We start from the raw sequence: 71692 nt of genomic DNA, 5'->3' as shown, positions 1-71692 counted from the left end.
AATCCAACTTCTTTATTGAAGATGTTTTGTTAGTTGATGGTTTAAAACATAATCTCTTGAGCATTAGTCAATTATGTGATAAAGGATACATTGTCAAATTCGAATCTAATGCTTGTATCATTGAAAAACCCCATAAAAATATGTCTATGATTGCATTAAAACAAAATAACGTATACACTATTGACATCAATGATTTGTGTAATGAAATGTGTTTTTCGGTTTTAAATGAGGATGCTTGGCTATGGCATAGAAGATTAGGTCATGCTAGCATGAAACTAATCACTCAAATATCATCTAAAGAACTTGTAAGAGGAATTCCTCATATCAAGTTCATCAAAGATAATGTATGTGATGCTTGCCAATTAGGTAAACAGATTAAGGGTAGTTTCAAGACTAAAAATCAAATAAGCACCTCTAGGCCCTTATAATTGATCCATATGGACTTGTTCGGACCAATCTCTTCATCAAGTCTAGGAGGTAGCAAATACGCCTTTGTCATTGTTGATGACTATAGCAGATATACATGGACCTACTTCTTAAAACAAAAAAATGAATGCTTTAGATATTTTACCAAGTTTTGTAAACTTGTTCAAAATGAGAAGGGTTCTATGATTTCGTCAATAAGAAGTGATCATGGTGGAGAATTTCAAAACCACGATTTCCAAGAATTCTGTGAACTCAATGGATACAACCATAATTTCTCTACTCCAAGAAATCCTCAACAAAATGGGGTAGTAGAAAGAAAAAATCGAAATCTACAAGAAATGGCAAGAACCATGTTGAATGAACACAGCCTACCCAAATACTTTTGGGCCGAAGCCGTAAACACTGCATGCTATATTTTGAATAGAGTACTAGTAAGACCCTTACTCACCAAAACTCCTTATGAGTTATGGAATAACAAAAAACCCAATGTTTCATATTTTAAAGTCTTTGGGTGTAATTGTTTTATCTTAAATGAAAAGGATAACTTAGGAAAATTTGATGCTAAATCCGATGAAGGAATCTTTCTTGGTTATTCTTCGGTTTCTAAAGCTTTTCGTATCTTCAATAAAAGAACTTTAATTATTGAAGAATCCATTCATGTTGTTTTCAATGAGATTTCCAAAATTAAGAAAAATGATCTTGATGATGATGTTAATTTTGATTCCTTAAATTTAAATGAAACCCCTTCTCCAACTAGCAACTTGGATGCATCCACTTCCGAAACATCCTTACCCAAGGATTGGAAGTATATAGATGCTCATCCTAAGGAGCTAATATTAGGAGACACATCAAAGGGGGTGCAAACACGATCTTCTTTTAAAAATTTTTGTGCCAACGCCGCCTTTCTCTCCCAAATTGAACCCAAATGTGTTGATGAAGCCATGAAAGATGATTCATGGATTATCGCAATGCAAGATGAATTGAATCAATTTGAGAGAAATGAGGTGTGGACGCTTGTTCCTAGGCCAAATGACCATTTAGTAATTGGTACTAAATGGGTTTTCAGAAACAAGCAAGATGAAAATGGTATCGTGGTTAGAAACAAGGCTAGATTAGTGGCCAAAGGTTTCAACCAAGAAGAAGGTATCGATTACGAAGAAACCTTCGCACTTGTGGCTCGATTGGAAGCCATAAGGATGCTCCTTGCCTACGCTAGTAGTAATAATTTTAAGTTATTTCAAATGGATGTTAAAAGCGCTTTTTTAAATGGCTTTATTTCCGAAGAAGTTTATGTTGAACAACCTCCTGGATTTGAAAATAATAGCCTCCCTAATCATGTGTTTAGATTAACTAAAGCTCTCTATGGTTTAAAACAAGCCCCAAGGGCTTGGTATGAGAGACTTAGTTCTTTTCTTATCAAAAATAACTTTACAAAAGGCAAGGTTGATACTACATTGTTTATCAAGAATTTTGAAAATAATTTTCTCATTGTTCAGATTTATGTTGATGATATCATCTTTGGCTCTACAAATGAATCTCTTTGTGAATCTTTTGCTAAAACTATGAGTCTTGAATTCGAAATGAGCTTAATGGGAGAATTAACATTCTTCTTAGGTTTACAAATCAAACAACTAAGCAATGGCATCTTTATTAGTCAAACTAAATATGCCATGAATTTATTAAAAAGGTTTAATATGAACAACTCAAAGGCTAGTAACACTCCTATGAGCACCTCCACTAAGTTAGAAATTGATGAAAGTGGAGAAAGCTTTGATCAAAAAACTTATAGGGGCATGATAGGAAGTTTACTTTACCTCACTGCCACCAGACCAGACATCATGTTCAGTGTAGGACTTTGTGCTAGATTTCAATCAAACCCTAAGATATCTCATCTCAAAGCAGTTAAAAGAATACTTAGATATCTTAATGGAACCACAAATCTAGGATTATGGTACCCAAAATCAGAAAATTTTAAGTTAATAGCTTATGCTGATGCGGACTTCGCTGGCTGTAGACTAGATAGAAAAAGCACATCAGGATCATATCAATTTTTAGGACATGCCCTTGTTTCCTGGTCATCTAAGAAACAAAGCTCGGTTGCTCTATCAACAACTGAAGCTGAATATATTGCAGCAAGTGCATGCTGTGCACAAGTTGTATTGATGAAAAACACTTTAGAAGATTACAAAGTTAATCTTAAAGATATTCCCATTAAATGTGATAACACGAGTGCAATATGCTTAACTAAGAATCCTATACAACACTCAAGAACAAAACATATTGATATTAGACATCACTTTATACGAGATCATGTCACTAATCATGACGTAACCATAGAGTTCATTGATACTAAACATCAACTAGCTGACATTTTTACAAAACCTCTAAGTGAATAACAATTTGATTTCATTCGAAGAGAATTAGGAATGTTGATGTGTCCGAATAGATAAATTTGTTAAAATTATTTTTCGGACTATATTGAATGATCAAATCACTTGATTGCCATGTTTCTATGATTATATGTGAAAATCTGCAACAAATCTTGTCCGAATGCATCTTATTCGAATGCTATAAAACAGATTTTCTCGTACACTTTCATGAAAAATAAGTTTCCGAAATAGATTTGATAAAGTGATTCATGTGTATGTATTCCATCCTGCAAAATCTTTACATAGACAATTGATTATAACAAAAAGGGGAAGAAGTATTTAAAGCAATCTATGTAAAATTCCTATATAAGCTTGCTATTATTATTTTCCTGGCATCATAATTACTATGCTTTTTGTTGATGACAAAGGGGGAGATATATGAATTGATAAACACTGCCATGATTAGAAATACTATGAGTGATGCTATAAACACACTGCTATGATTATGCCATCCTTGCATCACCAAGAGATATATGAACATGTGCTAAAGTTTGCATTATGTTTGCATTATGCCCTGAGTTGATATCTTATCATGTGAAGAAAATGCAAAACTTGCTAGAATATTTCAAATGTGTGCATCATGTAATAGTGCTTCACAGCTTTATATAATGTTCAAACTACATGATGAATAGTTACAAACACAATCATACAAACTTGATGATGTATGTCAAGCCTTGACATCATCTTTGAAGAGATACATCATGATGAGTATCATGATGGGAGTATTGATAAGTTTAACTGATCTAACTTATCAATACGTCACTTGAATTCTTAGGTCTTGAATTTAAGGTTGACTTATCTCAACTATGGCATATAGACAGGGGGAGTTAAGGATAACTCCATTATCAATTGATTGTCATCATCAAAAAGGGGGAGATTGTTGAATCTCGGATTTTGATGATGAAGTCAATTGTCATTTGTTGTCTAATCTATGTGTTGAGATAAGTGTGCAGGATTAACTACGATGAAAGATAGACAAGCAGCAGGAGTTGCGCCGGAGTCAAGTTCATGATCACATTGGGAGTTCGAGAGTTCGACGGAAGTTCGGACGGTCGTCGGAGGTTCTACGAGAACAGATCCGAGAAGTCCAGAAGCTTACCAAGCGAAGCTCGTCGGAACTCGCCAAGTGGATCGTCGCAAAGTCCAGGAGTTTGCCGGAAGTCCGCAGGAGCATCACCGAGGGTTCATCGGATGATCGACGGAAGTTCGCCGGAAACTCGCCGGAAGAAGCGATTGACGCACCGAAGCAAAGCTGCAGAAATTGTCTTAGATCTAATCGTAGTTAGCATATTGATTAAGTTGGAAAATGGGAGGTGATCCCATTAGCTTAATCTTGGGGCAATTGGGCCCCTGAAAGACTAAAATTGGGCCGAATGGAGCTAACCATTCGGACCCTGATTGCACCAGGAGGTGCAACCGCCTAGGCCAGGAGGTGGCACCGCCTGGGCTAAGCCTCCCAACGAGACTGGGCGGTGCAACCGCCCCAGCCAGGAGGTGGCACCGCCTGAGCTCAGTCTTCGAGCTAGACTGGGCGGTGCAACCTCCATAACAGAGAGGTGGCACCGCCTGACCTCAGTCTTCGAGCTAGACTGGGCGGTGCAACCTCCCTGACAGAGAGGTGGCACCGCCTGAGCTCAATCTTCGAGCTAGATTGGGCGGTGCAACCTCCCTGACAGAGAGGTGGCACCGCCTGAGCTCGGTCTTCGAGCTCTGGCAGAGAGGTGCAACCGCCTCAGTCAAGAGGTGGCACCGCCTGGGCTCAGTCTTCGAGCTCTGTCAGGCGGTGCAACCTCTCCAGTCAGGAGGTGCAACCGCCTGATCCCGGAATTCCGGGATTTGATCGTTTTGAGCTCCAAATTTGAATTGGGTTGGGGCCTATAAATACCCCACTCATTCAACACTGAAAAGATATAGACCTACACCGAATTCTTGATCTTTTCTGTGATTCTAAGAGCTCAAATTTGTGAAAAATCCTAAAGTTCTCCTCTTTATGTTCTTCAAGTCTTGAGTTGTAAAGAGAGGAGAGAAAGGTCCTGTAAGGGTTGTCTCCTGAGCCCATCAAAAGGAGTGAATCTGTAAAAGGGCAGTTGGCCTTCGCCTATTGAAGGAAGGCCTCTAGTTGACATCGGTGACCTCGTCGGTGGAGGAAGCCAAAAGTGGAGTAGGTCAAGACTGACCGAACCACTCTAAATCTCTGGTTTACGTTTATTTTGAGCACTTTATCATTACTGCAAACCTCCTACATAGCTACTACTCTCTGCGCCTTTACGAACAAGTTTCTAAGTGCTGATCTTTCCGAATCTGCATTCAGACGTAAATCGGTGTTTTCATACATTACAGTTTACGTTTACGTTTTGATTCTGCAAAACTGTCTTCTGCGCTTTTACGAACGAAGTTTCTAAGTTCAGATCCCTTTAAAACTGTGTTTTAGACGTAAACTACTTTTAAACGTAAAACTACGTTTAGACGTAAAACTGCGTTTAGACGCAAACTGCGTTTAGACGTAAAACTACGTTTAGACATAAAACTACGTTTAGCAATAAAACTACGTTTAGACGTAAAACTGCGTTTAGACGCAAACTGCACTGCGCTTAGACGCAATCTGATCTTAGACGCAAACTGTGCTTAGACGCAAACTGCGATTAGACGCAATCTGCATTTAGACGCAAACTGCATTTAGACGCAAACTGCGTAAACTGCGCTTAGACGCAAACTGTGTTTAGACATAAACTGCACTTAATCATAAGTATTCTTAGAATCAGCTTTTGCATCAAAATAGTTTTTATCAAACGAACGCAGCTTTCGTTTTTAATCGCTGAAATTTATCCGCTGCACTAATTCACCCCCCCCCCCCCCCCCTCTTAGTGCTCTCGATCCTAACAAACACATGAATACCACTCGAGCATAAGCTCAAGTGATGGTGAACTTGAACTTACAAAGAAATTTAAAAAGTTAATGAAACAAAAATTAAAGAACAAAAAGAATGCAACTACTTGCATTGAACTCAAGAAGAAGAACACAAATTGGGATGAATGGAGCTCCTCCGAAGACGATGAGAAAATCAACAAAGGCGAGGTGGCAAACTACGCCTTAACCGCTTTCAACGATGAGGTAATCGAAACCCCTTTAATTTATTTTAAAATTACATGATGCTTTTCGTGATATATTTTTTTAAAATTTAGTTTAGAATTAATTTTCTTAAAAATTACATGTTTAAAAATATAATAAAAATGTAAAAAATGAGATCATGCTAGTAATTTCAAAAATGATAATAAAAATTACATGTTTAATAAAATAAACAAAATAATTTTAATTAAAAATGCTTTATGAAATCATGCTTGATGAAATAATGTAATAAAGATTTGATATCATGCTTAATGGTTTTATAATTCAAAATTATGTATGATTAATCTTGTAATTTATGGATTATCGACTTTTACGATAATAAAAGTGGATCTTTTGGTTTTGAAAAAGGATGCATGTTTTGATGAAAAAGGCATGCTCATATAAAATAGTATAAGTCTTGGTGATTGTGTATTTAATGATGCACAATGATATAATAAAAATGTTAAATGTTTTGATACCATGATTGATGATTTTATGCATGAGATTTTAAAGTTATACATGATGATTTTTGTGATTTATTGATCTTGATGATTTTTATTATGAGATTTAATCTTTCGATTTTAAACTATGATGCATTGTTTTCATACGAAAAACTTGAGTCTGCTTATATGAAACAAATTACATGAATTGAAACAACTAAAAAGAGAAAAGTATTTTTCTTGAACATTTTTTTTCTCTATCTTATCAATTTTTCACTAAGAGATTGATAAAGTTGTTTGTCTTTTTGAATCTCTTGAAAGTAATGTTGAGATTTTGATGATTTTGTTTATTTGAATTTTAATGAGCTTTATCTTGATTTCTTACAATTGTAATTTTAATTTTCTATTTAATGAATCAAGATTGTTTTCTATTTAAAAGGAGATTTGTCGGAATAGTTCATGGTCTTTTAGTATTCATGATCTTGATAATTATGTTTTTGAAACTTTATATAAATCAAGATTGTTAATCATGATTCTCTTGTTTTATTAAAGAGAATAGTTTTCAAAATGAATCGTAAGTTGTTTTCTCTTGATTTTTCGATGCCCACAATTTGAGAAAATGTACCTTGATGCTTGGAACATTTTATGCATAAATTGATTTTTTTTATTATTCAATACTCCTTTGTAATTATGATTTGTTTATCGCATGATATGATTGAATCACTGTTATAAAAGAAAAATAAAATTGTTAGCTCACACATTCCAAAAGAGAACAAAAATATATGCTAGCTTGAATGATAAAACATGAGATTGTCTATAGTGCAAATTTATTGTTCTCATGATGTGTAGATTGAAATAATGTTTGGAATATTGATATAATTATAAATAATGATTTGGTATTATGTATGCAATACTTTAACGTATGATAATGATGCATGCAATGATGAAATATTCGTGATAAAATAATTGTTTTGAGATTCATGACTTGAATTTTCATCTATGCTATTTTCCTTTGTCATGATTTAAAAATTATTATAAAAAAAGATACAAAATTATATTCTTCTCTTCTTTTTGACAATGACAAAGGGGGAGAAAGAGTTGCTAATGTGCACATCTCAAAGAGAAAGATGCTAGCTTGTACAATTCAAGAATGAAGCAAAATTTTACTAGCTTGCACTTTGCAAAGGAAGCAAAAATAGCACTTCTCAAAAGAGAAGAAAGTACTTGCTATCTTGAACATCACTACCTTGCCTATCTTAAGAAACAAAAATTACAAAAGTACTATCTTGTCTATCTCAAGAAACAAAACTTGCAACTTGCATATTGCAATAGGAAGCAAGAATCGCTAGCTTGCACACTTCAACAAGAAGCTATCTTGCATTTGCTTTCGAAATTTTGCTAGCTTGTATGATGTAGAACATGCTATCTTATTACCTTTGCATATCTACAACTTGATAGCTTAAATATTCCAAATATGATATAGCACTTACTAAATTTTTACTAGCTTGCATAATGATAAAACTTGATATTATGTTTTTCATATAATGATTTGAATTTATATCTCAAACATATGATAGTAAGAACTTCTCCTTTTTATTGATGACAAAGGGGGAGAAGTATGTTGATGTCATGCATGATTTTATCATGACATGTTGCTTCGATTTTTGAATCCAAGAATTTCTATCAATAAGGCATATTAATAGGGGGAGTTTGTTTAAACTCTGGGAGTTTGGTTAACTCCGTCATCGATTAGTTGTCATCATCAAAAAGGGAAAGATTGTTGAATCTCAGATTTTGATGATGAAACCAATCGATATGTGTTTATGTTTTAATCTGCATTTTGAGTGATGCAGGATGCTTCGATCAAGATGAGACAATTAAAGTAGGAAAAATCATGTTGGGCCGGAGGAATGGTCGATGTATCGACAGTAGGCATCAGGCCGTGGATTCGAGCAACGAGCCAAGAAAAGCGAATATTGTGCCAAGGATATCAGAGTTGCAGAATCAACTGGCCGATTGGGCAATAGGCCGCAAGAGAGGACGATATGCCGAAGAATCGGACAAAGCATCGAGGGACCAATGACATGCCGGACAACTTGATTAATGCTTAGTATTAATTGTCTAGATCAAAGTGTGTTTTACATGTGCAGGATTAACTACGATAGCAAGGCATGAAGCAAAATGAAGTCCCGGAGTCAAGGACGCGATTACGTTGGGAGTTCGAGAGTTCGTCGAAAGTTCTAGAGGAACCAACCGAGAAGTCTCGGAGCTTGTCAGAAAAGCTCAATGAAACTCACCAAGAAGATCATCGTGAAGTCTAGGAGCTTGCCGGGAGTCCGTCGAAACATTGCCGAGAGATCGTCGGAAGTTCGCCGAAAGATCACCAGAAGCTCGCCGGAAGAATAGACATAGGGACTTGTTTAGCTTAGCAAATGCTTTCATTGCATTTCATAGTTAGCACGTAATTGAGCTTGGATTTGGGCCAACCCAATTAGGAGTTAGCTAGGCCCATGTAAGACTGTGTTGAGCCCAATAAGAGGCCCAAACAGTGCCCCAAGAAGTCTCACCATCGTGGCACAATCTTCGAGACTGTGTCAGACAGTAGTACCGCTAGTCTGGGCGGTTGTACCATCCCTGGCAGGGTGCCAGGCGGTGGTACCGCTAGTTTGGGCGATGGTACTGCCCAGCACTGCCCCCTAGGCAGTGGCACCGCTAGACCTGGGCGGTGGTACCGCCCAACACTGCCCCCCAAGCGGTGATACCGCTAGACCTGGGTGGTGGTACCGCCCAACGTAGGCAGTAGTATCACCCGTGCCCGGGGAACCCGGGATGGGAAAGTTTTAGGCTCTAAGTTTGAATCAATTTGAAGCCTATAAATACCCCTCTCATCCTGGTTAAAACACATAGGCACAGAGAGCTTAAAAAGAAAGAAACACTGCTAAAATCTTGTGTGATCTCCTCTCTCTCTCTTCTAAGTGTTAGACTAGTTTGAGAGAGGAGTAAGTGAGTGCTTGTAAGGGTTGTCTCCTAAACCCGGTAAAATGAGAGAAGAGGTGTATAAGGTGATTGGTCTTTGCCTATTGAAGGAAGGCCTCTAGTGGATGCCAGTGATCTCGTCGGAGGAGTTCGTCGAAAGTGGATGTAGGTCACGTTGACTGAACCACTCTAAAACTGCTGTGTTCTCTAGTTTCCATTTTATTCTTGCCATTTACATACTACAAACTACTTTACTTAGTCACTACACTTTCATACGCTTCCAAGTTATTAAGCTTCTGAAATAAGTTTACGTCGAAATCAGTTTTTATTGTATAAAAGTTTTTAAACCGACGATATTTTACCGCTGCACTAATTCATCCCCTTTCTTAGTGCCAACCCCGATCCTAACAATTGTGTCTTTTAACGTGGGCAAGGTAGCCCCAAATCTTAACAATCTTAATATCGAGCTTCTTCCCTTTCTATATCTTATATGGTATAGATATTACCGACTTAGTTGGAACTCTGTTCAGAAGATAAGTTGTGGTCTCTAGGGTGCATCCCCAAAATGAGATAGGTAGGTCGGCGAAGCTCATCATGTACAGCACCATGTCTAACAGTATATAATTCCTCTTTTCAGATACACCATTGAGCTTATTGGGAAATCTTGGGGGCGACATCACATGCACAGCGGAAGAACAAGAAAACAAAATCCCCGATTCCCAAAAAGATGTTCGTCGTCGTGCGAAGATTGATGCGCAAAATCCGCGAAACTCAAAACTACGTATAGAGTAGATTGTGTTACCTAGGGAGATCGTATATCCCTGTTTCCTTGCAGATCCTTAGGAGAGGGTGAAGGAGGTCAAGCGTCCTCCTCTCTAGCGATGATCCACACAGCAGGGTTGCGACGACGCTCCTCAAAACTCCAGGCCTGCTCTGAGGTGGAGAGAGAGAGGAGAATAGGAAAGGCAAGCAAAGACTCTCGCCTATGAGGCTCTGAATCCCTCCTATTTATAGAGATCCCCTGTCAAACCCTAATGGGTCCTCCCCTAGTGGGTATTGGATCTGCATCCAATAAGACAAGGGCTCCGTCGGATATCTCATATCTGAACCTCTACTCATCGCAATGCCTACCATATGTGTGTGACCCTCTAGGCCCAATATCGAGCTGGCCATGAGTCATACCTGTTAGAACTCCTTCTAACTCAGTGAATTATTATCTCTGTAATAATTCACTTGACTCATCGACTACGGAAGTACTAAGCCACTACGCCGTAGTCCCTAGACGATACAGGGGAATCCAATCCATTGGACCTGTCTATCCTCAGTTACCGTATACCTATAGTCCCTCATTCATCTAATATTCCAAAGACCGTATATCGAGCATGGTGCTGTCAGACCCATACGGTTTCTACTCGAGTCTCGCTCTAATCGGATTCTCCCGGAGAACTCTTTCTCTCTCAACCCGAATGACCCTGGCCAGGGATTTGTCTGAGCAAGAACACATGGGATATTTCTCTCATGACGCCGAGAGTGGATGATCCTCTATTGACACTCAATAGCCCTCGTAAGGTTGACTACCACTCCCAATGACCAGCTGTACTAGATCTGGGACAGCCAAACCTATAAGTCTGGTATCAAAGAGTGGAGCACTCATACAGGACATCCTTGGTGTCTCAAGTCTAAGGACCAGATATACCACTAGGACTACGAAATCGCTATCTGACAATAAGGCATCATCAACCATCCAGCATTCCGTAAGCGGATCAATCAGTGAACTCATTCTCTAATGAGCACCTGTACTGTATCCCTAGTGTCCCTACACGAGTAGCTATGAGACCAGCTGCATCCATCATATGGACGGGTATACAGCACACCAGTCTGTCCAGTTATCACAATGTCCCTCTCGAGTAACCTATGACCGAGATTATTTAGGATATGTGTTTAAAGGTGAATCGATCTCATTATCGTGATCTCATCACGATCTGATTCCCATTGCACAAATCCAAGGACATCACAATATATGTATGCATTTATGCAATAGTTATAAAGTGATATACACAAAAATATAATAAGCAAAAAGATTCTGTATCAAGTCACACGTGCCATCACTCACGTGATTGGCTTGCTGGGCACCTATGACTAGCAGAGCTTAGGTGTATAAGGAAGTGTCCATTGTAATAGAATCTCATAGTCTTTGAGGAATTGTGTAAACTCTATACTCAAGTACTCACCTCCTCGATCTGATCGAAGAATCTTGATACTCTTTCCAGTCTAGTTCTTCTTATATTCTTTGAATTTCCCAAAGGTCTCGGACTTGTACTTTATTAACTACACATGTCCATATCTTGAGAAATCATCAGTAAAAGTAATAAAGTATAACTAACTCTCTATGGCATGAGTTGACATGGGTCTATAAACATCACTATATATTATTTTCAACAGCTCAGTGGCTCTCTCTTTAGTTCTACTAAATGGAGAGTTTGTCAGTTTTCTACGAAGGTAAGGCTCGCAAGTTGCATATGACTCAGTCGAATGGATCTAGATATCTATCATTTAGCAACTTTTAAATCCTTCCTTCATTGATGTGACATATCTTATAATGCCACAGGTATGTACTGTTCACCTCATCCTGTTTCCTCTTAGACACATTTACATTAATGATATATGGAACAGTATTTAGCATAAATAAACTGTTATGCAATATTCCTCTCGTAATGATCTCATCATCTAATAATATTGAATAATCATTATTCTTAAAAACTAATTTATATCCACTAACTATTGAACATGAAATAGAAATAATATTTTTGATAATAGAAGAAATAAAATAGTATATATCTAATGGAATAATGGCTGCACCAAGCAGATGTAGAGTGACCTCGCTAACAACTACTACAGCAACTTTTGCTCCATTGCCCATCTTGAGATCCATCTCGCCTCTCGCCAATCTCTTAGGCCTTGCCATAACCTACAACGAATTTCAAATATGATAAGTATTACCGGAATCCAACACCCATATGTTAACATAAGAGTCTAATAAATAAAGATTGATCATGAATGTACCTGAAGCTTCTCCAAGCTTCTATTTCACCCTCTCAGTAAGGTATTCTTTGTAGTTCCTCTTCCAATGCCATCTTTGTCATAGTTGAAGCACTGTCCTTTGTCCTTTGTCGGGTCTTTCTTTATAATATTTACTTTACCCGTTCTACCCTTATCATTGCCCATCTTAAGGGAATTTTTTGCCTTTCTTTTCTTTTTTGTCTCACTAATATAGAGAACTGGCTTCTCTATTTTAATAGTGCTCTCTGCCTCCCTTAACATACTGAGGAGCTCAAGGAGAGTCATCTCAAGCTTATTCATATTAAAATTCATTATGAACTATGAAAAGAAATCTGGTAGGGATTGAAGCACAAGATCCACATATAGGTTATCCTCTAGGACCATTCCTAGACCTGTGAGTTTCTCTATTCACTCAATCATCTTTAGGACATAGTTTTGAACCGGTGTCCCCTTAGTCATTCTAGCGCAAAGAGGTTCCTCAAACAGTTTATAGATGGACATATAGGAGAATAGATCTGGCATCCATCTTTTCATGTTGTCTCTATAACTCAGGAGTCATAAAGCCCAACATGTAACACTAAGCAAGAGTAGAGTCATCTAAGTACTTCACGTAGCGAGCGATTTCATCCTCGATTGTCCCTTCCTCGGGCATCGACATCACTATATCAAGGACATGCGATTTTCTCTATCGTGAGAACAATTCTCAAGTTGCAGAGGCAATCCGTATAATTTGGACCAGAGAGGCGATTGACGTCAAGTATGTCATATAAGGGATTTGAAAGCGATATTTTTTAACAAATATAAGATGTAGCATAAATAAATAATATACAGATTTTATAGAAAAATAAATAATCAAGATATAGACTTCTATCTTGACGTGCTTCCACTATTTTTATAGCGAGTCACGCGACACCCTCAACACGTGAAACAGAAGTCTCCAACACAAATCCTAAATCATCCCCATCATAGGTTGCTCGAGAAGGATATCGATATAACCGGATAAATCGATGCGCTTTATACTCATCCATATGATGGAGGCGGGCTGGTCTCATAGTCGCTTGTGTGGGGACACTAAAGTATAGTGCAGGTGCTCATTAGAGAATGAGTTCATTGATTGATCCGCTTAAGAAATACTAGATAGTTAAAGATACCTGACATCATACAGCAATTTCGTAGTCTCAATTGTATGTCTGGTCTTTAGACTTGAGACACCAAAGATGTTTTGTATGAGGACTCCATTCTTTGATGTCGAACTTACTAGTTTCAAAGTTTCAGATATGGTACAATCGATTCTCGGGAATGACAGCTAACCTTACGAAGGCAATTGAGTATCAACAGAGGATCATCGACTCTCAGTATCGTGAGAGGAATATCCTATATCTGCTCGCTCAAACAAAATCCCTACCTAAGGTCATTCAGATTGATAGAAAATGAGTTCTCTGGAAGAATCCGATTAGAGCAAGACTCAAACAAGATTTCGTATGGGCCTGACATTACCATGCTTAATATACGGTCTCTGAGATATTAGATGAATGAGGGACTATAGATATATGGTAACTAAGGATACACAGGTCCAATAGATTAGATCCTCTATACTGTTTGGGGACTATGACTAGTGACCTAGTATGTCTAGAGTTGATTAGTCAAGTGAATTATCATGGAGATAATAATTCATTATATCAAAAGGAGTTCTGAGTTAGAAGAAAATCTAATAGGATCGACTCACGACCAACTCAATATCGGGCCTAGAGGATCACACATATATGGTGGACGTTGCGATAAGTAGAGGTGCAGATTTGAAATATTCACGGAGCCCTTAGTTTGGATCCTGTAGATAAGATCTAATTGGATACTTGGATAGAGATCCAATGAGGATAGGATTCATTAAGGGTTAAGTTGCTTATACCTCTATAAATAGAAGGAACCTTATAGTTCATAGGCTAGAACTTCTAGTGGTCACCCCTCTTATTCTCCTTGGCCTCCTCTCCTCCTCCTTGGCTCAAGTAGCCTTGTGGTGCACATGGAGAGGGAGATCCCATAGCGATTTGAGGAGCATCGTCATTGTGTCTACTATGCGGATCACCGCTAGAGAGGAGTATGCGAGTTCTCCTTCATCCTTTCCATCTGATCTGAAAATTTCGAGGATATACGATCTCCCCAAGTAACACTTCTAACATAAGACATATAGTTTTTTTTATTTTATAATTTTCTCACGCACCAATTGTCGCACAATGACCAAGTACTTGACTTTGAAAAATCTAATTTTATTTTTATTTTTCGTTATGCATGAGATGCCGACCCTCAATTTCCCAACACAATCTAGCATGCTTGAATGCATATACACATATCATGCACCTAACAACTACTACATGGGTGGTTCAAGTCAGCTCGCCAGGATAATGCTCACGGGTCGTATACATCTAATACCACCTACGTGGTCGGGTGATTCAAGTTGACATGACCCAATACTCATGCATATATTTTGAGTTCGACACCTATTACATAGGTAATTTAAGTAAGCATACCCTAATGTCCCCATGAATCTCCTATATATCCAACACACTATATATAATTAGTTCAAGTCAACATACCCTGAACTCTAATGTGTTTGATACGTCTAGCACGTCCTATGTGGACGGTTCAAATTAGTATCCTATGATGTTTTCACGTATCTCATGCATTTGACTCTTCCTTCATGGGTACTTCGTATTAACACACCCTAACATTCTCATGTATTCATGCATTTGACAACTCCACGTGCATGATTTAAGTCATCACACAACAATATATTCGTGCGTCTCATGCGTTAAGAACCCATACGTGGATTGTCTAAGTTGACACTATTCGATACTCACGTATCTCAAAAGTTTGACTCTTCCAAGACAATTCAAGTAGGCATGTCCCTATGCTCCCATGAGTCTCATGCCTTTGACTTGTTGTAGATATACCCAATACTGTTATGCATCTCATAAATTTAAAAATTCATGCATAAGTAGCTCAATTCAACGTGCTCGATGTTCTCATGAGTCTAATCTATGTGGGTGGCTCAATTTTGTATGCCCTGCCCTGTTGTCTTCTAAAATCTCACGTATCTCACGTATCTAACTCTTCTTGCAGCGATCTACCCATTGAGGTAAAAGGCTGCTCAATTTTTTTTCTAATGCTTTCGAGATAGTTTTGGGCAGCCACGGGATTCCAAAGGAAATAAGAAGAACAAAATAGAAAAGAAAGAGAAAGAAACGGAAGAAGATAAGGACAACACAAAGAGACTGTTCTCAATCATCTAGCAATGCTTTCATCTCAGGTTAGATCAGATCTATAGTAGATTCTTACTGTAATTACTTGGAGAGAATTAGAGAGGATTTAGATATTGTGCACAATGACGTGATCCTTGTATTCCAGTTATTCTCTTGTGATTGTTGCTAGGGTTTTAGGCAAGAGATTAAGATTCGTATATTCATTATTATTATAGTAGATTATCTCTAATTTATCCTGTGGTTTTTGATAAAAATAATAGAAGATAAAAATAATTATTGAAGAAGCTTTATTGAAGAAGTGAAAAAGCTTAAATGCATTAACATGTCCCTCTCCTATTTATACAGATTAGGAGGAAGAATTTTCCTCAACAAAATAGAGAGATTTCCTCATATAGTTGAGAAAATCTTATCTTTTATCAGTTTTTACCCTTCACTTTGAAGGGGTTTTTCATGTATATCTTGGTATTCTATTTGATTATGGTTCCATTTAATTCCGCTATGTGATATGGCCTACTAGTATTTGTTCATATACAAAAGTTATTTCTCTTTATAACCCATCAACTGGTATCAGAGCAGGGTTGTGGTGATTTAATTTTTGTATTTGAACATAGAGGTCAGTAATATTTCTCGCATGATTAGTTTAAATGGAATTAATTGGATGATATGGAAACCAAGAATGGAAGATCTCTTGTATTGCAAAGATTTGTATGGACCTTTGCAGAGGGATAGGACAAAACCCACAACTATGACAAATGATGAGTGGAAGAGATTAGATCGAAAAACAATTGGGTTTATTCGACAGTGGCTTGATGATAGTGTCTTTCACTATGTTTCTACTGAAAGTTCTACATATTCTCTTTAGAAAAAATTGGAATGTCTCTATAAAGGAAAAACAACCGGTAACAAAGTTTTTTTGATCATAAAACTTGTGAACCTAAAATATAAAGAGGGTGCTTCTATTGCTGAGCATTTGAATGAAATACAAAGTATTACTAACCAGTTATCCTCTATGAAAATATCTCTTGATGATGAGTTGCAGGCATTGTTAGTTCTCAGTTCATTACCAGAAAGTTGGGAGACACTAGTGGTTTCTCTCAGTAATTCTGCGCCAGATGGTGTTGTCACCATAAGTCAAGTAATAAGCAGTTTGTTAAATGAGGAGTTGAGAAGAAAGAATTCAGCAATATCTCAGAATGATTAACAAGCACTTATCTTAAAGAACAGAGGAAGGTCAAAGTCTAGAAGCAATTCACGCATGGGTAGAAGCAAGTCAAGATCAAGAAAAGATATTGTTTATTATAACATTACAAGAACCAATGTAAGCAACCTAAGAAGAGCAAGAAAAAGGGAAAAGAAATGGAGTCTACAGAGTCAAAAGATAATATCACAGCTACAATGCAAGGTGATGATTATTTGATTTTGTCTCCTTCTGATGATATTTTTTCTTGTGTGTGTTAGGATCTTGAGTGGGTGATTGACAGGTGCTTTTTATCATGCTATACCACGGAGGAAGTTTTTGCTATCTATAGGTCTGAAAATTTTGGTGTTATCAAGATGGGCAACTATGGCACGACAGACATCATTGGCATGAGTGATATCCATTTAAAGACCAACCTTGACTGCAAGTTGGTGCTTAAAGGTGTGAGGCATGTGGTTGACTTGAGACTGAATTTAATTTCAGTTGGAAGACTAGATGATGAAGACTATGATAGCAGATTTCATAAAGGACAATGGAAGCTCAGTAAGGGTTCTCTTGTTATAGTTAGTGGAAAGAAATGTTACATATTATACAGGTTGTAGGTCAAAGCTTGTGGTGAGTAGTTAAATGTTATAGAGAAAGACTTTAGCATGGAGTTGTGGTATAGGTGACTGGGACACATGAGCGAAAAGGGGCTGTAATCTCTTTCCAAGAGAGAGGTATTGTCAGACCTCAGAGGTACACATCTGAACCCTTGTATTGATTGTTTGGCTGGTAAACAACACATAGTTTCATTTGCTAATCCTGCTGTCTAGAAAAATACATGTCTTAGACCATGTTTATACAGATGTATGTGGTCCTTTGAGGACAAAAACTCCTGGTGGATCTATTGATATTCCTAGTATAAGTTGTGCACTTTATTTTGTCACTTTTATAGATGATTTTTCCAGAAAAGTTTGGGCACATACTTTGAAGACCAAAGATCAGGTGATTAATGTCTTCAAAGAGTTTCATGCCAGGGTTGAAAGGGAGACAAAAAGGCAATTGAAATGCATAAGATCAGATAATGGTGGTGAGTACATGGGATTATTTAATGATTATTGTAGGTCACATGGGATCCAACATGAGATGATAGTTCCTAATACACCTCAGCATAATGCAATTGCAGAGAGGATGAACCGCACCATCATGGAAAAGATCATATGTATGCTTTCACAGGCCAAGCTACCCAAAAGGCTTTGGGATGAGGCTTTGAGGACTGCAGTTAATGTGATCAACTTGTCACCATGCACAGTCCTAGATGGTGATATTGCAGAGCATGTATGGTCAGGGAAAGATGTTTCCTACAAGCATTTGAGAGTGTTTAGTTATCGTGCATTTGCACATATTCCAAACAATGAGAGGTCCAAGCTGGATGGTAAGACTAAAGAATGTATTTTTCTTGATTACTCACATGATTAGTTTGGCTACAGGCATTGAGATCCAGAAAAGTAGAAGGTGTTTAGAAGCAGAGATGTAGTCTTCTTTGAGGATCAAACCTTTGAAGATTTGAAGAAGAAGACACCAGCCAAAACTTCTGCAAAAGGATTAGTAGATTGTGACCCAGTTATTCCTCCAGTATATCAGGGTGATGGGAGAGACGTGCAGGAAGATGGTGTAGAGTCTAATGTTGATATACCTATAGGACATGTTGAGAAAGAAGAAGTTGGAGAGCAACTTCCCGTAGAACCTCAGTTGAGAAGATCTTCTAGACAACGTCAACTTTCCAGAAGATACTCTACAAATGAGTTTGTGATGCTCACTGATACAAGTGAACCAGAGAGTTACCAGGAAGCAGTTGAAAGTGAGCAGAAAGAGAAGTGGTTAGTTGCTATGTAGGAAGAGATGTATGCTCTTCAAAAGAACGACACTTATGATTTTGTACTACTACCAAATGGAATGAAAGCGTTGAAGAACAAGTAGGTTTTTAAGTTGAAGACTCGAAAATATTGTTCTCAACCAAAGTACAAAGCTAGATTGGTTGTGAAAGGCTTTGGTCGAAAGAAAGATATTGACTTTGAAGAGATATTTTCTCCTGTTGTTAAAATATCTTCTATTCGTGTTGCTTTTAGTATTGCTGCTAGCCAGGACTTAGAGGTTGAGCAGTTAGACGTGAAGGCAGCTTTCCTTCATGGTGATTTGGAGGAGAATATTTATATGGAGCAACCAGAAGGCTTTAAAGTCAAAGATAAAGAGAACTTTGTCTCCAAGTTGAAGAAGAACTTGTATGAGCTAAAGCAAGCTCTAAGATAGTGGTATAGAAAATTTAACTCATTTATGACAGAAAATGGATACAAAAGAATAACTTCAGATCATTGTGTGTATATCAAATGGTTTGGTGAGAATTTTATTATTCTCTTACTTTATCTTGATGACATGCTTATTTTTGGGAAAGATATGTCTAAAATTAATTGGTTGAAGAAGGAATTGAGTCTTTTGTAATGAAGGACATAGGGCCAGCAAAGCAAATACTAGGTATGCAGATTTCTCGTGATAGGAAAAATAAGAAGATTTGGTTATCACAAGAGAAGTACATCGAGAAGGTATTGGAAAGATTCAGTATGAGCAATGCAAAACTAGTTGGTTCTCCTCTTGCAGGTCACTTCAAGTTGTGCTCAGAACAGAGTCCGTCAAGTGATGAGAAGGAAAAGATGCAAAAGGTTCCTTATGCTTCAGCAGTTGGAAGTTTAATGTACGCGATGGTATGTACGAGGCCGGACATCGCATATGCTGTGGGTGTTACTAGCAGATTTCTTGCAAATCTAAACAAAGAGCACTAGGCAGCAGTGAAGTAGATTTTGAGATATCTCAGAGTGAGCTCTAATGTTTGTTTAAGTTTTGGAAGTGGACCACTTATATTGACAGGTTACACAGATGTAGATATGGTAAGAGACATAGATACGAGGAAGTTCATATCAGGTTATGTACTTATTTTTATAGGGGGAGCTGTGTCATAGCAATCCAGATTACAAAGGTGTATTGCTCTCTCCACCACAGAGACAGAATATATTACTGTTACAGAGGTATGCAAAGAAATATTATGGATGAAAAAATTCTTACAAGAATTTGGGGTAAAACAGAAAAACTATGTGGTGCATTGTGATAGCCAGAATGTCATCCATTTGTGTAAGAACCCAATATTTCATTCCAAGTCAAAGCATATAGATGTCAGATACCACTGGATTTGAAATGTATTTGAAGAGAAGTAGTTGCAGTTTTAGAAAATTCACACAGATGACAACGGAGCAGACATGTTGACAAAGACTTTACCAAAAGAAAGACAGGAGATATGTCGACAGCTAATCGACATGGCTTTATATTGAGGAGTCATAAAACAGCCTCCCTTATGGGCTAAAGGGGGAGGTTGTTGGGCTGACAACCGATATTCAACCCAAGGTGGGCTTTATCAGCTCACAGCTCACACCCTCTTAACCTAACCCTAATTTATATTGGGGGGTGTAGTGGCTATAAAAAGGAGATAGTTTTGGGCAGCCACAACCACAAGATTCCAAAGAAAATGAGAAGAACAAGACAGAAAAGGAAGAGAAAGAAAGGGAAGAAGACAAGGACAACACAAAGAGACTGTTCTCAATCATCTAGCATGCTTTCATATCATGTTAAATCAAATCTACAGTAAATTCTTACTATGATTACGTGAGAAAAATTAGGGAGGATTTAGATATTGTGCACATTGACGTGATCCTTGTATTCCAGTTACTCTCTTGTGATTGTTGCTAGGGTTTTGGGCAAAAGATTGAGATTTATGTATTTATTATTATTATAGTGAATTATCTCTAATTTATCCATGATTTTTACCCTTGGGTTTTTCATATATATCTTGGTATTCTATTTGATTATAATTATATTTAATTTCACTATCTATTATCGTCTGTTACTATTTGTTCATTATTTTTATTTATATCCTATCAAATCCTTCATTTTTTTTTTTTTTTTTTTGTTGTCTGTGTGTTCTCCCTCGCTCTCCCGTTCTATTTGCCTAACCTTTTGCGCTTCGCATCTCTCCATCCATTTCTTTTTTTGTGCCTTCACATCGAGGACTTCGAAGTCCGAGTGACGCCCGCGGGCTAGTAGATGAGCTGCCTGATGTCGCCCGAACGATGGATCAGGATTCGACCAACGGCGGGCCACCGCCCGCTGCGGGCTCCCCCCACCTCTTCGCCGACAACCTCAATGGCTTCCTCCTCGCCGTCGCCTTCATCGGCGCCGGCTTCATCGTCAAGAAGCAGGGCCTCAGGCGCACCGGTGCGTCCGGCCCTCGCGCCGGTAAGTAACCCCATTCCCCTTCTCGTCGATACCCTAGCTCCGAGTCGCTGTTGTACTGAAAGGAAAGAGCTTCCTTTTTTTTATACCTAAGGCGTAGGTGGGTACGGATATCTGTTGAAGCCTCTCAGGAGGATCGGAATGGTCACAAGTAAGCCCCTTTTCTGTCGATCCTGTCTCCACTTTCTTGTGTGGTTTTAAGCGTGAAGGAAAGTTGAAATTTTGCAGTGATCTTTGGTGAAATTGCCAACTTTATGGCCTACATATTTGCCCCAGCTGTTCTGGTAACTCCGTTGGGTGCTTTGTGTCTCATTGTGAGGTGGGATGTGCGAAATTTAAAAGCTTGCAGTGGTCACAGATTTAAAAGCTTGCATTGTACTGGTCCGATTGAGGATTGGTACGTGGATCACCCTCTACTAGACTATACTATAACCTGCCCCTGCATCAGGCAATATGGGGTTTCGATTGTAAACGATCAGTAACGGTCGGACTTCGACTGTAAATGGTTGAGATTGCCCTATTTCAAATGGTCAAATTGATCATTTGAATCATAGGAAAAGGTTTTTAAACTTTTTCCTCCTCCCTCTTTCAATTCATATCACTCTCTCAATCTCGTCAACTCTCTTAAACTTATTTTCACTCAAATCATTTCTTTGTAGATAATTCAATATTAACGGAAGGATGGTTCAAAACGTATCACAAAATTACTTCTCAAAGCCTAAAAAAGATGTGTCACTATTCTTTCCTAATTTAGATTATTTTCGTTAAAATTATATAATTTATATTTATTTTCAATTTAAAAATCGTAATATAATTTTTTTATTTTTCAGGTTTTTTTGGAGTTATTTTTTATGTTGTTTTAGCATATCATCGGCACACCGTAGCATACCATTGGTATGTCTTGGTACATACTGCACCAACCATAATTGCAAACCTTGAGTGTACTTGGGCATATGCTCAACAATTGGATCTTTAACGGTAATGGTGTTGTGCTGGTGCTGATGTTGTTTTTCTTGATCTTTGCTCTTGTTGTCTCTTATAGTTGTAAGTTATGCAGGTGATGAGTATTAAGGCCATAGGAATTGCAATTAAGCTCATATTGGAGGGAATCGACCATGCTGGTTACTTCCAGACATGGGTATTTGCAATGGTTGCCATCTCCTGCATCATAGTTCAGTTAAATTACTTGAACAAGGTTAGAGCCTGAAGCAATGCTTGTATCAGAGTTCAAAGAATGCACCATTTTTTTTTCTTTTAATCCATGATTCCCCTTCGTGATTGCCTATACGTATGAAGTTTCAACTCTAAGATATAAGATAAGACCACCATGCTGACTTTTCTTTATGCAAGTCTCCATTTTACTCTTCTTCTGTTTCCCAGATTTCTTTACTTTAATTTTTCAGCATTGATAATATTTAGCTTTCTTGTTAGATTAATTTTTAGAAGGCAGCTTATTTTCCTTGAACTAGAGAGTGCTTTCTAATACAGGAAGGACTTTCTCTATAAATAAGATGGCCATAAGTTTTAGATGGAGGATAAATTGGACAATTGATGATGCTGTATGTAATATTTTGAGAAATGGGCAATAAAGAAGGGCCAGGTTGGAACATTCTGGAACCTGCATTGACCAGTTATTTCAGCTTCTGGTTGGATGAAACTCGGGGCAAGTCAAAAGTCAATTAGTTCTACTTTTGAAATTACAGAATATTACTGTCAAAGAAAGCCAAATGACTTCCTGTTTGTTATGGTTTTCATGGTTAGTTTGATTTTTGGAAATGGATTATTTGTTGATTGCACATCAGAGATTCGAAATTTCATATCGTATCGGTGTATCGAGCTTTACTCGGTATATATATATATATATTAAAAAAATAAAAATATATATTTTTATATAAAAATATAAAAATCAATATATAAAAATATTTAAAAAAAATTAAAAAAATATATTTTAAATAAAGGCGTATGCAGCCTTGGCGACATCACCTTCTCCTCTTCTCCTCGTCGCCTTGTCTGCGGCATTCAGCGAAGAAGACGGCGAAGATGTCGAAGGTCGCAGACGTCTCTGACCTTCGGCGAAAAACACGGCAAAGGCCGCAAACGTCTCCGGCCTTCGGCAAAGAAGAAGATTGTAGAGTCGCAAACGAGGCTATGAAGTAGACCGCCCCTTTCGTTGCTCTAGCCGCGGCCTCCCCGAATCCTCGCGCCTCCAGATCCTCCTCTTTACAACTCTCCTCGTCGTTACCTCCTGGATCGGGATCGTCGAGGGAGAGGCAGCATCAGATCGGGATCGTCGAGAGAGAGGCAGCATCAGATCAGGATCGAGAAAGGGCATGGAAACAAGTTTGCATTGAGGTTCTCCCGATTCTCCCTCTTCTTTGAATGCCCTCTCCTTCTTCTTCCTTCTTCGACATTTCTCCCTCAACCTCGCCGTAGCTAGGCCGCTATATTGAGCGGATCGCCTGGTAGCGGGTGGTCCGCATACCGGTTCACGAGCGGTACAATTCGAAATTGCAAACCTTGCATCAGATATTGTCTTTTGATCTTGTCTTTCAAGTATATGTTTGTCAGTTTGCTATCCAGCTTTGACTTTATATTTATATGTAATTATCTAGTTAAAGATTTCTTTCTTAGCTGATTTGACTCTTCAAAATTTGGTTTAGGATTAACAATGTTAATTATTTGTCTTTTTTGTTGTTCTTTCTCGTTTCCTGGCATTAGATACTTTCAATACTGCAATTGTTTCTCCTGTCTACTATGCCATGTTCAGAATTCTTACTATATTCACAGGTGCCATCATGTTCAAGGTACCGAATCTTTATTATGGTCATAATATTTCTACATTTTCTTTGTCTAGTGCTTACTTCTTTGCATGCATGGAGGATTGGTCTGGGCAGAGTGCAAGTGATATTGCATCAGAGATTTGTGGGCTTATTACAGTAATATCTGGGACTACATTGTTGCATTCTACCAGTGAGGCAGATCCACCTACTTCAGGTATATTGAAGTAGTCTTGAGATGACAATTGATGGATGAGCACATGGTCTGAAAATTCATGGTATATACCAACCATACTGCTCGGTATGCTTGATTAGGAAGCGATGTACTGATACCACCTTAAACTGACCAAATACCAATGTGAAATATCTTTTGGTATTTGTTTGAGTGTGTACTGACCAATATATTCCACTGTAAAACATGTGAGGTTTCTTATATGAAATATTATATAGAAAAATTCAAGTTGATTATGTGTTTGTTTTTGTATTGGAGTTGAGCATCGGAACAGTGGAGGTAGTGCATCTAGCTTGTTCATCTCTTATTGCTTATCACTTCTAACAGATTTTCACATGCTTTGATTTGTGTACACTGTTCTCGTCGTCTAATATTCACATTTTCTGTATATTGTAACAACTATCTCCTTCACAGCTAGGATTGTAGTATCTGCAACACAATGATTGTTTTATTTCCCTCTGTTGTGATCATTTGCCCTGCATAAATATAAACATTGTGCCCATTGGGTCTTCTTGTTATGTAAGTTCATTTAATTATATGTTGATTTTACTAAATGTAACTGTACGATGTATCTCACAATATGTTTCTCTTATATCATGATCATATTTTAATGTTTTTATGCTACCTTGCAGATTTATATGCACAGCTCTCTCCCAAGATGTTTTGGCACATCCAAGGGAATGGTGAGATGGGAAAGCTCAAGGACAATGATATGTTGTCCGGGGAGTTTGTTGCAGTCCTTCGACAGTCCAAGGATTATGTCATGTTAGTCTATCGGCTCACGCGCCGCATGATGGATCCTGAGTTTTCGCCTAATCATGCGATGCAGGTGTATGTCGGACTCAACTTCATGATTGATGGTTGAAGATGGAGAACCACAAGTTTTGTACTAGGCAGCAGCTTAGGATTGCTGATGGTGGCTTCCATTTCATGTAGTCTGGATGCGGATAAGTTCAGCTATGTATGTTATACATAATTTTTCATTTAGTTGTTAATAGCTGAGTTATAAATGTTACTTGGTTCATGTATAATCTCAGAAGAATGGTAATAATAGATTCTTGGTGTAATATACTGTACATCTTTCAAGGAATTTCTTACAATTCCGATAAACCCAACGAACTGCCATTTGGAAGTTTCTTTGCAAAACCGGTCGTGGGTTGCACCATTATTTTCTTGAGAATATTATCTCTTTTTCTTTGTTTTTTTTTCAAACTGAATCTGTGCAAAAGGATAGTGAAGACTCGGCTTTTACTGTGTTTTGCATGAATCTTTGTGATTCCATGCCGCAATCATTTATCCTACCAATTCCTATTTGAAAGATAATAACATCATCTTATTAGCCCACTAAACGTTCCTTTTGTTTACCATCTTGGGTGCAGGGGTGCAACCGGCGGCCCACCAGCCAGCCGAGCCATTCATAGAGAGAGAGAGGTGTCAGCAAGATATCCGACGACAAAGCAAGCGGCACGTGTTGTTAGATCAAACATTGCTCAAGCAACATGCCAAGACAATGACGGTGCGTTTGGGACCACAAATTCCAATATGTATTTAAGGCCAAAACATATATATATATATATATATATATATATATATATATATATATATATATATATATATATATATATATATATATATATATATATATATATATATATATATATATATATATTATTTTTTAAAAAAATTATATCTTATCTAAATATTATATTAAAAATATTCAAATGCTATAAGTCAGCAATAGCATTTCGGCAATTGTGACATGTTAATATAGTTTTTAAATATTTTTAAAGTATCCTATTATATTATCTAAAATTACAATATTATCATAAAAATTGTAACCCTCATTCTTCATCCATTCTTTCAATTTTTGCCATTGCCCCTTTTCTTGCAAGTTTAAAATTTTATTTATATATATTCTAAAGATTATTTTATATTTATTTATGTGATTATATATTTTTATTTACTATATATCTAGGTCATACATAATTTTTATAATATTACATAATTTCATTTATTTATTTTATTTATTTATTTAAATAAAAAAGAATATATTTAATTTTGAATAAATATTAAAATATTAGAAGGATAAATTTGTATAATATAATATTCAATATAATTTTATCAAACAATACTTACACCAATCCATATTTAAAATATATTTTTTATATTTTATTTATAAAATATTTAATGTATTCTACAACTACATATTCACTCAGACCACTTTATTCAAGTGTATATTAAAAATATAAATATATTCTCATACATAATCTTTATATCTATAATAATTTTTTTCTAGCAAATGTTCCCTGATTTAAATAAAATAAGCTAAATTCGTATCGGTAAGACACCGATAATTTTTTTTATTTTTGAGAATCATATTAAAAATATTAAAAAAAAGAAAAAAGGAGTTTGCTGGATGGATTCCCCACTTTTTCAATCGATTCGACACATTAACAACTGGAAAATGGAGAATCGACAAGCACAGGATATCCAACCTGACGCAGTTGACCAGCATCCCTAATCCAGGATTAAACAAGTCGACGACATGTCCTGGCGGCCTTCAATATCTCAAAGCAGTTCAACAACCATGTCTAGTTTAATTTGGACGTACAAACTGGTGACTTTTCACACTCCTACGTACTTAGTTATTACAATCATCACATCGTTCTTTGATGCAATGACAATCATTACTGATCTCGGTTATCCGTGAAATGGATGCATTACGATCATCTATTTCGTTGATGCATGCAATTCTAAGTCTTCGATTCCAATACCCTTTGCGTCGGTACAAGAGGTGAGGTTAAATTATTTTTGCCACACGTCATCCTACGGTTGGCTGACAAAGAGTGTCTTTGTGTGGGGACCCCATCAGATAAGTTTCTTCCTTTTGAGATATATCTTTCTTTCTATAAAGTGTATGGTTTCGGTTCATTGTGGTCCGATTTTAAAGCATATTTTGACTTATGGAGTCTCGAAAAGCTGAACCATCGGATTCATGTGCTACTCCACAGGTAGGAGGACGCTCGTTGGCTCCACCACTTTGAGCACGGGTGGCTCCCACAACGAATAGTTTGTGGTCCCACGTGGTTCCTGGCTTCGTCAGCCATCCACCGCACTCTCACAGCGACACACTATTCTCTGCCCCATCTAAGACACGACTCGCCCTCCTTGCTCCGATCGATAGAACTTGACCACGAAGCAATGCGTCGTGTAATAAATCGTTCCGTACCAAATTTCTGCATACCCACTCGATGATTGACGCTGCTTTCGAGCGACGGTCGGCTGCTACACCGTCTGATCGGGAAGGGTTTGCTTCATGATTCGTGCAGGCTCTCCGCAACCGAAAGCTCGAAGGGGTGGGTTCATGTTAAAGGCCGATACTCGTGAGGGCACACCGGAACGAACCGCTTCGTGATCTACTACATATATCGTCGTCCAGGCGTACTCGCTCGTTCTGCTCTACTCTTCCTCTCTTATGGTTAGACGAGATGTGGCCACAGCCATCCACCGATGAAGACATGATCGCCGGATCGGAGATCTACGGGCGGCCGCTATACCGACGGAGCAAGCCCGTCGGTGCGCCCACCGGAGCATCAGCACGCCACACCTCCCCCTCCGCCGTCCCCTTCTCCTGGGAGCGGCTGCCGGGCATCCCCAAGGCCCAGATCGCCATCGACGCCCGCTCGCCGGACCCCCTCCTCCCCCTCCCTCCCCCTCTCAGATCCGCCACCGCCGGCCCCCGCAAGAAGCGACCCATCGCGGGCCCACGCCCCGCCCCCGACCCCTTCGCCGCCGCGCTCGCCGTGTGCGCCAAGGCCCCGCGGGGCTCCACCATCGGGGAGCTATTAGCGGCGAGCGGGTCGGCCGCCGGTCGTCACCGGAGGGTGTCGGCAGCGTCGGCGTGGTCCATCTCCGACCGGCTCGGGCTCCTCGGCCTCTACGCCTCGTGCAAGGCGACGTGCGCCGTCGCGGACTCATCCGTATACGTCCCTCGGTCCGCCTCCTATAGGCCCTTGAGCCGGCGGTCAGCCTAACCACCACCACCACCACCCCCACCCCCAGGACGGTCCAAAGACGAGCAAGCATGGAATGTATCATACCATGTTCCCAAGAAAACTAATTGCTCGTATTGTATTCATCAATAAATATTGTTCTCATCATCCCCGTCACTCTTTTTTTTTTGTTTTGACGAATCTAATGCAGTTTTTTTCCTCTCTTTGAGCTTTTTCCTAAAAGCAGCTCAAGACAAGGACACAGCACACATGAGATCAGATCAAGATCACCGAGTCCATGATTGATTATGTGCTGTTCTTTTGTTTGGTAGTCCACTTAGAACCCAATGCTCCTACTCACTAGTCATGATCTGAGGCGTGCTGGAGCAGTAGTTGGTGGTGGTAGTCACACCAATACAGTGTTGAGGTGATGGGTTGGATCATTAGATTATTCTGGGGGAGTTTGGGACACTTGAACAGATGGCACAGTTTGTTTTTGGTTGGTGAGCTTCTTCAGAGTAGAATATGAAGGAAGCCATTAAGCAACAGTGTTACCTGAGCCACATCCACAAGATCATGATTTTTTTTTTTGTGCTCTAATGTTGTAACTTGCAAAGATGAACAGGTCTTCTCCCTGCAAATACAGAAAATAGAATGGTAGAGCCATTGCAGAATGAACACACAAGGACAGTTCTAACTTCTTGTTCCTGTGATGAGCATTTGAGCCTTGGAGAGCATGCCATACATGTACGAGATTGCGGGGGCGGGGGGGGGGGATTCTTCTTAAGCAGCATGATGAGGAAGCATGGTCAAGAATCATTATAATATCCTTAAGAGGACTTCAATGCAAAATCAGCATATCTTACAAACAATCTTGCCAAGAATCCATATGTTTTGAACGATCTCATGAACAATGATCCATATCACCATAAGTTGTACGAACAGTTGAGAATAAATAAGAGATTTTTGTTGGATTATTCAAATGTATTTTATATCTTATGAATAATTTTGTTGGATATATAAAGTAATTTCATAGTTTCATAAACAATTGATGAAATTTTTTTCCTCGATAAATAAATAATTTTATAATTAACTTGTGTGTGCTTAAATTAAAATCTTTTTAAATTTTATTTAAATATTATTAAGTAATAAAAATTAAATAAAATATTCGTCTATTAACACATATATAGTCATTATCATTATATATTCATAATTTAATTACAATACTATATTAAATATCAATATATTCATAGTATTTTTTAATTATTCTACCTTTTTTCGTAATTCTAGTTACGAATAATTCGAAAAATAATGGTGAGCATTTATTATCACAATAAACAATATATAAGAACATAATGGGTAAAATTTTTTCAAGCATTTACGCCTATTCAAAATATGAGCTAATTACATATTAACTCTTATAAATATCTCAATTCTTATATTTTTAAAAGTTATATTTGAATCCTATACTTAAGAAAGTAAAACATAAAATCCTAATTCTTATACTTTCAAAAATTATATTTAGATCTTATATTTATAAAAATAAAATATTTACCCTTATTTCTTCTCACTTCAACTTTACTAACAAAAATACTCACTATCTTATTTTGATTTATCACTAAACACGTATGATATTTTCATCGATAAAGTCGACAACATGAGAAGAAACGAAGTTAAATATTTTATTTTTATAAATATAAGAACCACAATATAATTTTTAAAATTATAAAAATCAGGATACTAAGAGATAATTAATTATAAAAAAATAATATAATTAACCCTCAACATGTCTGGTCATTTGAGATCACATCGAAATAAAATAAAACTTATGAGAATTCTACATATTCACTCTCTAAAATCATTATATCAAACAAAACAAAAAAAAAACATTGAAGCCCAATTTATATCACAACTTTTATATTCATTATACCTAACCTTACACGCCAACTGAAAAGGCAACAAGAAATGTTCGATACACACTATTCATAAAGCTGAAATATTCCTGCTGACAATCCTACAACCCATCTCAACTAAAATCAAAACATAAATCCAATCAATCAACCAATCAGATCATGTATATCTGTATGAATGCACACATTAAATCAACACTATCAAGTGAAATAAGCATATAAATCTTTTGCTGTATCAGCATTTATGTTCGTCAATCGGATATGCAGCACGCTACATGGTCAGGGCAGATGGTTAATTAGCATGAGCAACCACTACAAAGATTGCAGCCTACAACAGATGTATAATTCAGGCCATTCATCCAACTCTGTCGCCATTTTGAGTACAGATTACAGCTACACAACAGATCGTATGAGACAGAAAAAGAAAATGAACAAAGAAGAAAACTGCACAGTAACGTGGTTTCTCTTTCGGCCAATATAAGTTCTTCATTGCTTAACTGCAAAGACATCAAGAAACTCAATAACATTTTGTCAGCCTCGGATCCTTATTCCATTGCTGGTTGTGCTTGGTGTCCTCTGGCATAACCCAAAAGAGTTGCCTTATCCAGTTGAGTAGACATTAAAGAGAGCAAGGCCCGTAGCTTCAGGCAATATAAACCCCATAAAAATTCAAAGAAACCATCTTAAGTTGCTGGTAGTGAATGGCAAACCATGTTCAATATTCATACTGGTCAAATGCATTATAAGTCCTCATGACGACAAACACAGCAAATTTAGCAAAATGTCTGCCTCCAGATTGCTTCTCCAAATGATTCGAAGCATGAGCTATTTTCCGAGCAATGGCAGTCAGCTGGGTAAGACTATGAGCTTCACAGGCTGTTTCCACTTTGGGCATTCATAGCAGTAGCACAAGACAACTCTCATTAATGATAGACTGACAACATTCCATGCTCTGACAAATCAATCCCCACTTGAACTGAAAAACTCGAGCAGGCTCTTGAAAGTATTATAACATATTTCCACAGAGAATAATGTGAGAGATATAAGTTTCCATGTCAGTTGGAGCATACCTTTTCAATGGGATGCAATCACACAGAACAATCAGGTTTCATCCGTGGATGTGCCAGAGTCATCTACGAAAAACTTGTGACCAGTAAGCTCTTCCAACCTATTCTCATTTAGGTTGAGAATCGCCAATCATGTCCATTGCAACCTACCCATCAAATGAGCTGCATTTTGCTTCCGAAGAATGATTAGTAATATCCTCTTCAATTCCATCGCCTTCAGAAAACAGTCTGTTATCTTCTTCCAATATGTTTTTAGCTTCAGCTTCAGAAATCATATCAACCTTCTCAGATTCACCATCGTTGATAGGGACAGATTCTGCAAAATATCGATCATCTGTAGCACAAATAATAAGAGAGCCAGAACAAGAATGGAAAGCAGTCGATTTGCTCACAACTGACAGAGAAGTAAATATCTCTTGTTCAGTATGTTCAGCTGAATCAAACTGGCTCTTCTTATCAATATCTAAGTTCGCTATTTTTCTACGGAAGGGTTCAGAAATATTAGCATCATTATCATTAGGCTTGGCTATTGAATTAAGGGTGTCATAGGATGATACTAATAAATCCTTCTGTTGCCAGTCATGTTCTTGTTCCATTTGATAAGTTACATCTGCTGTTGCGAGCAAAGCTTCATCATCTGAATCAGTTCTAGCAGTCCTGTCAGCTTGCACTTCAGTTGTAATATTGGTAACTTCATTAGAACCATCAGGATTTACAGATTGATAGCCTTTTAAGCACACATCACTTTTTGATCCTGCAATGTCAGGGAATCTGTGTGTCAGACTCCAAGAAAAATTAAGGATGTGGACAAACCCTACTCTAGCTGAAGATAAATTATTAGCACAAGGGTATGAAGAAACCTAACAATAAACTGCATGTATACATGTTTTCACCTGATTCTTCAGTTGTCGGTTCTTCCAATTGCTTGATCAACAATGCTGTTCCAGGAAACAACATCAAGTTGACATGATTTAATTGCCTCCTTTCGACATCCTCAATAGGCTTAAAGCCAAAATGTGATGTCCATGTCTCAACGAGGATCGGTATAGCTGATATAACCAGCATCTTAACTCCAAAAGATTTCAGCATCTACGTCCAAAAAGCCATACAGTAGGTTACTTTTAGTTTAGAGCAGATAAGAATATTCAAATCACGCACTGAGTAAGTGCATGTCATAGTACAAGGCCACAACGTTTGTTCTAAAATAACATTTTTTAAGACATCATATTGAAATTAAATTTAGGGAATGACCAAAAGTGAAAGAATGTAATGCTCAGGATAGTATATTCTTCATTCTCTTGTCATCCAACTGAAATAATACCAATTAAAAAGTTATCAGTGGCATTGTAAAAGATACACTGAGTTCAAACTTGAATGAGTTCTTTGTCAAAATGAAGTTGTACGTTATTCCTTCAAATATTTGTCACTAGACAACGAAGGAATTTTTTTTCAGTTTATTTGAATGGCCTCATTATAATCAGAAAGTAAAAAAAGGAAATATATAGCATGAAGACAACTTAGAAACATCTTTTCAGTCCATTAAGGTTCGACTAAAGCACTTCTATGTGGGACCATGAGTACCTTTTCAATTGCATCAATGAGCCGTCTGCACATTCCTTGTCGACGATACTCACTGCAAGTTGCGATCAGAGGCATCTCAGCTACTGTAACTCCATGTATTCTAGTAAGACAAAAAAGAACCATCAAGCACTTTAGTAGTTATATTCCTGCAGAAACTTTTTGCATTCTTCTCAAAGATGACCATACTAAATGTAGCTAATAATCACAATCTACAAGAAACTGTCTTTAAAGAAGCATAACTATTAGATACAATCTGCAAGGAGGAAATGTCTTGAAAGAAGCATAACTGCCTTTAGCATAGGGTGAAAGAAAGTGGTGAATGTTGAAAATGATCTCCACACAGAATTAGATATCTCTCCTCCAATTTTCTAATAGATGTTGCCTCCAAAAAACACAACAGTAGGTATCAATAACATATCATTTACTATTCCTAGACATGGGGTTAGCACAATATATCACCTGTGGAAGTCAAACTAATTAAGCAAAAGATCAACACGCACTTGCTTATGTTGCTTCATAGTTTACAAATTTTGGTAGGATAAAACAAGAATATTTAAGGATCAATTGGTCTGACACTAGGAATACAAAAGTATCTTTGGATGATTTCCTGGGAAAAGCCCCAAGTTCTGGGTTTTTCCCAGATAACGCCCCTCATTCCAAAATACCCAAAGAGAGCCCTACTTTCTAAAATGATAAAAATCCCTCATTGACAACTAGCAGGTTTAGTTTTCAAGTTTTCCACCAAAATTCAGCTCGACTAAACCATTTAAACCAGTTTGGTATTAAATTGAACCAGTTACAGTGTTTTCGGATAAGTTGCAGTATTTTTGGTTCAACCAAACCAGTTATCATGTTTTCTTGTTACTGAAATAAAAACATTGTAACCCCATTCCAAAAAATATAAATCAATATTAATTAATTTAAATGCTCATAAACATCAATTATTAACCTTATTATAAGTATTAAGTTTCACATAATATTTTATTTGAGAGACAAGCCTTAAAATAAAAATGGCAAGTCCCTATTTTTTTTTACATAATTTTAAATTTAAGCATATAATTTTTAAAAGATCTTATAATATTTATCTTATTTATAAAAAGAATGATAATATAAAAAGCATTCAAAGGGTTTTTGTCAGTTAACTAAAACATTATTACAATAATAAAAAACACTGTAACTTAGTTTCAATTAATTATATTTTCTTATAACAATAAATATCAACTTTACTATAGGTTTAGAGGTACTATAAAATTATTAATATGATAATTTGAATGATTTTGAATGAAAATTGTGAAGGTCTCGATATATTTCAAATGATAAAAGTTCTTATTTTTTCCACTTTGTCTTGAATTTTAGGTTTATAAAAACATTATAGTTTTTAATAATAATTTATTATGAAAGAATGATAACAAAAAAAAAAGAGATATTATTCAGTTAGAGTGATTTTTAATGGAATTACATTATTTTTGGTTCAGTAATAAAAACAAAAAACTCTGTAAATAAAAGATACTGTAACTCTAGACAAATTGGAGTTTGGTTAGAAATCATTTTCAAGGGTATTTTTGTCTTTTTATAAAGAGAAGGAGCTCTCTTTGGAAAACATAGAAACTAGTGGTGTTATCCATGAAAAACTCACCACTGAGGTTTTTCCTGAGAAATCACCCCAAATCTTATGCTGTGTTAGTTTTGCCAAAGGAAATTGTTCAGTGGTTGTTCAATGCCACCCTGTCACGATCAATAAATCAATTAAGATGTTTTGTTCTCCCACTTCTGATGTGGGGACTAACTTAGGGTGTTGCACCACTCTGACCAGATCATGCAGTGTTACACAACCCACTGATTAAATCAAACCAAACCAAGAAATTTGATTCTGTCCAGTTTTGGTGTTAAACAATAGCTGGCTTGGTTTCAGTTTAGCAGACCTGAAATCAAATGGTTTGGTTTAATTCACATGTCAAGCTCTAAGAAAAGTTCAAGTGGGTTACCGGACTGAAATGAAACCTCTACCAGCCTGCCTTCCCACACTCTTCCGAAGAATGCTGGTTTGGTTGGTGGAGCCCTCGCATTCAATCTAAGAGTGAACCTTTTGCATGATGGGTCAGCAAGGAAATGGAGAGATGTGGTAGAAAAATTGGGTTATGGTAGAGAGTGGGGAGTGAAAACACCAAACGGACCATAGTGAATAAGCCCTTGTGGACATCTAACCCATGCCTAATGTTCACTTGAGCCTCTAACTTATTTTCCTCAGCATATAGTTTCATCACCCAGCTCAACAACGGCAACAAGCTGTAATGTTTCTGTTACTTGGGTAGGCTACATAGATCTCTTCCAATCGTTGAGCTCTATACCAGACAATACCTCTAATAAAACCAAGAACAATCAAATCTCTTCTAATTGTTTCTTGTATAGTCACATTAGGTCTTTGTGTACCTAATTTTAATTGATTATCTCATCTAACCACGGTTGTTATAGGAAAAGATATTCATAGAATCTTGATGATCGGTATCACAATAGGGCATGAACACGGGCGGACTACATGGGGAGGAGGGGAGAGAGAGAGAGAGAGAGAGAGAGAGAGAGAGAGAGACATGCGCAATGTGGTGAGTGAATATGGTTATTTGGGTCTTAGAAAAAAATAAAGTTGTTAAATTGAAAAGAGAGAACCGAACTTGCCATTTGGTTCACATGGCTTCCTGGGCCTATTTCAGAAGTGGACTAAACTGTCACAAACAGTCCATAGGGAAGGTGTTCGATATAATGTCCATGATGTTTGGTTTGTTCATGACTTGGGCAGCATACAAGGAAGTTGCAATAGGCTTAACCAGGGTTTGCCGTACCGAGCCGTACCGCCCGGTACGGGCGGTACGTACTGGTCCGACAAGTTGTCGGTATGCGGACCGCCCTGTACCGGTCCGCACTGTAGCAGTGCTACAGTGCTCGGTACACCTCGGTATACCGGTCGGTACACCCCGTACCGTACCGTACCGAGCACGAGTCGAAACGCCGGTACGGTACGGTACGGTACGGCGAACCTTGGGCTTAACAATCCCATTTTGGTTGGGTTTTGAGCCGTTTTTGGCTTGGAAATGTAGCTTGTGTGCGATTATCATGCAGATGTAAAACTACCCAAAAACATAGCCTCTAGCATACAATTTGCAGTGTTTTTTGTGAAAACATCAGCCACTTCCTAGAATTGCATGATTGGCACATAGCTAGATGGACCGCCAAGTAGTATCTTAGGTTGGTCCATTGCACGGTTTCACAATAATGTCGCATGGGCACTTGTTCATAGAGACGTTTATGCATGGTGGACTGCTTTGGACTCTTTGTTGCATGGCCGTTCAGAGCTTGCGAAATCAATCCAAGTTTTTACAAAAATATTAGCTTGCGGAATCCCAAGTAAAAAACTTCCACTAACCCATTTTATCTTTTTACAAGTCTTTAAGGAACTCTGCAAGGATAAGAGAAGGTTAACCCTTTATGAACATACACACAGGAGAGTTGCACGACTTAGAAAAAACCAGCAAAGTTTGCGAATGATGATATCGGAGTAGGACAAGCACACGAAAAATGCTTGGCATACAAAATAATAATAAAAAAAAAAAGAAAGAAAATAAAACAAAGAAAAAAAGGAAACATGTTGATTATATCAAAATTAGGAGGCACCAATAATTATAGTTCGTCATGGGTAAGGACACTATTGCCGATATAATAACAGATAACAGGACCATTCTCTGTATTATCAATAGGATCAATTATAACAAGTCACACACTCATATTCCGGAGATACCGAAACAAATAAATTCCACGATCGAACTACCAGAATGGTCTAGAAATCCGAGTTTTAAGTAGTCAATCCTATTTCCGATAGGAGCAGTTGACAATTGAATCCAATTTTTCCCATTATTTTACTATCCATACCCATTAACGTGCAGACCTAACAACGCCGTGAAGAGGATAACCAGCACACATGAGTGTTTGAGGGAAATGGGTGTAGAGACGTAACAAAGGAGTTGCTCAGAGGTTCAAGCATTGAAGATTGATATTCAAAGGAATGACCAATACTTCACACGAGAGGCATCATGAGGATGAACCAGCTAGGAAGAACATACAACACAAAAATGTTGAGATGGCTAAGTTCAAGCTGCAACTTAACGTTGACAACCTAACCTGATGGTGCTCAATGCAAGCAGGAGTGCTTGGCAAAAGATGAGACATGCAAGGATGGATTACTCGACGATCGAAAAAGTTTATGCAAGGCTCACAAAGGCAAGGGAAATTGTCAACTCGAAAAATTTGGTACCTCATGCGATGGATTGTATATGGACGACGGTCTATCTGTGGCCATCCCAAGACAATTGAAATTTGACGCCTTAGAGTGTAGAAACTTTCTTTTCGGCATGGTGGAATTGGATACATCCGTGAGAAATTAAATTGTGCAAGGGTTTTGTTAGGCCTTGTGGGGTATAGTGAGGGTTGCATCAGTAAAGCATCATGGTCTAACAAATGCATTGTTAAGGACAAGGCCTCAAAACTTTAAATTTCACGAGTCGATGCTCATTAAAGCTCTAATAGGTATCCATCTAGTTCAATCAGCGCAAGGCATTCAGGGTCGTGTACTGGCCTGCTGGTGGACTAATACATACCACCCGTTGTTTCTTAACATCTACCTCATCAAGGGCCCATGCATAGACATGATTAAGATAATCATCTTGACAAGAGCAAGTCTGTCACACCATAAATGATCCAATAAACATTAAAATTTACATCATTTGTAATTGCTTACCACACACTTCTTTGACCTATATATACCTCTGAATTAAGGATCCCACTGTATTTTCCATTTTTCCAGATATATTAAGCAGCAAAAGAAACAAAGAACTGAGTCATTACCTAAGACAATAACACTGCAAGTATCACTAGTGGTGTAGAACTAGAAAATACAGCCTCTCCACAGGTCACCTATCTGAGACATGTTCACTGGTAAAATTGGTTGACCATTCATTTTTAAATCAAATCAGAATCCAACTGTTTATTCTCCATATCTAACGATTCTAACTTCTTCAAAACATGACTACATACATACTCCAATCTCCAAGCACATAAAGAGGTATATGCCAAGTAATTAAAAACTTAATTATGAACATGAAATGTAGGTGTCACTTGTCTATCATGCATAATTGCATGTTCATATGCATGTAATGAATGAAGTTATCCTAGATATCTCAGTTGAATTCAAAATAAAACAACTACTAAAAAAAATAGATATTGAAGAAATTATGTTCTGTCAAGCATGACTACCTGATCGATGCTACAGATATCACTTCATCACTCTTCTCCAAGACCACGGTGTAAAATCCTTGGTAGTTTAAGCGGGTGAAATTAGACCTGCAAGTGAAAGATCTGAGGTCACAAGATTCAAGAGATGAAAATTAATTAAAAGATCTACTGAATGTAACTAAGTCAGCTTTTCATGTAATACTCGGGGAATTAAACAATCAATGGTGGCAGCCAAATAAAAATAAAAAGAAGAAAGCATTGATAATCTTCAAGGAGCTGAAAGAAGCCTATAACAATTGTTGCAGGGAAAAAAACACAATTCATAAGCTTGGTTCTAGTGAATTATATAGGTGTCATGAACATGCACCTGCAGGAGTCTAGAGTTCTGTTGTTATTCAGCAGGAACTAGTACGAGTAGTCAGTCAGCAGCATATATTAAATTACATCAGAGCAACTCCACTAGAAATGAACTCAGTCCGAGTGTTTCAGCATCTCAGATTACCTTGATAGCAAAAGGACCACTAGAATATTATAACCCCACTACAAGTCCCTTGAAAAAGGCATGACTATGGACATTTATATCTTATATTACATATTCACTTTACTAGTCCAACCAAAAAAGGGACGCAAACTGGGTGATTTTGTCAAGTCTGCTCTGGACCAACCATCAGGTTTTAATTAATATTACTGGGAATACCAGGCAGTAAGCCTATGGCCCAATAGCCATATCATCATTTCTTCCTAGCTGACAGCCTTTTTAAAACATTTATTCCCTTTTTTTCCCGCCCATCCATCTCTCCCCCTCTCTCATTGCTCTTCTCTCTAGTTTTCTCGTTGCTATGCAGAATCACTGTCACCACTACACTGCCTCACCATCATGCCTTGCCTCCTCTTCTCTCCCTCTTTGTTTGGTCCATGTCAGATCAGTATGCAACATACCATTTGTTGGTACATGGATACATACCAGACCCATATTGGTACAACCAGCAATTGGTATGGGTCCAGTATTGAGATTTTAAACCTTGATAAAAAATACAAATATTAGAGAAGTAAAGCATGAACTTGCTGCATTAATGTCCATTAAAATTGCAGAAAATGGAACATGAGGCACTTCAACAGGTTACTGAAAATCAAGAAGAAAAGCCAAAAACTTCACCCCCGATTGTATAGGACATGTGGTATCATGTCTATGTGTGTTCTTGGATCCACCATAGGAAGAAAGCATTCCTCCATAATACTCAAGGCAATAGCTAACTTTGTGTTGCATTCTGCCATTAGTGCAATTTTTTGTGTTGAGTTAATTTTTTGATCATCATGATTGCATCTCAAAATAGTCCAGGAAAATCCATCAGCAAGACAGTTCAATATTCCAACATGAGAACGCAGACCTAAGTAGACCTGCTAACACCAGAAAAATAAAATGTGAAAAAGAGAATGAACAAGGAAAAAGAAACAAATAGTAGTATCTAAAGAAAATTAACAGTTACGAATTATTTGTAAGCTCATCAAAAGCAACACTACCACCTGTCTCCTAAAGTAGAATCATTCATGGTTTCAACATACATGCTCAGGGACATTGATCAGCATTAGCACACGTCACCTAAGAACTTGAAAAATCACTCATCTTAGCCTAGCAGCAATAGTACATGTTTTGCATGGATCAAGGCAAGAGTGTAGGACTATGACCGAACACAGCTAATATGATGTCAGGCTTTCTGAAAATTTTAAGTGTTGCTCTTGGAGCATCACCACTTTAGCTAGTTTTAATACTGCTTGAACAACACCCTGGTCAGTATGACCTATTTGCCTTGTAGAATAATATTAATCCACAAAGGAAAGGAAAAGTGAAAAAAAAGAGACACAGAACAGGCATGTTTTTGCTATTTGACATGCATTTTCAAAATACATCCCGTCCTGTGACCTATCCAGGAACACTTGTCTTGCTTCTTTGGAGAACTTAAAGAAGGAAACTAACATGCTTCCTTCAAGATGAATGTTTAATTTTTGTCAGGTGCATGTGCACATTGGCTTCTGCCACTATTTATCATCAATATATAACTGGTAAACTTAATGACATAAAGTGAACATCATCATACGGTAGGTAGTTGGATGTCACCAGAAGTTGACTCATACATATTAACCTCCACAAAAGATATGTATGGAAACTCCCTTAGAAATATGCTAGAATTCAGGAAAAGGTTTTCCAAGCCAAGCATCAAATCCAACTTTAGAAAACAAAGACACATGCAAGTATCATACTATCATGGGATAGGGAAAAATGTTCATTCACATATGGAAGAATTAATTTTCAAGAAAACAAATACATAAATATTTTCCTTTTCGATTTCATTTACTATACACATGGTCAATTTTATCAATCTAGTTATTAGAAAAAAAATTTAGAATGACCCATTATAGGGAAGATGAACAGATCTTTCTCCAGATGTATCAAAATAAATTCACAATAATCAGTTACCAAAAACAAAGACACATGCAAGTATCATACTATCATGGCATAGGGAAAAATGTTCATTCACATATGGAAGAATTAATTTTCAAGAAAACAAATACATAAATATTTTCCTTTTCGATTTCATTTACTACACACATGGTCAATTTTATCAATCTAGTTATTAGAAAAAAAAATTAGAATGACCCATTATAAGGAAGATGAACAGATCTTTCTCCAGATGTATCAAAATAAATTCACAATAATCAGTTACCAAAAATATCTCAACAAGAAGTAAATCATACCTCTTTGCACTTTTTCCCACAAAACCATGTACCGGATTCTACTTCCCCAGAGCCCAGATTTCTTTTCTTTACGCATGTACCATGATCTGGTAATGACATCAAACATATTTAAAATTTATAAATTGAAGGTGTATTATGCATAAAACACTAGATATAAGTCTCGGGTACTCCAACTTAATTTATGGTTTTGTCCTATAACAAGCAATCACATTGCATGATGAAATATAATAGATATGGAATAAGCTAAGGATGGGAAAAGTTTACATTTATGTTCACATTGTGAACATTCAAGCACAGCAAAAGAACTTGATGTGGTTGCATCAACAACATCTCCACAGCTCTTACAAATGCAATTGTGGCAATACCAGCTGCCTTCTGGAAGAACCTGAATGGAAATAGAATGAGGAGACTAAATCAATTGATCATGTTAAGTATTTCCCTGAAAAGCCATGTATATAATTAATAAATGAACTCATCCTTAAATTAACCAAGAAATAATCACTTCACAGTAAACGTATTTTACTTATACATGACATATATGAAGAACTACTGACAGAAACGAGATAATAACAAATCTAGTTTAGAAATATGGGACCCATTGATCTGACTGCTATTGTTTCAATAAACCAACTTAAACAATAATCTTCATTGAGAACAAGAAATGCCTTGGTTGACTAGATCCAAAAGAATCCTAAACATGACTGAAAAATACATCTTTTGCATACAAGCATAAACAGCTAAAGGGTGTCTCTGGGACAATGGTAATAAGGAGTCTTCAGAATTTCACCCAAAAGCAAGTAGATATCAAATTATTAACTACTGAACACTAAGATCAAACTTGCTATAAGTAAGATTCAATAGCTAGTACAAGGCCAAATTGAATTTAAATAAGACCATAAATTCCCCATCTTATAAAAGACAGCATGCTCAGATTGTCCCCCTCACAGCAATGTTGAAAGCTCTACTTCCTGAAGAAATTAGGCAAGAGGAAATAGAAGCACTCATTTCGCTGGAAAAGAAATGCAGGAAATATCACAAGACAATGGAGACAAGGCAACAATTTTTATAGCTCTACCCAAAGAGGATATCCTACAGAACAGGACCTAATGTCCACTAGCTTCTCACACACTAAAATGAATGCTAAACATACAGTAGCTCAAAAGTGCACTAATATTGACCCAAATACTCATAACCGTCACAAAAAATAATTGATCATTATGGTATGATATGTAGTTTCTCTCACATTAAAATGGATGCTAAACATACAGTAGCTCAAAAGTGCACTAATATTGACTCAACTACTGTTACAAAAAATGACTGATCATTCTAGTATCCCAATGACAAACTTAAGTGGAATTCAGCATCATTGATCACAAAAACTACATTACTAATGATGCTTGCCTAACATCTATGAAGAACAAAGTTATACATAGAGATACAACAGGATCTTATACACAGACCTGCATGTTCTACAAGATGAAGTCATGTTGTTATATCTCAGTTCAACGTTGGAAGTGGACTAAGATTAAAATTTACTTATAAGAGTATGATGGGTGTATTATTGTTAACTTTAGCTTAAACATTTTGAACCAGTGGTTTCAGCTCAACAAAGTTAACAGGTCAATTATCTCATCAAGTCGGGTTGTGACATTTGGTATCAAAATCAACCTAGTATTGGAGCATGGTGAAGGGCTCGAGTAACAAAGAACTATCAGTAAACGGGATAAGACGACACATCACAACGTGAAACCATCACTGGATTATACCTCACATGCACCATGCTGGGATTTTATCTAGGTTATGCCGGGCCTTTACGATGATGCCAAACCCTTAGGTGAGGGAGACTGTAATACTCTGATTAGTTTCACATCGGAAGTTGGCTAAGACTATGATTAGTTTATAAAGGTATAATGAGTGTATTATTATTAACTTCAGCTTAAGCATTTTGAACCGGTGGTTCAGGCTCAACGAAACAGGTCAATTATCCCATCAAGTTGAGTCAGCCAAATTGTGACATGTCATGCAAGACATATAATTTCCTTCAAAAATACATAAATTGTAATTGCTGGAAAGCAAGAAGAAATAGTCTCCATACATCCCCAACCTATCAACAAAATCAAGAAATGTTCCATGAAAGAATATTCTCCAATTACATCTATAAGTTTGGTTGTATATCAATAATGTTGTCCTTCAAAAGGTTACCTTTTCTCTTTGACCAGCAGCTAGTAGTTACTGTGATGCAATTTCTTAAAAGTAGACACAAAAAAGAAACAGAAATATTCTGATGATGATCAAGTCTTTTGATGGAATAATTATAGGTTAAATTGATGATAGTACCTAATTCAATTAAGATGGATAGATTAAGGTGAGAGGAGATGGGGAAGTTACACATGGATGTTTTCATATGTTAGTAGGCATAAAAAGGAGATCTTGTTGCAACTTCTTTTCCTTCTCTTTAGATTTACTATCATAAATAATTTATGGATTTTACACAATAGGGAAACATTTTGCAGCAGAACATGTGGTTTCCACTGGTTCTTTTTCTTTCACTAAGTTTCATTTAGTAAGTGCAAATATGCCAAAGAGTAGTACTATATTTAATCTATACTCTGTCAGTGACACACATAACACATGAATTTATTACTGCATGAATAGTTTCCAAAAGCATTTACAAACTTCCATATTGACATTGGGACTAACTAGGGTTAAAAAGGCCTAGATGAGCTATATGTCTTGTTTATATTTAATCTAATAAAAAGATTCATAACCATCAAAGTTTTTCAACTACTGATATGCCCCTCTATTAAATTATATGAGCTTCCATAGTTACATTTCACTTGTTTCAACCATCTCCTATCCATACAGAAAAGAATTGTGTAAATATTATATATATGCGGCATCCAAAATGGTATACTTGGTGGTATAGCATTGGAGACATCCTGCACTCACATAATCATTGCGTGCCCTTATTTTCAAGAAAAATTACTTAAAGCATGAGAGTTTATATTTGGAAGTGAAGCTTGATTGCCACCAACTCAGATAAATTATAATGAACATGGTCATAAAAAAATGCAAGCAAAGAAAAAAATGGCAGGATACTTTTTTCTAATTAAAGGCACACAAACATTCTGAAAAAGCAAATGGCCAGATTGACAAAAATAGCATACTTCTTAAGATCAAGGTATGTGCAAAACTGGAAAAATAATAATATTGCATAACCAAATCTCATGTTCAAAGAAAAGCAAGCAAACAAAATTAACTACCTGAATGGTCAAGCAGGTTTGATGATAAGTAGAGGGACAATTGTCACAACATATTAGCTCACCACCATCTATACAAAGTCCACAAGTATCATCATTTTGATCCACCTCCTCAACTCTCATATCTCTCTTGCGGCCTTTTCTTGCCTTGTAATCAGCAGACCAAGCCTGAAGTTGACATAAGGTGTATGATCTACCCGACTGCAGGAAAAGATTCGAAGATGGTTTTTGGAACTTTGAACCAGAATGAGCCTTGAATGCAGATACAGAGAATATTTCCATGCAGCATTTACACAAAATTCCGTTTCTGGTAATCCACCCATCCTTGACCAAAGCATTGTTTTTTGGATTCCTATACTGCAGAACATCTTTAAGGGATAAAACACCCCTATCAATCAACCAGCACAAAACTGTTCTTGCTCCCAAATTAATTCCCTTCCCATCTTTGGACAGTCCACCTTTTCCAGGTGTTCGCAATAGCAACTTACAACCTCCTTTTTGGCTTTCATGTTTCTTTAATATTTTTGGTCTTGAAACACCTAGCTTGGGGCCTTTTTTGTCATTACAGGAGATGTAATCTTTGTTTTTAATAATAGCAGCAATTAGAAGGTCATCATCATTAATACGGAATCCACGTGGTCTCTTCCACTTTCTTTTCTTACAAGCTTCAGGTACCTTTGGCTTGGAAAGCTTTCTGTTTTCTTCAGTTGGATTATCAGAACATAAAACTTCGGCATTTATGGTCTTGCCACCCGTAGAAGTATTGCCATCATCTGATGCAACAACTGAATCATCAAAAACAGTACACTTGTGAGCCTTATTTAACAAGGAAGGCAAATTTGGTGGGGGAAGCACTTGGGAACTCAAACCCTTTGCATTGCAACTGTTCCTTTTGAGGAATGGCATGTGTTCTTCATCTATAACAGCAGGTATCGATTTACTTGCTTCTTTATTCTCCAAAGACATGGCAAATTTTCCTTTCCTGCCCTTCAGGCGCTGCCTGGGAACTTTGGATTCTGATTTAACCATCTTTTTCTTAACATTTGAACAATCTTCTACTGTTGCACACGTGTTCTCTTTCATGCACCCTAAAGTTGACTCAAATGCAAGTGTCTGGGAATCTTCCTGATTGCACTGGGTTTCAGTATAATCATTACTTCTGTCATCAAAACGGAAATTTAAAGCCTCCATGGACTTCTCATCGTTTGTGCCATCTACTTTTGATGCTCTAATTTCAGATATTTTCTTGGACTTCTTATGTACCTTTTTACCCGAATCACTTACTTGGTTCACTGAAAAATTCTGATCCTTAGATTCAGAAGCCTTGATGGCCACCTTTTCAGTTATAATATCACTGTGAATGTTAGAGGCAAGAAGCCCATCTTCACAGCCTGGAATCAAATCTGAAGGTTGTGTTGCCAATCTTTCATCAACTACCACTATTATGTTGGCCGTATTCTCATGACTAAGCAGATCTAGCCTATCACAGCGAACAGACTTTGTTAAATGCTTACCATATACTCTCCGTTTCGCAGAAATCACTGTTCTTTGTTGTCTTGCCTCTTTAAAACCTTTTCTGTTTGGTTTGCAATCGCATGGTCCATTACCAACAAGGTGTTCAGCATTAGAACTGGATGGAACATTACTTTCTTGAAGAAATAAGGATTTATCAGTGGAAGCAGATTTGCAAGCATTTGGGTCATCAGTTGGTGATGTTTTTAAAAAAGGAGCAAGGGCATCGGTTGGTAATGTTTCTAAAACAGGTACAAGGGAATCTTGAGCTAAAAGACCATCGATAGGATTGGAGAATGAATCTTTCACTGCAAAAGAAGTGTCAGCACCATTTACTGCATAGTTTGGACTGGATGAATCCTCACAACTTACGTGATGTGAGCATTTGGTACCATGCAAGCCATTTCCTGAGCATGCAGCCAGACTTTTAACGTTCTTTCCTTGTGTTCCAGCAGAGCATGAAAATTTTCGTTTTTGTTGCTTAGGTCGGCTACTGTTTTGCAAATCATGGCAATTTTGTATTCTCTGCTGGTTTCTGGAAACTTCAGTTACTCCAAACTCATGATCAAGCTGACTAGCTGGCAGAACATTATAATTCAAATAACTTCCTGAATTTGAATCCAGCGTTGCCAGTTTAACGTCTCTATCTTTGCTCTCACCTGCCAAGATGGTATTACCATCCTCACTCAGAATGAAAGTGGCACTACTCACAGCCTTGAGAGACCTTCCTTCTCGCAGAACACCAACCTTCCTATTGATGCAGACCACAGCAACAAATGGATCAAGAAGCTGCCATCTTTTCAAAAGAGAAATGGAAATTTTAGTGGACTGAGTGTTCTCCTCAACGTAGAACAGCGTGTCTGTCAAATCACTCCAAAATCTATTGATATTTGTCCACTCCCTCCCATTATCTTCCAGTTCAGAGTCCATTGCACTGGAATAAAGTCTCCGACCACAAGCCTTCCAAGCTTGAGATAGTGACGTAACAACAAGTTTTTCTTTAGGTGCTATATAGTAGGAAGCCAATTTGGTTCTGTCACTTCTCACACGAGGCTCAATTTTCCAGCCTGCATCAGTGAGAAGGCGATTTGTATGCAAACGAAGACGTTCAGGAAGTTCTCTAATCAATGCCCTCTTGGATGCAACATCAGTTGAGCTGGAGTTCAGAATGCTGGACTCTTCTACAATATGTTTCATGTGTATGGGCACCCCTGGTGTCTCTGCAGGAGCAGCAGCTGCATTTACTACCAGAAGCCCAGAAGCAAAGCTCTCTTGAGAAACAGGTGAAGTAACAGATTTAGCTTCAATAATTATCTTATCGCCTCTCATATCCTGGCTTTTGCATTCAATATCCAAAGCATTACCAACATCCATATCATCACTACCATCAATTTCTTTATTTGTTTTGGAGAGATAGCAACTAGATAAGATATCATGAGAACAAGTTTCTATTACAAGACATGGTGATTGCTGTTGACGCTGCATTAGCATGCTTGAAGAATTTTGAGACCGATCCAGGCCAAGCAGGTCATCACCGGTGACTGACAGACTGTAGCTTTGCATAACGCTCTTATGATTTTGTTGCTCGATAGATGATACTTTCATGCACTTGATGTCAGCATCATAAGGATCTGCAACACCACAACAGGAAGAGATATCCGCAAAGCATCTGGAACCACTAACCTGTCTCGCATAAACACAAGCAGGCTGGGAAGCTTCGCCAGATGAATCTTTGGTGGAAAAAGAACTAGTCAGAACTGAGCTCTCACAATTCGAAGATTCAACCAATTTTGATTGGCTGCCTTCATCTTTTTGGAGATCCATGGTGCTCAAAGCAATGTTATGATTACTTGCTGTGTCAACACTAGTTACACTAAACACCTCCATAAATATGTGATGTTCTTGTTTTGAGCCATCAAACCCATCTCTGTCCATCCTATGCATTCCTTGACCAAACAACATTCTCATCATCTTGTCTTCCTTAAATCTCTGCTCATCTGTCAATTTTTGCTCTGACATCTTCCTGGAAGCTACTTTTGCCGGACAGAGTATCTCAGCACGTAAAGGAAAACCAATAGTAATGCAATATTGTTGACTAGAGTTTCAAATATCTGGAATGAAACCTCCGTTTTATTCCATACTACTCGTTGCAGAAACAAGTAGCAGAGGAGAAAGAGGCTTCGATAGGATAACAAAACGCCTCAAACTCCAAACTTGACAAGTTAATGAAAAGCCCCAATTAGAACAGAGAAAAGGTCAGATTTCCTTCCCACTGACACATGCAGGAAACAAATTCCACCCCAGACTTCCTGGAAGAAACCCACAAATGTTAAAAAGGAAAATGCCCAGCAAACAAAAAGATGGATCGAGATATTTCGAACCTTCACCCGACCTTTGCCCTGCTAGGGAAAACTCTGGGCTCCGAAATCCTAAATCCTAGCAAATCCATACTCAGAGAGCATAAAACGACTCAAAAGTGGAATTTTGTCTCCCGGAATGAGAACTACAAACCTGCGACAAGCATCCCCGCAAAATTCCCAAGAAACTTCCACCAAAGAAGCCACCAAACAAACTAGAAAAAATCACCACTCCAGCCACTTCCACGCCCAAGATCCCATTTTTTGATGGCCTTACGCCCCAATCTTCTTCCCTATGTGCCTCAAAGCCTAGCAAGCACCAAATCCACGGCGGAGAACAGAAAAATCCAAATTTTCGGTTGAAGAAACCCCACAAATCAAGAAATGCACCCAAGGAACGGAAGAGGGGCCAAAGAACTCATCTTCTGCGGAGAATAGGGCAAGAGATTCGGTTTCTCCTGTGCCTGCTTACGGCCGCTCTTCTCCTTCGGGTTCCTCGGCTTCGCAAAGGGGCACCACGCCCTCTCCAGATGCTATTAAACAGGAGGTCGGCTTGGTGTTCGGCTCTCTCTCTCTCTCCCCTCGCCCCCCGCCCCACCTCTCGGCTTCGTTGGTCTCTGGGCAAAGCGAGTGGGAAAAGCGAGCGCCTTTGTCCCTTTTCTAACCCCACCTCCTCGCACCCAACTCGCTTGTAAGAATGGGAACCGAGCCCGTGGCTGCTGTAGCAATAGAACGCCACAAGGCCCAGTTCCATTTAACTATCTTTTTAAGGAAGAAGAACATGGCAAGATCGCACTGTAGCCGTAATTTAGCTTAAAAGAACACCGATCATGTCCTTGGAGACGGGATGAGATGGGGTCAATGGTGGTCATGTCATCTTTCCTTTCCGCTTCTCATGATGTTACATTAGTTCAGCCACATTTTGACTTTTAGATTTCTGACTATTAACGATCATAATTGTTATCTTGCTCATCATCAGACTGCATGAGCATGAGATCGTCATTTGTGATCGATGGGGTATTGTTATTGTCGCATTTCTGTATTTTGAGTCATCAAAAAACCTATTTTACATATTTATTATCTTAGAAATTTGAAAATAAAGAATATATGTCCTTAATTACCTAATTTGAACTAAAAAGGATATATAAATATATCTAAAATATTCTTAATTTATTGAAATATTGTAAAAGCTATTGATATCATTTAGAATTTTAGTTATATAAATATATATATATATATATAATTTTATAGAAATCTCTAATTTTGCAGGAATATACTATATATTACATTTAATTTGGCCACGTTGGCAGTGATGGAATTGGGGACTGATGGCAAGATTTCATTCTTTTTCTGTCACGACAATATCATCAGAGATAGATTACCCCAATGGAGAAAATGTTTCGTCAGCCAATCCAAAATTAGATAAATTTACGGCATTTAAATATTAAGCATTTGTCTTCGTGACTGCAAATTTATGTGTCACAAACACCCATTCACTGCTTCAACATATGTTCAAAATTATTCAGATTTTGAGCATCCATGGAAGTCTAGAAAAGCAGTGAAGATTGTGATGTAGATGAAGATTTCCAGTTGCAGACTTGCTAATCTCATCATGAGTTGACTTCCAGCTACAAAATTGATAGATAGATAGATAGATATATAGGTTGGTCATCGAAAACACGGTTAATGAGCTACAATTTGATGAGGAAGATTCTCGGTGAAGATAAGAAGCCACAGTGAGAGGAGAGAGAGAGATTCCAAATGCAGAGGTTTCATCTTCCCAGTACATATATGTGCTTTGCCTTTGCCTTTGCCCTTGCTTAGTTCATGGTGCAAACATCAGATGCCTGCTCTGGGACCTGTCAGCTTCCCAAAAGCTCCAGTTTGTCCTCAAAAAACTGTCCATGTCTTTCACGATCTGTGAGAGACTTTGCCTGCCAGCATGCAGTGTCATGAACCCAGTAAACCTGGTGCTACTGTAAAGATGGCCATTTGATTGGATGTTTTAGCTTTTGTTAGCTAGATTACATGAGACAAGCATAGTAAATTATCAGTTCTAAGTTGGGGCAGCAATCAAAATTATTACTTCACCAATCATCAGTTTCCTACCCTTTTTTGTGGATTAGGGTTTGGATAGTGTCTGTCATCTTGAAAAGGCTCAACACTGAGAACCATGTAAAAAATGATTATTTATAACCATCAAAAAAAGCTCTCGAGCAAAACGGACAATGTTGTGATCAGCAACATTACTCGGAACTTTGTGCGCAGTTCCATCCATGATTTCCAACTTCACTGGACCTAAATTGCATGCCAAGCCAAATCCAACGATGAATGAACACGATTGAGTTTTGGGACAAATATGAGATGGTCGGTCTTCATCTGAGTTGCAGCCCACAAAGAAAAGTATCAACCTGAACTAAAACCTTGTTTTGTTGATTCCTGGTGGATCATCCAAGATTAGATTCTCACGAATCAAATATGATTTCTACTATAGCAGACGCTGAAGGCCATTCATTTAAGTAAGCTATATCATTATTGATCATGTTATGGTACCAGATGTTCTTAAACCAAAGGAAATATTAACGAATCTTATACTTTTGCATCCAATTTACAAGGAACATGAAGAACCAACATCACATTAAAACTTCCACGAAAATTAAAGCACGGTGTCTTCTACACTCACGATCAGCTTATTCTTGCATAGAAAGAAGAAGAAGAACACGAAGACGACGAGAAGAAAACATGAGGGTGATCCAAGTGGTCGGTGGTAGAGAGAGCGAAAAGTACTGCTACTGTGATTGCATTAATTGCTAGTGTGGTGGCTTCCTTGACAGCTTAGTCCTCCGGAGTTGGGCTCCTCTTCTGCGGGGCGTGCGTTCTCGGTGGCCTCGGAGATCCGCCGGGCGTCGACGAACAGGTCGACGGGCTCGGCGTCGGAGATCTTGCTGCTTTCCAAGGGGGTGCCGTGCTTGTACCCCACCCGCAGCATCTCGTCGTCCGACAGCTTCGCCTGCGCCGCCCCGTGCTTGATGTCATCCCTACTCTGTGCCATCTTCCTCCCTGCTGTTCTCCTCCTCCATCCTCCATCCGTGTCTCCCTCCACTTCACCGCAAATATAGCTACGTGTGCCGACCAGCGGCACACACGAAGACGAGAAAAGCTCTCTCCAGGACACGTCTCTCCGCAGATTGGCGTACGTGTCATCTCCTGATAGCCGGCTGCAGCGACACCGTCGGATCCCGACCACCGAGCCTTCCATCGACTGTCCTCTCCACGAATCACAAGGAAGCCCCTACGGTGAGGATAAAAAATAATAGTATCAGATATCACTAAAAAATTCATCCAACATAATATGATATTTAACCATCGTATTAAGTGATTAACACCTTTAACATAACCTAAAACGCCATCTACCCTCATACATCAAATATGAAACAGAACAACAGGTGAGACGAGATCAAAAATCTAAGAACGCAACAATAGTAATGCGAATTAGGATTACCAGAACGACAACTACAAGTGTTCCAAGAATACCTTTGATTCCAGTAGAAAACTATAAACAACTCAAGTTTGTGCCCAAAAAACAAAAACCCACCCTTCTGGAAAGAAAAAAAAAAAAAAGTAAGACTCAATGTAATCCGTACGGTACTATGACCATATGAAACTTTGTTCTTCCTTTACAGAATGGCTTGCTTATAACTTGCAAGGGGGAGCATCTCCATTCGACTCCGAGGGTTGCTCGCAGTTTTCGGTGTTCCGGGACAACATACCGGTAGAAAATAAGCCATGACACCGACATGGCAACAGCGGCCGACAGCATATTCATATTTGATACCCAAACATGTAACATAGATGGTTAAAGAAGAGAAATACAGTCTGTGAAGAGGACTGTAAATTATATAGTAACTTACTTTCAAGGTTGCCTGTGACATTGGAAGAGTAACTGCGGTAGTAGAATGTATGACATACAAGTTGAGAAATTGAGACCAAAGGCCAACACCCCTGAGCTGAGAATGATGACCATTGATGAACATATAGACTGGTGCATGTATATAATTAGTTTACCACTCCACCAGCACCTTCAAGTAACATTGCTGGGATTAGCCAATATCATGGTTGCATAAAGTGCCATGTGGTAGTAGTATACTGTGTTTATGCTACATAAGAGGAATGTAGCCAAATTAGCATAATACCAAAGAGCAAAGTAAAACGATGAAGGCTGGTAGAGTATATCTATCAGACAAATGTAATTTATTGGATATGCATATGCAGGGAAGCTTTCTTCATGACATCCTCTGTCACCAAGTTGAAGAACAGACAAGACTCAGACTTACCAAAATGGCATCAATTTATGATAGGCTTGTTGTGATCAATTGCCTATGACTGATCCAAACAGAGAAAGAAAATGGTTAGTAAAATAACATTTTCAAGTGAGTGCTTCCCCGCTTAACTGGAGCTATTCTCAATCCTATATATGTTGATGGCACTTTCTTATTCTTGAATACAAGTGTATAACTTTACAAAATAAAACTACTCTATTTTCTCAAAAACAAGAGAAATGTCACCAAGATCACTTAAATCTCACATCTACGGTCCAAAGTAGGTGTCTACACCAGCATAGCTATGCCCGCATAGATTAAAGCCATATATATTCGGATAGGAGACTGTTCAAAGCAGAGTTGATAACTATATATTGACAAATTATATGAGTTCATGGATCAAGTATTGAAAGCATCCTACATTAAAATGATTGATTGGGATCAAGAGTCCTCAACAATAAGTGCAATGAAGTCACCCTTAAGGTCATAATGTCATCAAACATTGCAGGAGTATATGTACATACCAGAAGACCATCAGATTTAAGGGCAAGCCTAACTGCATATCCCTTGTTATGCATTTGACCAACTAAGCATGTCCCCATCATAATCCTGGCCTAATTGCATGACAGGTTGGTAGGGCAGAACTAATGTGATGGTAAGTGCTTCATAAAACATGTGAAAAAAGAATCTAATAGCTCATGTCATAAGTCGCTGCAGATCTATGATCTCACATCTTAGTAATTCATTTCTAACGAAAAATGCCAAGGCCCATCAAACAGGCATGCCGGTGATGTGGAGACATGACACTAACATGGATCATCAGCAAAATATTCAAACCAACAGGCCAATTTAAAGTTGGCACGGCAGAGCGCATGCACGCATGCAACATGGACACATGTACGCATGCACGGGGTGAGCAAGCACGTAAACATGCAAAAATAAGGAAATTCTACTTTACGAAAATAAATCAGTTTACAAACACAGGTGATATCAAAGTTAAGATGCTCAGAGAAAGGACCAGTTGAAGTATGCTATTGGTGCAAAAGAACTCGCTAAGTTGCAAGACAATATGAACATAATTAGCAGATACTAGAGTCTAAAGCTAGAGATTTCATCATTAAATGTGAAGAAGAAATGCACTGATGAAGAAAAAAAAGTAATATAATAAGTTGAAAACATTCATTCATGACATTCCTCATCACCCATGAAAAATGTTGAATATAAATTCAGAAGTTACATACTGTAGCAAACAAATATGTAGTTTAAATATTCATTTAAATGAGACACAATTTAAAGAGCTAAAAGAACATTTTGTTCACAGAAAGTCTGTTAAGAGTAAAAGTAAATAAACAACATTCCAATTTAAGAAATCTAACCAAACAATATGTGACTGAAATTGAGACCGAGGATTAGAAAGAAACCAAAGGCGTGATTCGTTGTCCTAAGATGTATCCCCAGCCTCCACTCAAGTTTCGTTGAGAAAACCATCTTAGGATACAACCGAGATGACAAGCTCCTACTAGCACACTCATGGAGAAGATTGAAGAATATACCAGCACCAATGGAAATCGACATCAAATCTAAAAGAATAGTTAAGAAATCTAAGTGAAAATTTGCGACAAAGAGTGAGCAGCCTCCAACCAACTCTCGTCCCATAACATGATATAAATAAGAGGTCTTAGAAAACTGATTAAACAAAATAAATTTCCAATATGTGCCCCACATGAACCCAACATGGAAGTGGCACGCAATGAAAATCTCCGTTAGCTTTCAATTTTCTCATCATGGTATGCTATGTTGATGAGCACATTTGGGCACGGTAGACATACTAATCCACATAGTGAACATTCCAATTCAGTATTCAAAGTCATTACCATTCTGAGGTATCAATACCATGCTAAACAATGATGGTTCTAGTGATCAAGGTCATGCTAAATGGAAACACCCAAAATGATTGGCTAAAGAAGGCCTTGTTTTTAGGCAGTTTTATCTCTACACAGTGACCATACACATGCTGCCTTTACAAGTCTGAAACGGCACAAAACCCAATCAAAATAGGACCATCAAGCCTACCGTAAGCCCCTTAGATGCTGCCTAAAACATGAATGAAATGAAAAGCACAGACATACACAGACATTATATCGAACACCTTCCCTAATAACTCTTTGTAAGCAAATGACACATTCATGGTTGTAGCTGGCTTCCTCACAGAAAATGCTCATTAATGATCCAATCGATTTCAAGGATTTTGGTTTCCATAGTGGATAATGAGGGCAAGCATAAGAAGGGGGGAAGTTGAGTGGATTAGAGGAAGGATCCTCCTCGTCGTATAGGATGGGGTTTGTGAGAAAGAGGGGGTGCTCCTTGGCCTCCTCGGGTTCGTCGTTGTCATCCTTGACAATGCTGAGGTTGATGTAGGGGCAGCACTCAGAGGGTGGCGAAGAAAGAGGACACCATGCTCGGTCCCCCATGATCAAGTCTGGTTCGAGGCTACAATGGACCCATGGGCCAAAAGATGGCATCAAGCAAGTTGACAAGGGTTTCACGAAAAGATTGCATCTTTGTAAGCGAGTGCGTTGATGAAGTTGTAATCATTTAGATGAGCGGATCCTTGACGACAGATTATATCTTAGATTGTTAGAGCAAAAGTAAATAAAAATAATTTCACTTAAGAAATATAACCAAATAATATGCAATTAAAATTGAGAAGATCATCGCAGGATACATACATTCGAGATGTCAATATCCTGTGAACATGATCGTAGTGATGATTGAAGACTATACCAGCACCACTGGGAATCAACACCAAATCCAAAGAAATAGTTAAGAAATCTAGGAGTGAAAAGTTATGAGGAAGCGTAAGCAACCTCAACCCTCAATCCGGTCACATAATATAAATAAGAGGTTTTAGAAGACTGATTAAACAAAATAAATTCCCACTGTGTGATCGACATGAATTGGCCATGGGAAGTGACATGCAACGAAAACCTCCATATGCGCTACCTTATCATATGGACCAAAGGACACAAATAAAAAGAAAAGATTATATTTTTTTTAAAATTTCTAATAAAATCTTTGTCATGCGTGTGATAGAGGATTTATCTCATCATGAATAAAGGTGTGCAATCAGCTGCGACAAAAGGCAAAGCTAATGATTCAACAGTAGATGAAAATGAAATTACAGATAAAGCACTGGTACCTATCAAACCTATATCCATGAAGAAGGGATTCTGCTAGAATTGTCTCTGTGGATGTGGCAAGGCAGCCGAACAAGCCAGCACAAAATCCAAATATATTGGACACTAAGCTTGGCTATAGAGGTTAGAAGCATTCCCCCAACAATGGGTACCAATGAAGCCCATATGCGCCCCGCTCAATAACTTTTCTCCAAATTAACCACTGAAGAATGACTGTGGTACATACACACAAATCAGCCAAGATACAAGCAATGTGAAATTTCATACTGATAAAGAAGACCATGAAAAGAAAACACAGACAGAGATACATATTGAGAGGGAGCAGTTAACCTGTTGTTGCAGGAGGGAAGGATTTTATTGTTTGCAGAAATGAAACTGGAATATACAGCAAGCTAGCTCATGTTTTCCAGTACAATGTTGATAAAAAACACGAATGACATTGGAAATATTCTCCACCATCTGTCTTTAGATTTTACCTCAATCAGTGGCTTAATCCTAAGCAATTTCATGGCAGTATGTTCTCCAATACAGAGCATATGAAGTGACTGCATGTTACTGTTAGAGGAAACTGGAAATCCAAATTCTGCAAAACAATGGTTGTCTTCCAGTCCATGAAGTTTAGCAATTAGAAACTAGGAAATATTTTGATATTTATGAATCACGAAAATCAGAATATTTATAAATTTTTGTGAACTAAAAAATATAAGAAGAATTGAACTGGATAACATTCTTTATCTGAAATGATTCCTAAGGAAATAGACCTTATCATATCTAATAAGCTGGAATAGCTCAGTTGGTTAGAGCGTGTGGCTGTTAACCACAAGGTCGGAGGTTCAAGCCCTCCTTCTAGCGAATTTTTTTCAGACAAAAATATTATTAATCCAGATCCTCCTTCTAGCAAAGCAATTTTAATAAAAGGAAAAAAAAAATCTTTTACAGAGCTCAATGGCACATTTGACATGCGCTGATAAATAATAAAAATTCTACAACATACTCGCAAAAAACACAAATAGTCCATCATGATAGTACTACGATCAGTGGCTTGTAAGGCAAGAGAATAGGAAATACGATTTAGATGTGAAGTAGGTAATGGGACAAACTTATCCAAACTTATCCTTTCAAAAGAAAAGCGGAAACAGTTTAGCAACATCATCATCAGAGTATGTTGACAATGAAAAAGAAGCTAAAAGATGACAAAGCCAAGATTTTTGAGTCTGCACCTCTCACAAGTGTAGAATTCCATTTCCCATCGGATTATTATGTATTTGGGCAATGGGTGCCCATGCTAACTTAACCCACTTGAAGTCCTAATCAGATATATTTTATTGTTCGCACTTCCCACCACTTCACCACTGATCTCCTCATCATGTTAATTCCACCCCATATACTTTTGTGTACATATACACATCAACTTTGTATGAAAAATTAGCATATACACATCAACTTTGTGTACATATACACATCAACTTTGTGTACATATACACTTCCCACCACTTCACCACTGATCTCCTCATCATGTTAATTCCACCCCATATACTTTTGTGTACATATACTCATCATGTTAATTCCACTTCACCACTGACTAGGATGCTGGCACATCTTAGGCCAAATCCTCGGAACACAATGCAATCGGCTATGGCAATCACCAATCAACTGCTCAATCAACTTTTGAAATTTACGTCTCATTTGCCTTATTAAACAAGATAGATTATGGAGATCCTGTGGATTCCAAAGGCAATCTGACTAGCTGAGTGTTTGCAATTCATAATACCTTTTTTCCAAGACACAGATTGGGTTCTGTGGAACTGTGATGTTCTTCAACGTAAAGAAATAGGATCGGATATACAGTCGGGATATTCTTGGCTTTCTAATGCAGAAAAGCTACAGATGAAGACGTAACAAAGGGATATAAATCTCATTTCTTCATTCATGCACGGATACACACACACAATTCAAACACATGCACAAACACAAACATACACTCACATGGGCACACAGGCATGCATGCAATAAGGAAAGAAAATAAGATACCCCTTTTGGTGCTAGTCACATCAAAAATTTGCTATCTATACCAATTCACAATTTTATGCAAGACAATGAACGGTGGATGAGGGGGAATTTATAAGCCCTCCTCTAGTGTCATGACATAGCGGCACACAAACTCCACATCAGTGATTTGGTACATTATGGACAGGCCAAAACCAATTGTTAGATGCTATCATGCCACAACTGATCCAAAGCATAATCACTCAACAAGTTGCCAACAATATCCTTATTGAAGTCAGTGGCAGATCGACCACCTCATCAGCTATCTATGGTAATCTGCCATTGAGGCCAAGTCATTATGAGGACTTTATAATATGAAAAGAAACCTACTCCACAGATAAAATAATTTCACACCCTTAATTATCCACCTTGGATAAATCTCCATCTTACGCTACAATATGATCTGAGCAATGGAGGAAAATCTTGTCAGGCACATTCCTAACATCCCCTATGTTATGAAATATTCATCTCAAGACACATTTTCCGTAGTGAAGCAACTCAACCTGATCAAGTCCGATCCGAAATCAAAGAAGCACATTGTTACTCGGTGTTACATCTCAAGTTCAAGTCACCTTCGCACATTTCAGTTTAGTTCAGTACTCTGGTCTCGAGTCAATCCAATCTTCCTCTATCTTGATCTAGACAGGTTTGATTCTCTCACATGTTGTCCAGTTCGGCAAAGAAGATTCAGATCAACCCTTTGTGATCTCAGTCAGCCAGACGACACAAAATTGATTTCATCGATTCTATATTATGATATCATTTAGCTCAATATTATAGCATGCCTTTGTTTCTAAGCTTGCTCAAACAGGGAGAAAGACATAAAGGAAACCATGCATAAGGGTTCAATATGAATAATAGAATCGGAAGCAAACACAAAAAGTTGTTTAGTTTTTCATAAACATTTATCAAATTGAACCTTTCGATTCTGAGTAAATTTATTCATCAACACAACAAAATCGTCAATCTGCCTCTGACCTGAAACACGTACTGTGTGAAAAAAAAAAAAAAATCATTCTCTTTCAACCCAAATGTATTAATAGGAAAAGATCTATCCTTTGCATGAACCCTCCTCCCAATGGGTTATGAAATTTCTTCCTAATGTAGATTTATTTATTTATTTTTTTAAATGCCAACTTTACTAACTTGAACGGCGAACAAATACATGAGACAGACACAAGCCGATCAGAAACATGTAATTAGTGAACCCCCAAACATGTAATTAGTGAACCCCCAAGACTTTACCGGTCAAATCGACCAAAAACAATCCCACCTGTCCGACCATCTACACAAATCATTCAAAAGAACTACCAGAACAAAGACAACGGCACGAAATCTCCGCATCGAAGAAAGAAACAAACGAAAAAAGAGCAGAAAGGAGATAACGAAATCGATTTGACCTGAAAGAGCCACTTGTTCATGCTGACGACGGTGACGTTAGGGCCCCACCACTGGAGGATGGCGAGCACGGCCCCCAGCATGCTGCTGTCCTCCATCCAAGTTCCCCTTTTGATTCCCCATTGTCGGCCACCGCAACCACTGCTGCCGCCACAAAAACACAGGATCAAGAAACGGACAGACCGAGGCGATTGAAGGCCGCTGAGGGGGTGACCTCGAGGGGATGTCAAATGCTCCTGCCTCAACTACTTTGGAGAAACCCTCCTTCCCTCTATATCTGAAGGGGAGCGGAGAGGGAGACAGACGCCTGGGGTCAAGGAGGTGAATAACAACAAGAAGAGGGACACAGCAATCGCGGGCGTTCTTCTCGTGCGGTCCGAGCGGCTTCTCCTGAAGCCGGTCTTCACCGATTCTTCTTGAGCTACGCTATCTCCTACCCGTCACGGATCACCCGCCGAATGTACCTGCCTTCTAATCGAAGGAACAAACGGCCCACTTGGGACCCACACAGAACTAGACCTGCTAATTCAGTATTTTTGTTTGTGATCTTTTTCTTCCATTTTGTTTTTGTTTTTTTTTTTTTTTATAGAGAACTGATGATTCCACTCTTAATGATTAATATACAATTTTCGTATGAGAATATATATACATATATATATATGTATATGAGAAAATTCTAAAATTTTGAAGGGATGTGTATGTGATATTTGGTGAAACAAATATGTTATTTAAACATTTCTAAAAATGTTTATAGTCCTTGAATTATTTTTTTTTTGAAGGGATTGATAACCTCTTATTATTGATAATCTTTTAAAAATAATAAAATATTATTCTACTATATATAGTCCTTGCATTATTTTTTTTTTCACAATCCTTTATTTCATCCTGTTAATATTGTGCTGTCGAGACATCGTCCAATCCTATCGCCGCCCCTCAACTTCGTTTCAAAGGAGGAAGAGAAGAAAATATATATACGATAAATTTAAAAAAATAATTTAGAAAAAAAAATAAAATGTGATTGTAAATAGTAAAAAAGTTGCAAATAGTAATATACTTGAGCAAAATTCTTGCACTGCAAGCACATAATTATGAACATTATTCTGATTATTTCGGCTCATACAGCTACAACATAAAGGTCTTGTAACACATACCGAAACAAGCTTTACTCAGGAGGAGAGATGTTGTTGAGGTCGCCTCTAAACGGCACAACGTCACCTCCTTTGTCACCATCAGAACGATGCACACCATCCTCCATTTCCTTCAGCGACGAATCAGATTTATCAACGAATGTCACTGCTGTATCCTTCCTGAAGGTCAAGTAGATAACAGCAAGGATGTAGACAGCCATGAAGGGGAAGACGATGACACCGACGAGAGCTGTGGCAGGCTTTGGGAGACTGCTACTGGTGATCCATTCCACGAGGCTGGTGCTGAGGAAGTAGACGTTGATTCCTATGACACCGAAGCCAAGGATCCACGAGATGACTATGATCTGAATGAGTTAGAGAAGAATTAACGGTAGTCATGGTGCACTGCGAATGCGACTTGTTACTTCAGATGAACTCACGTAGATGAAGTTTTTGTGAGGCCTCATCTTTGGGCCGCTGCTGCTGAACTTGAGAAGAGGGATGAGGGCAAAGGGCAGCTCGAAAGATAGGATCATCTGCATAACTTGGTTCATTAATTAGTCCGGACATGGTGTGATAGCATAATCCTTTTATGAGCATGAGAGAAGAGAAACTAAGGTACTGATGTTATGATTATGAGTCTTCCAGCTCCGGCAGGGCCGCCAATGATGGAGACGACGAGACTGGGGCCGATAGCAATGCATCGTGTCATGAGGTTCTGAAGCCACATCCTCATCTTTACGTCCAAGAATCCCTGGACGGTGCGGTTGTGGATCACTCCAAGGAAGAAGAATGAAAGAAGTATATTACGTATGCTGCTAATTACCTGCATGATGTATTGACCGGCGTATGTGCCTGATATAGTGGAGCTTTGTCCAGAGGCCAGCAATGCGATGCCGTAGACGATGGAGCTCGATTTGCCCAGGAGGTTCTGTGGAGAACGTGAACATGAAATGGCAGGCTTCGTGTGGGTGGTGGAAGAGGACGAACCTTGAGCAAGAAGGAGGCTGAGTTGAGGGTTAGATTGCTGCATGTTTCAGAATCCTCAGGTGGAAGGCTACGACCAGCGCATACGGTTCCAGAGACGGAGACAACGGCGACGTTGATGAGCAGCGCAACCGACAACGCGAAGCCGCTCTCCAAGAGGAAGTACCTGCAGGCGTCCTACGCACGAGAAGACAAAACATTCAACGCATCATCAATTTACGACCCTTTTCTCTTGGATGGTCCAGGAAAGTGGTGGGACCATCGAGGTTGAATTAAATAAAACATTTGACTCTAATTTGTAAGAGATAAAAATAAAAAGTCATTATAGATTGAAATAGACTAAAAGGTAAAACATAGGAGTTTTGTAATTAATTTTTTTTAGTATTTTAATTTTTTTATATTTTTAAAAATTATTACATTATGATCCTTATATTTATAATAATAAAATATTTAATCTAATTTCTTCTTTCTTCGTTGACTCTATCGATCGCACATAATCATTGGTATTCCAATATAACTTTTACAAATATAAAGATCGAGATGTTAAATATAACTAATTATAAGAGTAATATATAATTAATCCTAAGAGGTTAGATAAGCCGATGATTGATTGTCAGAGATTTTATTAGTCAAAAAAATTATGGTTGAGTTTATAAACATGTTAATTTTTTAGTAAAAAATTATTACTAATCTAAGAATAAATAATTTATTTTTTTATATTGCTGGTTTTATTGGCCTGAATATCGAAATTTATTAGAAATTGATGTTTGGCGTAAATTATATCATATTTGATTTACACAAAGAGAATTAAGTAAAATATTGGTATTTATTAGTTTTGCATGTTCAAACATCTATTCTCAACCGAGATAGAGTCATTTGCGTTCGACTATTATGACACTTACGTTGATTCCTTCGGCGGAAGGTGGAGTCTTTCTCGACAGCACCAGAGCTGAATGCAAGAACAAATTGTGCCTGCATGAAGAGAACTTGATCAGCGAGACCCGATCGATGCAGCAAGGAAGCAATCACAGACAAGCGCTCATGTGGCGACGAGATTGATCTGCTGCTCACGGCATGACTAGGGAGCCGAGGAGAGCGACGGCGTCGCTGGTGGCACCATCGCCGCCAAGCCTGGGCACAAAGAGCCCCTTCATCACCTGGGTCGCGGGGGGGTTCACGTAGCTCAACTCTCCGAAGTAGCAGGCAGCCATGACGAACACCAGCATGGATATCAACAGTTCAAGTTTCCGAACCTGCAGTATGATGTGGTGAGCACATGAACCTTCTTTAGATCATGCATCTCCTTTAACTCGATTGAGCTCAGAGAAAGTTAGGATCACAGGTATAGCTGAACAGTTCATGTCAAGAAATCTTGTCCCCTCAGAACCATTTGATGCCCCTGAAAACGTCTGTCGATGATTGAACAGTGAAAGAATAAGAGTGATGGTAGACAGTACCCCATATCTCTGAAGCCCAAGAAGCAGGAGAGTGCTTAGCCCTGTGATGAGGACACCTGCCGACACTGGGATGCGAAACAAGATGTTGAGAGCGAAGGCTGTTCCTATCACTGGAAGAAAGTCAATCATTGCCATAAGTGCTTCGAATGATTGCAAGAAGAAACAGCGAGAGGGCCACATAACAATTTAACTCCAATCGAAACACCTTCAGGGATGTCAGCAGCAATCACAGCCACCTCCGCCATCACCCAGAGACAGTAGTTGACATACTTTGGGTACTCAGCTTTGCACAGCTCCGCCAGGTGCTTCCCTTTTAGTGGTGCATGAATGATTAGGAACACGATTACCACATATTAATCTCCTTCGAAATGGTGCGGTTGTGATACCTGTAGCCACCCCGAGATTTGCTGCTAGTGACTGTATGATCAACGCGAATGCCAGACCGATCAGTACGACCCATAAGAGCTGTTTTGGAGAATTTCCAAATTATGTTTCGATCAAGAAATGGAGGTATATATGTGCTGTTGCAGCGTCCAAAGCTGGAATGTTCTCTGTATGCACACAAGAATATGTATCCGGACCCTGAGAGGTCAAGCATGATTTTTCCCTCATATGTGGGTATGCTGTTTCTTTTACATCATTTATTTAGATGGTATTTTAGCTGTCTCAGACAGATTCCAAGCACTGAAAGAGGCTCCAAAGTTGAGGGACTCTCATGCAAAGATTTCCATGTTAAGCTTACCTCGTATCTGTGTTTAGCTCCGGCTTGTAGGTCCGTCTCCACTGTCACACAATTCAAGCGAATGAATTTAATTTCCTTAACTAATTAGATTGAGAGAGAGAGAGAGAGAGAGAGTGTGTGTGTGTGTGTCTTACAATTCCCAGGATCAAGGTAAGCCAAGGACACAAGGAATCCGGGACCAACATGAGCCAGGAACTTTTTCCACCCAGGCTTCTATTATGAAGTATAATGTTGCATGAGTTAAAACGCAATCAGAGAGAGGAAGGAAGAAGAAGAAGAAAGGAAGGGAGGATAAGTTGGAGGACTAACTACCTGGTCCTGGGGTTCATCCTGACTACACGACTTGTCATCTCTGTCCTCACCATTGTCCCCCTCTTCATCACCTGCAACAACTCTCTTGCTCCCTCGCCCATGAGTACCATCTCTTCTGATCTCCCTCCCTGGTGACTCTTCACTCAGCTGGAAGGAACTCATTCTGTATGCCTTACAGTACCACCTCCTTGTCTCTACTTATTAACTCCTTCCATCGATCGAAGTAAGTCTAATATTTCTCCCCTCCTATTTTCCATGCATTAATGGAGATGTGAGTGGCGTGAGAGACGCCACAACGCTCGGTGTCAAATGCTGGGAGAGCTACTTATCTATAAATCAATAAATTCCAAGATGGTGTGCTCATGCACAATAATAAACCTATTCAGGGGATTAACTACTTGTAACTATAAACTTACTTTCTTCCTATTTCCATGTGGTGCCTTTGCATTGTAATTTAGGTAATTATGCAATCTACTAATATTAAGATTCAATTCCATGCCAGCAACTGAATACCAACTTTTCTAAAATTATATCATAATAAAGAAAGTTAATCACATATTGATCCATATAATTAATTACCTTTAGTATATTGGCTCCCGCAATTTCAAAAGTTATATTATGATTCTTATATTTATGAAAGTAAAAATTTTAATCTCATTTTTTTTCACACAGTTGGCTCTGTCGAGGGAAATATTACACATACTCAATGATAATATGAGGTGAGACGGAGACAACACGTGTTTAGTTCCGTTAGTAAAACTGACACGTAAGAAGAAACGAGATTATGTTTCACGTCCATAAATATATAAATCTCAATGAAGCTAATTATAGGAAATAATATATATTTAGTCTTAATTAAAAAAATACATTGAGTGTTTCATCGAATCTAAGAATATTAGCACATTAAAATTTATATTTGTTGCCTTTTTTTCTTTATTTTTTCATAAAATGGAGAAGTTGTTTTCCAATAACAATTTTGTCGAAACAAAAATATAATATAATTTCATAATTGTTGCTAAATTAATCGTGAAGTAACATATAGATACAGTAACATTAATTAAATAACTAATACAATAATTTAATTATGACCACAATAATTGACAAGTCCTAAGGACAAAGATGTGGAGCCTATAAAGGACTGACTCATAATGTGGACAGGTAAGCTATGTACCGATGTTGGAAAATAATACGTAATGGTTGTTGTTGTGCTTCAACTCTATTTTTCCGATGCATCGAACCGAAGAATAAAATCTTAATTTCCAGTTTTTTAGATAAAGTAAATCCATTTGTTTAGCGGTTTGAGATAAAAAAAAACATATAATTTTTTTAATTCACTATCTATTTTATCAATCTTGGTTTATGGGTATAATAAGTTTCTACAATAAACACATCTCATGAAATTTAGATGTGATATTTAAAGATATTTCTTATTCTTTTTGTGTTTTATAAAAAGAATTATTAAGACAATAATAGAATGTTTGAGAAATGCAAGTCAAAAATAAAAACACCAATAATATCAAACGATTAGTATATCATTACATAAGTGATAAATCTCAAGTTTGAGTATGTGTGTAAGTGTCATATAAAATAAAAAATAAAAATTTAAAAATATAATAATTATTTATAAACCAATCCTTAACAAAACTCAAATTTTAGCACCATATTTTATTCTAATTCTAATCAAACACAAATTGGTATAAGAACATTGAAGAAAAGCCCCAATCAATCCCTTCAAAAGTATTAATCTCTCACCCTTGTATCACATATATATATATATATATATATATATATATATATATATATATATATATATATATATATATATATATATATATTCAAATCGGATGGATGATTGCGAGAAACCATGATTGGGATCACCAAATATTTGTGAACACTCGATAACTTATTTCCGAGGGTTATATATTTGAGCGATGAGACAGAGAATAAGGAAAGTTTGAAAACAATACGAGATCTACTAATTAGTCCTTCAGCTTCTGCTTACAAGTTTACTGAAGAGTCACATAGAAAGAGAAAGAAAGCAGTAGTAGCGTTGATGATTGGCGACTTTTGGAAGAAGCATCGGTTTCAAATGATCTGTTTGGGTTCGGCACGCAGAGGCGATTGCAGCATTGCAGGAATGTTGGGGCATGATCATGCAGACAGAGTTCTTTTTGTCTTCTTCAATCTTTCTATGCCTCTGACAGCTAATGGTGACAAATGAGAGAGAGAGAGAGAGAGAGAGAGAGAGAGAGAGAGAGAGGATACATGAGGAACTGTGAATATTGTTCTATATGCATGGCTTTTTGGGAACTAGAAAAGATGCGTTTCACAATATATTTAAAATGTACAATATCAAAAATATAACTGGAAATACATTGGAAATATATATATATATATATATATATATATATAATATAATATAATATATATAAAGGATCTTATACACATTTCAAATATAAATTTAATATTTAATATTTTTAATAAAAAAATCACATTTGACCTAAATGTTATATTATAAATGTTCAAATATTGATATTTATCTTAGCATAAAATTAATATTTTAATATTCATAAAATACTAATAAAATTTAAAATATCTTAAAATTATACGATTGTATTCTAACCTTCATTTCCTTTTCCTTGTCTCGATTTCAGCCACCATCGACTCCTCAGCCATGCGACTTATTCCATCGGACGTCTACTCCGTCCGTCGGACGCCTGCTTCGTCGCTTTGTCGAAATCGTGAGAGGAGGAGGATGAATGATAACCCATGTCTGGCTGACTCTTTGCGAACTAAGCCACTGGATGGTGTCCCACTAAAGATTCCAGGCGTAGAAATGCAGACAGACAATGTTCAACAAAGATGCCCATACAACTGTTTGGCAAAATTTGCAGTCAGTGATTCAGTCCATAAAATATCACTATAATTCTAAACCATATATAGATATGTATTCTTGCAGTCTTTTTTTCCTTCCTTCTCTTAGATTCTCACAGCGGCTGACCGAGATAGAAAGAGAGAGAGAGGATAAAAGAGGAGCTTTATCCATGCGGGGGACCAAAGTTGCCTAAAGAACATTGCGGCAAGAATCTTTCGAGGCAGTGGAAGAAGGCAATCAATCGGAGAAGGGTTTCAACATTGTTGAATCTGCTGCTGCTCTATCACGATCACTTGACAAATCACAAGATTCTTCCTAAAGGATAATAATGCTATGAAATGAATTCCACAATTCCATAATAATCTATTCTTCTGAGGTATATAAGATTGGTTTTTTAAGATTTTTATTTTCTTCTTCATTTTTTTTTGTGAACAACATTTTACATGCAAAGAACAACACGCACAAACTCGGATAACAATCTACGATGTTGCGAGTACTTGTCAAGACTATACAGTGACGTGAATCTGAATACCTCATAATTGTTGATTCTCCTATTTTGAAGATGAAACCAATTGATAAGTGTTTATGATTTAATCTACGTTTTTAGTGATATAGGATGCTTCGATCAAGATGAGACAATTAAAATAGGAAGAATCATGTTGGGCCGGGGGGAAAACATATTAGAAGATTGGACATTGAGCCAATGGATTGGTCGACATATCGACAGAAGGCTTCAGGCCATGGATTCGGGCATCGGGCCAAGAAGAGCGGATATTGCGCCAAGAAAATCGGAGTTGCAGAGTCAACTAGCCGATTGAGCAATAGGTCGCAAGAGAGGACGATGCGCCGAAGAATCATACGAAGCGTCAGGGACCAATGACATGCCGGACAACATGATTAATGCTTAGTATTAATTATCTAGATCGAAGTATATTTTTACATGTGTAGGATTAACTACGATAGCAAGGCATAAACCAAAATGAAGTCTCGGAGCCAAGACCGCGATTTTGTTGGGAGTTCGAGAGTTCATCGAAAGTCCAGACGTTCGTCGGAAGTTCTGCAGGAACCAGCTGAGAAGTCTTAGAGCTTGCAGAGAAGCTCATCGGAACTCACCAAGAAGATCGTCGTGAAGTCCAGGAGCTTGTCGGGAGTCCACTGGAACATTACCGAGAGATCGTCGGAAGTTCGCAGGAAGATCGTTAGAAGCTCGCCAAAAGAAACTAGACTTACGAACTTATTTAGCTTAGAATATGTCTTAGGAATCATAGTTAACATGTAATTGGGTTTGGATTTGGGTCAACCCAATTAGGGGCTAGTTGGGCCCATGTAAGGACTGTGTTGGGCCCAATGAGAGGCCCAAACAGTGGTCCAAGAGGTGACACCGTCATGGTACAATCTCCGAGACTATGTCAGACGATGGTACCGTCGGTCTGGGTGGTGGTACCACACATACACAACCTCCGAGAGGCTACAAGCTATGGTACCACCCAGTATAGTGTGGTACCGCCCATGCCCGAGAAACCCTGGATGAGATATTTTTAGGCTCCAAGTTTGAATCAACTTGAAGTCTATAAATACCCCTCTCATCCTTGGTTAAAGCATACAAGCATAAAGAATTTAAAATGGAAAAAATGCTGTAGAAATCTCTTATGAGAATCCTCCTCTAGTCTAAGTATTAGAATAATTTGAGAGAGGAGTGAGTGCTTGTAAGGGTTAATCTTCGCCTATTAAATGAAGATTGATAGTGGATGCCGGTGGCCTTGACGGAAGAGGAATCAATGGAGTGGATGTAGGTCACGACGACCGAACCACTATAAAATTAGCGTGTTCTCTGGTTTGCATTTACTTCTTGCTATTTACCTTATTGCAAACTGAATTCCTCCTTCACTACGTTTCCGTATTGATATGAATGAGCAAGTTGATTATAATTCTGCCAAAGACCCTTTAACTATTCATCGAGGACCAATGACAAGAGCGAAAACTAAAAGGATGAAAGAAGCCTTAACTTATTTATTAGAAGACGTTTGGAAGGAGCAAGCTGGTCAAAACTTGGTCAAGGTTCTATGGATACAAGAAGAGCCTAAAATAATCAACCTGATTCAAATAAGCCAATATCGTAAAGAGAAAGTCCAACCTTGAGAGAAGGATGAATTTTTAGCCATCTTTAAAGAATAAAGGTCATTCAGCCATATTGGACCATATTAGGAATTGTGGGCTTATTCATGAATAATTATTCAAACCAATTCAATGTAGATTCATGAGTAATCTACATTCATGCATTAGGAATATGAATGTCATTTAATATATTCATTCCCTTTGTACTTGGCCTTTGTACTATATAAACAAGGCTGACTCTCTTTGTAAGGGGAGATTGAGAAGTATATTCAACTTACAACATCGGTGAGTGTTTTGTTTTTAAGTTCTTGCATGAACTTTGGACTTATCAAGCATTTCTGTTTGTGGCGTTCAAATCCCAAGAAAAATCTTTGTTTTTCCTTTCAACTTATCAAGCATTTCTCTTTGTGGCGTTCAAATCCCAAGAAAAATCTTTGTTTTTCCTTTCAACTTATCAAGCTTCTTAGTTTGTGGCGTTTTAAGGGAATCAAAGTACTATTCTAATTACTTCATCAAATTTTCATTGATTATGTGATTAGAATAGTTTTCCTAACTTCAATCTTGAACGTCCATCTTGTTTCAAATCGTTGGAGGGGGTCAATTTACATTCCATATGTATCATAACTCTTTAGCTATCAGGGTATATGGTTGCTAAGTTGAAGATTCCTATCATTTGGTACCAAAGCTCGGCTCAAGTTTGAGGTTTGCGTATCTATTTATTTGCTATCTTTTAGATTTTTTTTCTTTTCTCTTCTTCTTCTTTTTGGCCAATATCTATAATTATTATTCTTCTTTCATCTTCATTGTTGTGCTTCTTGCGTTATTACTATTCTTATTTGTAATTCCGCACTTTATGGTATAAAAAAAAGATCAAAAAGTCAAAAAAAAAAAAAAGAAGAGAGAAAATCAAAGGCTAAAAAAAAGAGAGGGAAAATCAAAGGACAAAAAAAAAAAAAAGAGATCAGAATTAGAAAAAAAAATTGCGGATTCAAAGAATACTTACAAGTTACAGAATTTGATCTTTGTTCATTTGAATTTCTATTTCGATTTGAAAATCTTTCTTCATTCCTAAAAAAAAAAAAAAATTCTAGTCTTTGCTTATGATTAAAATGCATTACACACACCTTTAAATTGGCCTATCTTTTGTTTGCTTTTAAAGCCATCCAATTTCACTATTTTTTTTTTGAATTGCCAGAATTGTTTATTTAGGTATCTTAGTTAATCTAAGAACTCAAATAACAAAACAAGAGAGGTAAAAGGCAAGAGTGGTAAGATCAGTATAGAGAAAAGCCAAAAAAATTGTGTGAAACACGAGTGGAGTGAATCAAATCTAGAGTGAAAAAAAAAAAAAAAACATGAGGGAGTGTTGGTGAGGTTATTCTAACTTTGTTTTTCAGGTTGTATACATTCTAAAGATAAAGAAGCGAGTTTTTCATCCAATGATCTTTTAGTTCAAGCAATGCAGCAACAATTTGAACGTATGTTCAAAGTGATGGGAGATGTAAGAGATCATCTAGAAAGGCATGATGATGCAATTAATAGATTGCAAGGTGAACCACGACGTGGGAGACAACTAACCTTTGTCAATGATGAATATGATGGTGGCGATGACGTGGATGATGACTAAGTTACTCTAATTGGTCAAGATATTAATCCTAAGAGACAAACTATGAGAGGACGTTTTGATGGTGTGGATAGAAACATAGGCAGCATCAAAATGAAAATTCCTTCTTTTCAAGGGAAGAATAATCCAGATGCCTATTTGGAGTGGGAACAAAAAGTGGAGATGATCTTTGAATGTCACAACTACTCTAAAGAGAACAAGGTAAAATTAGCCGCTGTTGAATTTTTTGATTATGCTATTGTTTGGTGGGATCAATTGTGTAAAGACAGACATAGAAATGGTGAAAGGCCCGTGGAGACTTGGTTGGAGATGAAACAAATCATGAGGAGGAGATTTGTCCCTAGCTATTACTATAGGGATTTGCATCAACGGCTGCAAACCTTGACACAAGGTTCCATGAGTGTTGATGAGTATCACAAGGAGATGGAGATAACCATGATAAGGGCTAATGTGGATGAAGATCGTGAGGCCACCATGGCTCAATTTCTGAGTGGATTAAACAAGAACATTGCTGATCTTGTAGAATTGCAACATTATGTGGAGATTGAAGACATGGTGAATGTGACCATGAAGATTGAGAGGCAACTCAAAAGAAAAGACACAAGGTATGATTCAAAACCTTATTCGAGTTCTTCTTCTTCTTGGAAACCGAATTGGAGTAAAAAGGATGATAAACCCATTGTTAAGCCTAAAATTGATGAGACTAAAGGTAGAAATGAATTAGGCAGCAAGGGTAAAGGTGAGAATCTACCTAATTAAACTAGAGGTATTAAGTGTTTTAAGTGCCTTGGGCATGGACATGTGGCACGCGAATGTCCTAATAAAATAGTTATGATCATGAGGGATGGAATTGTAGAATCTGAAAGTGAGAAAGAGGATGATGAAGACATTCTAGAGGATACTAGTGATGTAGAGTATGCTAAAGGTGAAAATCTAGTTGTTCAACGCATACTTAGTTTGCAAAATGAAAATGATGAACATTGTGAACAACGTGAAAATCTGTTTCATACTCATTGTTTGATTGCTAACAAGTTGTGTAATGTGATTGTTGATAGTGGAAGTTGCACAAATGTGGCAAGCACCTTGCTCGTGGAGAAACTGAAATTACCTACTATCAAGCATTCGAAACCTTACAAGTTACAATGGTTGAATGATAGTGGTGTAGTAAAGGTAAATCGACAAGTGTTACTTTCCTTTTCAATTGGTAGATATAAGGATGAAGTTTGGTGTGATGTGGTACCTATGTATGCTAGTCATATGTTATTGGGGAGACCATGGCAATACGATAGAAGGGTAATACATGATGGATTCAAGAACCGTTATTCTTTGATCATAGATGGACAGAAATATCAGCTTGGACCTTTGCCTCCAAAGATAATTTTTGAGGACCAAATGCGCATAAAACAACAATATGAGGAGCTTGAGTCTTCATTAACCAAAACTTTGGGGAGGGAAAAAGAAAGAGAGAAAAAAGAAAATGGTGAGTTGAGTGATAAAAATGAGAGTATTGGGAAATACAAGGGGAGAGAAAACAAAGAAAGTTTGAGTGAAAGAAAAATG

The 71692-nt window shown here is 37.8% G+C and overlaps 5 protein-coding genes and 1 non-coding gene across 17 annotated transcripts; 3 read left to right on the top strand and 3 right to left on the bottom strand.

Moving 5' to 3' along the window:
• Nucleotides 1-20731: 20731 nt before the first annotated feature.
• LOC135586967 (probable magnesium transporter NIPA3) lies at nucleotides 20732-25769 on the top strand. Of its 8 annotated transcripts, none has more exons than XR_010492613.1 (5): nucleotides 20732-21214; nucleotides 21306-21362; nucleotides 21440-21608; nucleotides 22269-24205; nucleotides 24853-25330. XR_010492613.1 is itself a non-coding variant. In XM_065133556.1 (3 exons), exons 1-3 carry the CDS (start codon nucleotides 21049-21051, stop codon nucleotides 21691-21693), a joined length of 477 nt encoding a protein of 158 aa, XP_064989628.1. In that variant the 5' UTR covers nucleotides 20735-21048; the 3' UTR covers nucleotides 21694-24453. The 8 variants fall into 8 exon arrangements, 2 of the variants coding, with proteins under 2 accessions (XP_064989628.1, XP_064989629.1); XR_010492610.1 differs by adding an exon at nucleotides 25600-25769 and having other exon boundaries at nucleotides 20735-21214; nucleotides 21440-24205; nucleotides 24853-25181; XR_010492611.1 differs by having other exon boundaries at nucleotides 20735-21214; nucleotides 21440-22406; nucleotides 24066-24205.
• A 1939-nt stretch (nucleotides 25770-27708) lies between these two features.
• Nucleotides 27709-28254, top strand: LOC135627554 (uncharacterized). The gene has a single exon (XM_065133676.1). The coding sequence runs from the start codon at nucleotides 27709-27711 to the stop codon at nucleotides 28252-28254; it is 546 nt and encodes a 181-aa protein (XP_064989748.1).
• A 2074-nt stretch (nucleotides 28255-30328) lies between these two features.
• LOC135626423 (increased DNA methylation 1-like) lies at nucleotides 30329-48618 on the bottom strand. Of its 3 annotated transcripts, none has more exons than XM_065131683.1 (9): nucleotides 47958-48618; nucleotides 44068-47885; nucleotides 41069-41189; nucleotides 40805-40890; nucleotides 39207-39448; nucleotides 38072-38158; nucleotides 32771-32870; nucleotides 32083-32278; nucleotides 30329-31943 (listed from the first exon to the last, which is right to left on the bottom strand). In XM_065131683.1, the coding sequence occupies exons 2-9, from the start codon at nucleotides 47593-47595 to the stop codon at nucleotides 31336-31338; spliced, it is 4968 nt and encodes a 1655-aa protein (XP_064987755.1). In that variant the 5' UTR covers nucleotides 47596-47885; nucleotides 47958-48618; the 3' UTR covers nucleotides 30329-31335. The 3 variants fall into 3 exon arrangements, with proteins under 3 accessions (XP_064987755.1, XP_064987756.1, XP_064987754.1); XM_065131684.1 differs by having other exon boundaries at nucleotides 47969-48618; XM_065131682.1 differs by having other exon boundaries at nucleotides 44068-48618.
• A 1935-nt stretch (nucleotides 48619-50553) lies between these two features.
• LOC135627193 (uncharacterized) lies at nucleotides 50554-55989 on the bottom strand. 3 transcript variants are annotated; one of them, XM_065133189.1, is made up of 4 exons: nucleotides 55780-55989; nucleotides 55452-55662; nucleotides 51845-52012; nucleotides 50554-51225 (listed from the first exon to the last, which is right to left on the bottom strand). In XM_065133189.1, exons 3-4 carry the CDS (start codon nucleotides 51965-51967, stop codon nucleotides 50737-50739), a joined length of 612 nt encoding a protein of 203 aa, XP_064989261.1. In that variant the 5' UTR covers nucleotides 51968-52012; nucleotides 55452-55662; nucleotides 55780-55989; the 3' UTR covers nucleotides 50554-50736. The 3 variants fall into 3 exon arrangements, with proteins under 3 accessions (XP_064989261.1, XP_064989263.1, XP_064989264.1); XM_065133191.1 differs by lacking the exons at nucleotides 55452-55662; nucleotides 55780-55989 and adding an exon at nucleotides 54982-55194; XM_065133192.1 differs by lacking the exons at nucleotides 55452-55662; nucleotides 55780-55989 and adding an exon at nucleotides 52268-54951.
• Nucleotides 55990-56227: 238 nt separating this feature from the next.
• TRNAN-GUU (transfer RNA asparagine (anticodon GUU)) lies at nucleotides 56228-56301 on the top strand. The gene has a single exon. It is a non-coding gene; the product is annotated as a tRNA-Asn (tRNA).
• A 3691-nt stretch (nucleotides 56302-59992) lies between these two features.
• On the bottom strand, nucleotides 59993-63723 carry LOC135627112 (metal transporter Nramp5-like). The gene is made up of 13 exons (XM_065133076.1): nucleotides 63519-63723; nucleotides 63341-63419; nucleotides 63207-63247; nucleotides 62851-62929; nucleotides 62670-62774; nucleotides 62465-62574; nucleotides 62079-62260; nucleotides 61910-61979; nucleotides 61011-61184; nucleotides 60847-60951; nucleotides 60643-60774; nucleotides 60461-60556; nucleotides 59993-60385 (listed from the first exon to the last, which is right to left on the bottom strand). The coding sequence occupies exons 1-13, from the start codon at nucleotides 63678-63680 to the stop codon at nucleotides 60056-60058; spliced, it is 1665 nt and encodes a 554-aa protein (XP_064989148.1). The 5' UTR covers nucleotides 63681-63723; the 3' UTR covers nucleotides 59993-60055.
• Nucleotides 63724-71692: the final 7969 nt, after the last annotated feature.

This window comes from Musa acuminata, chromosome BXJ2-11, assembly GCF_036884655.1.
Source record: "Musa acuminata AAA Group cultivar baxijiao chromosome BXJ2-11, Cavendish_Baxijiao_AAA, whole genome shotgun sequence".
Classification (NCBI taxonomy): Eukaryota; Viridiplantae; Streptophyta; class Magnoliopsida; order Zingiberales; family Musaceae; genus Musa; species Musa acuminata.
This window is presented reverse-complemented; position numbering and strand designations above follow the sequence as displayed.

Excerpts from the sequence above, each read along its gene's own strand:
- LOC135626423 (XM_065131682.1), bottom strand. The coding sequence starts at position 47,595 with ATGTCAGAGCAAAAATTGACAGATGAGCAGAGATTTAAGGAAGACAAG. Across the intron at positions 38,159-39,206 it reads CATGTCCTATACAATCGGGG|GTCTAATTTCACCCGCTTAA; the intron begins GTGAAGTTTTTG and ends TTTCACTTGCAG. Across the intron at positions 32,871-38,071 it reads ATATCTGTAGCATCGATCAG|AATACATGGAGTTACAGTAG; the intron begins GTAGTCATGCTT and ends TTGTCTTACTAG.
- LOC135627112 (XM_065133076.1), bottom strand. The coding sequence starts at position 63,680 with ATGAGTTCCTTCCAGCTGAGTGAAGAGTCACCAGGGAGGGAGATCAGA. Across the intron at positions 62,775-62,850 it reads AAATCTCGGGGTGGCTACAG|GGAAGCACCTGGCGGAGCTG; the intron begins GTATCACAACCG and ends CACCACTAAAAG. Across the intron at positions 60,952-61,010 it reads CAGCCTCCTTCTTGCTCAAG|AACCTCCTGGGCAAATCGAG; the intron begins GTTCGTCCTCTT and ends CGTTCTCCACAG.
- LOC135586967 (XM_065133556.1), top strand. The coding sequence starts at position 21,049 with ATGGATCAGGATTCGACCAACGGCGGGCCACCGCCCGCTGCGGGCTCC. Across the intron at positions 21,215-21,305 it reads TGCGTCCGGCCCTCGCGCCG|GCGTAGGTGGGTACGGATAT; the intron begins GTAAGTAACCCC and ends TTTATACCTAAG. Across the intron at positions 21,363-21,439 it reads GAGGATCGGAATGGTCACAA|TGATCTTTGGTGAAATTGCC; the intron begins GTAAGCCCCTTT and ends GAAATTTTGCAG.
- LOC135627193 (XM_065133189.1), bottom strand. The coding sequence starts at position 51,967 with ATGTTCATCAATGGTCATCATTCTCAGCTCAGGGGTGTTGGCCTTTGG. Across the intron at positions 51,226-51,844 it reads TGTCACAGGCAACCTTGAAA|GGGCTTCCTTGTGATTCGTG; the intron begins GTAAGTTACTAT and ends TCCTCACCGTAG.
- LOC135627554 (XM_065133676.1), top strand. The coding sequence starts at position 27,709 with ATGTGGCCACAGCCATCCACCGATGAAGACATGATCGCCGGATCGGAG.